The sequence below is a fragment of the Eretmochelys imbricata genome, chromosome 10 (genome assembly GCF_965152235.1).
Source record: "Eretmochelys imbricata isolate rEreImb1 chromosome 10, rEreImb1.hap1, whole genome shotgun sequence".
NCBI lineage: Eukaryota > Metazoa > Chordata > Testudines > Cheloniidae > Eretmochelys > Eretmochelys imbricata.
The window spans coordinates 78,119,966-78,191,748 of NC_135581.1; the positions used below are offsets into that span (position 1 = coordinate 78,119,966).

Consider the following 71,783-nt stretch of genomic DNA (forward strand, 5'->3'; position numbering starts at 1 on the left):
TTACCCTCAAGGACCCCCAAGGTAGGTCACAGATAGGGAACTGAGGCGTAGAAAGGCCAGGTGACTTGTCCAAGGTTACACAGGAAGGCTGTAACAGAGGAGGGAACTGAACCCTGAGCTCCTAAGTACCAGGCTATGGCCCTGACCACTGGACCATCCTTCCTCCGGGACCCAAAAAGCATGGCTGTAGTCTGTTGGGAGACCTGCTTAACAACTGATAACAGAATGAGACATTTGCTCCTTTCCCCACACAAAACTTCCGCTGTTTGTAGTGGCAGTTCTGGGCTACAGGTGCCTGGCTCTTAGCAAACCAGTTGTTCTAAGCAACAAAGTCTCAAAAATTCCTGTCTTTCTTCCCAGCTGCTCCTTCTGTCTTAATTAATTGCTCCCCCCCGCCCCCCAGTTTTGTGCCTGCTCCTTCTCCTGGAACAACCTCCCAAGTTAGTATGTGTCACACGACCTCCCTCTCCTCCTTCCAAGGGCTCTTGAAGACCCAGCTGGGCCCCCAGTCGTTCTAGCTGTAGCCACTGCAAACACCGAGGGGCTAGCGCTGTACCCACTCCTGCCTCTTAGACCTCTGCCCCGCGAGCTCGGGGTGCAGTTCCCAGCTCGGGTGCGTATACTCACGCCAGCTCGATGACTGCTAGCGTGAGCAGAAATGGCGATGTCGCTACAGTGACCCGGGCAGTATGGATACTGCTTTGGCGGGCCGAGTACAAACCTGCCTGAACCCGGTGGGTACGTACTTGGCACGGCCACAGCCACCCTGCTAGTTATACTCTAAATAGCTTGCAGTCGCGGTGCACACCTATGGCACTAATATACACACGCACGCACACACTGACGTGCACCAAAACCACACACCAATGCTTTCAGAAATGGCCTGAGATCCCCGTATAAGCCTAATTCCTGTAATGGAGAACCAAAGGGTAAGCTGCCTTAAAGAGAGAGATCGAGAGGCTTCTGTCCTCCGCTCCATGGAACAATAAAGTGTTAATTGAGAAGTATTTTAATTTCAAATCAGCTCTATGATTAGTGCCCATGTTACTTGGGCATAGGATATGCTGTAAAGCTGGGCAGTATTAATGGACTGTGAAAGGCAATGTGGCATTAGATGATAACGTTCTTGTTTTGCAAGCTGCACAGGGCATAAATAAAGGCGTTCTGACGGAGAAATTCACCGGAATAAATGCTTCTAGGTGCAGTGAGTGAGAATTGATAGTGATGTCACCACAATAGCACAGCTAGCGTTGACATGGTTTAGGCCTAATTTTGAGGGCTTGAGTTAGAAAACCGGATTACTAAATCATTATTTCTGGCAATTAGGTGACAGAATAACATCTAGGGAAAAGATATTTTGACACACTTAATCAGTGAGGTAGTAACCCTCGTCTCGTTTGCCAGAAATATGCAGTGAGACCTTTCGGTAGGGTTCATTGTTCAATGAAAAGCTGCATTGATCAAGCATAATATTAAGGGTCAGATTGCAGTCTCGAGCAGATGCATGCATCTAACTTCTAGCTTTTGCCTTGGATCTCTCTGCCATTCATCTAATCTGTTTTGCCAGCAATTCAGCCATCCACAGACGTTAAACTTCTAATGTGGTTACAGCAGGGGCCTCTAGTCAAGTCTGGTGGGTTTTATTCCCAGCTACATCACAGACTTGCTGTATATTCTCAGTCAAGTCACTACTTTGTCCCTAAATTTAACCATCAGGAAAAGGGATTTAATACTTGCCCACCATTTTGAAATCCTCAGATGAAGGATAATCAGAAGCCTAGAGGATAATCATGGTCTTCATGCATCTTAAAAGACACTCCACTATGGCTTCAGGGAGTACACACCATTTCCTTACAGTTTGGTTAATAAACAGATTTCACACAGGAGCTGTTATCAAATTTTGCAATTGTGATTTTTTTTTCCAATGTGATCACCTTTAAACACGCACAACTTTTTAAAACCGCTCTTTCCTCACCCTAATAAGCAAGTCATTTAACCTCTCTCCTGAAGGTGGCTTCCTTTGCCACTTTAAATCTTCTAAAACCATCCACTTTCACTGTAAAATGCCCTGATCACCATTTCCCTTGCACCTTACTTAGTGGCTCTGCTTCAGTTTCCCGTCTGTGAAATGGACATGCTACTTCCCTATCTGACACCCGTGAGGCTACTTTACCGTAAGTCATGATGAACTTTTAGCTCCTAGAATGGATGCTTCTATTAAAAATGTAAAGTTGAATTTATATAATTCAAAATCTCAAAGGTGAGAAAATACACATTTCATAAAATATTTTCTCTTAATGCCTTTAAAAATAAGTCAGCCAACCCCAAAGCTTAATTAAAATAGTTCTGTCTGAAATAGTTCATTCCTTCCTGACACTTTGTTCACAACCTTGGCTAGTTTGCTGCTGAATCTACTTTCATAGGGTGTAGATCTTCTTTGTTGAACCCCGGCTGTCTCAAAACATAACTAATGTTTACAACACAAAATGTACCGCTTTATAAATGTGGAACTCTCCTGCTTGCACCGCATCACTGTACTTAAATCTGAGATTAACATCAAGACTGGTCAAAGTCACCCATACTCACATCTTCACAAAATTAAAGTTTTACTGTGCTCAAAATGAGTGCTAAAAGCCCCCAGAGTTTAAAGGGACTGTCCCAATTTCAATTATTTAAAGTTGACTTATTTAAAAAATCTGCCAGTTTCTGAGAGCACAATCTTAAAATGTGTCCTGAAGCTTTTACAAATATTTGTATTAAGGCAATTTTATGTGGGGTTCTTCTGCTGCCTTGCTGTTCCATAAAAGGAGAAATAGTGAATCTGACCCTATGCAAAGTTATCCCCATATGCACAACACACTAACAACAGAAATTCTTTTTGCTAGCTTTTTCAGTTTTTATACTGTTAGGTGGTTTTATAACTATAGTACAGATAAAACATTCAGACAGGGAAGTGATTTTCAAATCTCTTTAAAAGTTCCAAGTCTCTAAGTGTGCACTACACAGAACTCTCACAAACCTATATATTGTTAAACAATTCTAAATGATAAATGAGGGGTTCTTAGTGTAATTTGATTTACAAAACAAAAGTAAAACACGGCTACTTACATATTGGCATGAAGCCTACCTAACACAGATAATGTAATTCTGAAAGAAGAAAAACCAATCTCCTTCTGATAACTTTATGTAGACAGTACATCTTACAGACACACGTACAAAGGTCAGTTATCAAGTGAAAACCTAAATGCAGTATATACTAAGCTGACATCACTCTCGGACCTCGGAAACAAAATAAATCCTGCTCTCAAAATATTTTATTTCTAAAACACTGTTTTAGGAAATATTTGAAATATTCCTACTGCAGTTATCAGGTCACAAATGCAGAAAAAGAGACAGGACATGTGTACAAACACAGAGCCACGTGCTGGAGCATCTTGTGACCACCTTGCACTGCACCATTGGCTGTGAAAACAGTGTTCCCAGACCAAGAGATCTGCCAGCGGCATAGACCTTCCCCTTCCTTCTTGATGGGAAGCCCCTGCCCAGCCCTGATCCTGAGCTCCCATTTGAGCCTGTTAGACATAGGGACCAGCCCTGCATATAGTGTGCCCCTTAGTGGGGGAGGGCCAAGGTGAACTTTGATCTTACACCCCTCTTCCCCAGACGTGCACTGTATGCTCTCTGAACCTAGCTGAGGATCTGGCCCATTGTACTGTACTTAAGACGTATTCCTCTCATCATCACCTACGGTGCTCTAAAATTCAGTATTAATTCTTTATCCAGTGATTTTATTTTCAAAAACACACAAGAACGTTCAGATCCTTCCAATTTGGTTACTGTTTTATTTATAATGTTTTGTTACAATCATTGTGCCTAAATATAATCCCGTCAAAAATTGTAATTAAGATGATCCTGCTTTATCATATGAGAAAGCACTTTTCCTCTTCAGTAAAGACACAGGGTTTCTCAAGTCAAAGCAATAAAACCTACTGCAGGTTTACCTGTGTGTGAGGTAAAGAGAATTCCTCCTTTCCAATAGCGTTATAAATAAATATTGCTGGTTTAATCTGGCAGAGAATAAACATCCCCAATACAGGGGTGCTGAGAGAAACTGAACCAAACTGTGCACCCTGTGTATGACAGAAACCCCTTCAAGCCAGGGGGTGCAGCTGCACCCCCAGTTCCAGCACCTACGGCCCAATAGTTTCCACACCAAAGTTTTAATTAATTGTAAATAAAGGTTTTTTTGGACCGTTGACTAAAATGTGTGTACAGAACTGTTCACATTCTACTTCAGCGTCCCTAGGGCAAGAATGGCAGCTCCCTTTTCAGCCGATCAGGCTCCCTCATTACTCAAAGAAAGAAAACGACTTAAAACAAGAAAAAATGGAAAGGGGGCCATGAAGGTAATGCAACTGGAATATAACCAAATGCTCGAGACCCCATTTCCAGAGAGCTGGTACAGATGCAGTAGGTTGTAGATCTCCTATCATTAAGGCACATGGTGAACATAACAGCATATAAACCAGCTTGCTCATCCTTCTGAGTCAAACATTCTATTCCAGTAGTAGAGGAAGGCCGGTGAGTTGCTGGCACCTATAACAATTAGCAGTAGTAGATACATCATCATCATTATAGCAAAACGATGATTGGAAAACCAAGATGACTGACTAGAAGGCCTGTGGAGGGAAAAAAATGCATAAAAAGCATGAATTACATCAAATATAATCTTGTGACACTAAGACACATTTATTATGTTTTATTATTTTTAAATGATCTTGCAAGCTTTGATAAAGATTTTCCTAGCTACTGCATTTGCTCCTTTATTTGCTTTGGGATCCCTTTTTGCTTCCTGTAAGTGGAACCATGTCTTGCTTTTGTATTTTTGGATTTTGAGAGAGAGAATGCTGTACAAATAAGATCCGTCTATCTCGCACTTGCACCATGCTCATCATACTGGTGAGTTGAACTCTTACCTCCTGTATTGTTTCTGTGAATATACTAATAAGTATTTAACTCGTAAAAGCTGATTGTTTGTGACAACAAAGTATTTCTGTGGAACATCGCCCCCTTCGCTGTTTTTTACTCTTGCTCTTTTCCTGTCTATTCCTTCTGAATCTGTATGGGACAAAAAGAGGTTTTCTTGGGAATGGGAAGGAAAGCAAAAGCACATGTATGACAGTAAAGGAAGACGGGTCAAGGCATAGGAGTTGGAGTTAGGAAACAGGGCTCTTATTCCCGGCTCTACCTCAAATTTCAATGGTCCCTCTTAGCATCCCAAAGGAGAATCAGAGTTGTGTTAAGGCTACACCAGCCCCTGCTGGTTATCCCTGGCATGGGGGTACTATGGGTTGGGAGTGGAGAAGGGGCACATTAGAGATAGGAGAAGGCAGGCCGAGAGCACAATGCTTGAGGGGTTGCTAACATCAGAAAGGATCGAGAAATAATACAACAGGATCTAGAACTGTGGGAAGAAAACAGCAAAATGAAATTTGACTACTAGAATATGGGCCTTGTTATGAGTCAAACATGCATAAGTACAGAAAGCGTATTAATCTTGCTGTTACAGGAATACCTTGGCTTGGGTTCACTTCTGGAACAAATGAAATAACTCTGCATTACAGAACACATTCTGTTATCGTATTGACGCTAGATTAAAACAAAATAGGATGTTATTTTGGTTTCGATACTGATCTAGCAGGGTCCCACTACCAGAATGATCAAGTTTTATTGTTTCCATTTTTGTGGAAAGCTTTTGTAGATTTGCTAATGGGTCATCCAGAAAAGGTGCCCCCCCGTCAGTTTCTGCAGAAGGGAAACTAGCGTACACAGGAGTACATTCTTAGCTGTATTACTGCAGGTATACACAACCCAAGACCTGAGGAGTATTAATAGACTAACAAACACTCTAGTTGTAATTATTTTTATACACTCACCTTTCTTCTTCACCTGGCATTTTACATCTGGATGATCGATAATCTCACAAACAGCTACACAACTAAGGATAGGGCTCAAAACACTGTGTTGCCACCCAAGACCGTGAGGGCTATAAAGTAGAGCAAGGCTTAGATCACTGGTAAGGTAGGTACCTTCACCAAACAAGGATGTCTGAAATAGCACAAAGGTAAATCAAGAGAGACTGCATCAGATCAAACACTCTGAATGTCCACATAGAACAATAATACAGCGTACCACTGCGCTTTCCTTTCCAAATGCCAGCACGCTGTTTCCAAAAGTATTATGGAGCTTAAACACAGCAGTGACATTCAGAAGTCTCAGTTCTTAAACTCCTTAGCGCTGGACTACAGACAGATTTTGTACCAGTGTAACTATTTCAGTTAGGGGTGTGACTTTTTTTTTTTAACGGATTAAGCTAGACCAATATACGCACTTTTTAAACGACACTCAGGAGGTTGTACAGCTTTAACTATGCTGGTATATTTAAAGTGGTGCAACTTCTGTGCATGGACCAGGCCTTAGTGACATTTAGAAACCTGCTTTGTGAGAGAGAAAAGTTCTTTTCAAGTGTGATTTTTTTTTTTCCCCCAAATGCAATTGCTTTAATAGTTCAGAAACATAGGATTTGCCACCCCATCTAATCTAGCACGCTGCCTCCCACTGTAGTCAATGTGATAACTCATGAGGGTGGGGGAAAAAATCAAAACGCCCTGTGCCCTCCTGGCAAGGTAAAGATTCTTTCTTGCCCTCTGTGATCCTAAAAGTGTGAGCCTTTTAACTTTTTGTTTTCATGTGAACTTTGGTGCTTATGAAAGTGAGGTAGTAAGAATGTGGGGATGAAATTAAAAAAAATAAGTCACTGTTTCACACCTGACCCAGGTTGGTAGTGACTGTGTGTTTTTACTGTCTGGCAGCTATGTGACAACCTACATGAAAAGAAGTGATAGTCCCAGCTAGCTTCTATCAAATAGGTACGGACATCCACAAAGTCGTTCTCCCCCCCCCCCCCCAAATAACATTCTTGTTAGCAATCTCCTGGCAGATGCAAAGGACTCTCAGTTAGCAGACAGTTTCTCACCTTTAGAGGTGGTCCAAGGTTGAGACCTGGGCAGAGAGCGCCTACACTGACCATGTTCCTCTTGGTATAAGGCTAGAGATCTTCCATCTCTAGGGCTGTCAAATAAGCCAGCATTTTTCAGAGGCACTAAATTCATCTTTTTATTTTTAAAGTGAAGGATGGCTACAACCAGGCATATTGGAGAAACGACTATAATTTAATGCCTATGTTTCATATCACCTGCATTTTTTAAGCTCAATCTGAATTATAAAACCCAGTACAATCATATGCAAAGTTAACAGTGTTGCCATCAAGGAAAACAAATAGCAACATGAGATATCAGATCACTTTTTTTTTTATCCCTACACAAGTTTGTACATGTGTTTAAAACACCCCTCAGAGTTTGTGAATGAAGGATAAAGCTGTGTGTTTAATGCAAGAAATATTGGAAACCTTACCCTATTTAAATGGCAATGTAAACCATTGTGCAGTATGGAATGGAAGTTCTCAAGGCGACTCCCATGGAATGCATAAATAAGGTTCCTTTCTCCCCTGGTTTCATCAAATTTGGCATTCATCTGATCACAATACACTATTTCAAACAGGAAGTCAGGAGTAGGAACGGCATCACTTGACATTCCTGTCAACTCTTGGATCTTCTCATACTTAAAAACAGAAAGGAATCCTAGTGTTATTTTTAAAAGGTCTAGATTGTTCACTGGAAATCTGCTTAGTCTCTCAGATCCTTTCCTAGTTCCTATATATATTTACCTATGCACATTTATAATTCAGTATTAATACGCAGCTAGCTGGTAATGGTACCATAGAAGATCATGTGGATTGTGGGAACTGTAAGGGTTTATTTTTCCTCTATGCTCCTGCCCTCTTCTCCTTTGCTGCTTCTCTATGAATATTCATGAGCTTTACTGAGTGGTAAGGTTATGATATCAAAGTTAAATGTCCCCCCACCTCCTCTCCTAATAATGGGACTCAGATATCAGAGTTAAGTGGATGATGCAATGAGAGGGAGGAAAAGAAGAGAGACATCTTTATGGTGTCATCATCCCAACACACAAACAAGGCTATGATATAGATATATTCATGAGATATGTTCCTTGGGGAAAGAAAAAAATGTGGAACTAAGACATTTTTATCATTTCCAGCAGCATCCACAACTCTCTTAGGTACTTACATAGTCTCCATTATTGTAGTATCTGAGTGTCTTACAATGTTTAACACATTTATCCTCACAACGTCCCTGTGAGGCAGTGCACATTTTACAGATTGGAACCTGAGGCACAGAGAGACCGTTACCTACGCAAGATCATACGTGGAGTCTGTGGCGGAGCATGGAAACAAACCCCCGTATCCTGCCTCCTGGGCTTGCATCTGAACCACTAGCTCATTCTTCCTCCTCAACACGAGGTGTTTTCTAAATAGAAAAAGTGGCATGGTCCCTGCCCTGAGGCCCTCACAATCTGAACACAGGGTAGGAGTACAACATTCAATAGAGTGGTCAACTGTGATTAACCATATATTAGCAATATAAGGGTTTTTGCTAAGACAAACCTTTGGGGTTTTAATAGGAAATAATAGATTAATCACCACTCAGTCATTCACTTGCTTTTGCTGCACACATTCCTCCTTCTGTTCCTTCTCTATTTAGATTTTGATCTCTTTGGGGTAAAGACACTGTCTCTTTATTCATCTATGCCTACCGGAAAATGGGTTCACTTGACATACTTTTCAGTCCTTACAATAAACAACCCTTAAATCCCAGGTTGAGGTAACCACCTGCATGCAAGTGGTTGTGTTAAATAGAAAACTCACATCATGAAACTTTCATAAGAATTTGAAATCTTACCTCCTTTTTCTTAGTACTTTGTATAGTTAAGAATTTAGATGATAAAATCCAGCTAAACAGATCCCATGTCCTTTTATCTGTGTCTGAAATAGACTCTGGAAGTTCTTTTAAGCTTGGCAAAGCATTTGTATCTGCAAGCTAACGTAAGAAAGATGATTACTGTGGTTTGCATCTCTTCATCATCACGATTAAATAGAGACCTCTAGTGGTAAGAAAATAATATTTCACTCTAATGGGGATCTGTGGGGTACAAGTTGAAAAACGATTTCCAATTAATTACAAGAATCACTTCTGAAAAACTTACACTGAGATTATGTGGGGAAATTTGTCATTTGTTCTGACATGCAACACTGAGTACTATGTTTGAGCAAGTTACAGGTCTTCTATAATTCTATGATCTATATTCAGCAGCAGCATCCATGGGGTATGCATAAGAACAGTGAGCAAAAACATCTGAATGTGGTCGCTACATCAACACAGAGGCAATATCTGGAGTGGTATAAGTGTGACAGATATTGCCATCCCATGTAATATTTTTGGGAACCATACCGTATTAAGTTATGTATCACTGTGGGCATAGGCGCCGACTCCGTGGGTGCTCCAAAGCTGGAGCACCCATGGGGAAAAATTAGTGGGTGCTCTGCACCCACCGGCAGCCAAGCTCTCCTCACCCCCCAACCCACCTCCTCCTCCTCCCCTGAACGCACCGCATCCCCTCTCCTCCACCTACCTCCCAGCACTTCCCACCTGGCCACCACCAAACAGCTGTTTGGCAGCGTTAGCAAGCTCGGGGACAGGGGGGAGGAGCAGGAACGTTGGCGTGCTGAGGGGAAGAGGCGGGGACGGGGCCAGGATTTGGGGAAGGAGTTGGAATGTTGGCAGGGAGGGGACGGAGTTGGGGCGGGGACTTGGGGAAGGGGTTGGAATGGGGGCAGGGGTGGGGCCTCATGGAAGGGGTGGGGACGGGGGGGGGTCGAGGACCCACGGAAAAGAGGGGAAGTTGATACCTATGACTGTGGGCCAGGGATTATATGCAACACCAGGAGGGAGAGTTACCACAACTCCCCCATGAATCAAAACAGTGAGGTGGTGATTACGATGACTCATTTAAGTTGTAAACATCTCCAGAGAGATGCCACCCCAAGGACGCTTGCACATACTGGTTCAAACTGGATTTTCCAGAGAGCAACAGACAGGGGAAAAAAATAAAAGGCTTTTGATATTATTTCACCTGTTAAACCTTTAAGACTTTCAAACTTAGACTCAGAGGCTTCCAAGTCTACATTTGTCATTTACCTTCTAAATCTCAATTCCTTAATTTATTTTACTGCATTTCAGACTTGCAAAATTTTACTTACCCACTTATATTGGGCAGACAACATATCCATTTTTTTTATCATTAACTGGGCAAGAGTAGGTATTTTGTTTGAGCTAGTAAATGTACATAGTTTTGCATGGCTGCTTTGACTCTTTAGTTATAGAGAAAACAATGTATTTTAAACCTGCTTTATAGTTTCCACTCAACTTAGATATAAACCCTTGGGCCGGGGCCTCATTTTTATGATTGTCTGTAAAGAGCTATGTAGGCTTTTGCCCATATATAAGTTATAACACAATATATGCAGTAGTATGACAGCTTTTCTACTTTTTTAATTTATTTTTTTTAACTTCCAGAGCTGTGTACAAATTACACTGCATTTATTTGGAAGGACACCATTAAACCAGTGATTCCCTCCTTCCCCTTATGCAGAGGGCTATGTGCTCAATATGGCATCTGTCTGTTTATTCAACATCACATGCCTGAAAAGGTGTTTTCCTCCAACCAAAACGGAAATTCACCTTTGGACAGGGACCACGTCTGGAAAGTTTCCATCCTAGAGGAGGGTTTTTCAGGAAGTTGTGAGTAGCTGAAAATGTTATAGTGGCAGCTATTTTGCAATTTTCACTCGTGGACAGTGTTCAAACACGTACATACAGAGCACAACCTAACAGCCTCACGTGTAGTTAGAAAACTCAAGATTGGGTGAGGGGATTCGGAGAATTATGGTAGCCACTTGTCCTTAACGAGGATCCAAGTTTTTATAATATATGTACCGTTAATGCTCACGCCATATCTTGCCGCCGCAGGGAATCTGTCCATGTCCTCGGTGTGTACAGAAAACCAGATACATTGAACAGGCTCCAGAATTAAGGGCCTGAAGCAGTAGCTGCACTGAGCAGGGAACTCCGAGTGAATCAGACTCTTACCCCCAATCAGAGGACAAGGGGACAAATTTACAATGCAGAAAAGCACTGGGTGGAAGTGGTAACCCTCCACTGCACCCCTCAGTCAGCCAGAAAACAAGGGGAAGGTAAGGCAAGCCTGCACAGCCGGTGTGTTTAAACCAGGAGGTGCCAGAAATGGAGTCAGGACTATTCAAGTGGATAATCATGTTAATAATACTTAGCACATTTCATCTTGGAGGCACTTTATAGATATTAACTGATTGCTCCTAACAACACTCCTGCGAAGTAGCATTCAGTGCATCAGTAATGAAAACGAGTGACTTGTTTATAGGATCTGTTCTGGGCTTTGTTTTTACGTGGAACTAATTACACGTGTGCTCTGAAGGAATACCTGCTGCTCTTCCTCTCCCCTCCCCACTCACCCGGTGCCAAGCTGTCCCGTCCGAGGGGATGATAACTCACCAATGCATCAAAATCTTTGCTCTCCTCATTGGCATAGAGGCCTGGAAAGGGTCTCAGGACGGAATCACGCTTGTAGCTCTGTAAAGCAGAGACAAAGAGGCTGCACTTCAGATCCGCAGCCAAGATGTCCCTGCGGGTGGCCTCCTTGATCTTCTCCCTCAGGGCAGCATCGCTGGGCCTGCGGGGCAGCATCCCCACCAGGGGTCTGGCCAGGAAACACACAGGGCAGCAGCTCAGCAGAGGTTAAAGCCCTTCCCTAATGCTCACAGGAGAGGAGGGGGGGGACACACCAATCTGCCACCCCACAGCTGTCCTCCCCCCACCCACACATCCTGCCATCTGTGTCTCAGGGATTTACAGAACATGTACCCTGCCCTGCAGTTCCCCTCCATCTGACTGCCCTTGGGCCCCCAGCCCACCCCCTACACTGCCCTCTGGCCTCCTCCTCTTGCCCCTACTGCCCCCAGCCTGCCCCCCCGGCCCCCTATACTGCCCTCCGGCCTCCTCCTCTTGCCCCTACTGCCCCCAGCCTGCCCCCCCCGGCCCCCTATACTGCCCTCCGGCCTCCTCCTCTCTCCCCTACTGCCCCCAGCCTGCCCCCCGCCCCGGCCCCCTATGCTGCCCTCCGGCCTCCTCCTCTCACTCCTACTGCCCCCAGCCTGCCTCCCTGGCCCCCTATACTGCCCTCCGGCCTGCCCCCCTGCCCCCTATACTGCCCTCTGGCCTCCTCCTCTCTCCCCTACTGCCCCCCCAGCCCCCCACACTGCCCTCCGGCCTCCTCCTCTTGCCCCTACTGCCCCCCCGGCCCCCTATACTGCCCTCCGGCCTCCTCCTCTCCCCCTACTGCCCCCAGCCTGCTCCCCCGTCCCCTATACTGCCCTCTGGCCTCCTCCTCTCCCCCCTACTGCCCCCAGCCTGCCACCCGTCCCCTATACTGGCCGCCTCCTCTCCCCCCTACTGCCCGCAGCCTGCCCCCCCGTCCCCTATACTGCCCTCTGGCCTCCTCCTCTCCCCCCTACTGCCCCCAGCCTGCCCCCCACCGGCCACTATACTGCCCTCCAGCCTCCTCCTCTCGCCCCTACTGCCCCCAGCCTGCCCCCCCCAGCCCCCTATACTGCCCTCCGGCCTCCTCCTCTCGCCTCTACTGCCCCCAGCCTGCCCCCCCGGCCTCCTATGCTGCCCTCTGGCCTCCTCCTCTCTCCCCTACTGCCCCCCGAGACCCCCATACTGCCCTCCGGCCTCCTCCTCTCGCCTCTACTGCCCCCAGCCTGCCCCCCCCCGGCCCCCTATGCTGCCCTCCAGCCTCCTCCTCTCGCTCCTACTGCCCCCAGCCTGCCTCCCTGGCCCCCTATACTGCCCTCCGGCCTCCTCCTCCTCTCTTCCCTACTGCCCCCAGCCTGCCCCCCTGCCCCCTATACTGCCCTCTGGCCTCCTCCTCTCTCCCCTACTGCCCCCCCGGCCCCCCACACTGCCCTCCGGCCTCCTCCTCTTGCCCCTACTGCCCCCCCGGCCCCCCATACTGCCCTCTGGCCTCCTCCTCTTGCCCCTACTGCCCCCCCGGCCCCCTATACTGCCCTCCGGCCTCCTCCTCTCCCCCTACTGCCCCTGCTCCCCCGTCCCCTATACTGCCCTCTGGTCTCCTCCTCTTGCCCCTACTGCCCCCAGCCTGCCCCCCACCGGCCACTATACTGCCCTCCAGCCTCCTCCTCTCGCCCCTACTGCCCCCAGCCTGCCCCCCCCAGCCCCCTATACTGCCCTCCAGCCTCCTCCTCTCGCCTCTACTGCCCCCAGCCTGCCCCCCCGTCCCCTATACTGCCCTCTGGCCTCCTCCTCTCCCCCTTACTGCCCCCAGCCTGCCCCCCACCGGCCACTATACTGCCCTCCAGCCTCCTCCTCTCGCCTCTACTGCCCCCAGCCTGCCCCCCGGCCTCCTATGCTGCCCTCTGGCCTCCTCCTCTCTCCCCTACTGCCCCCCCGGACCCCCATACTGCCCTCCGGCCTCCTTCTCTCGCCCCTACTGCCCCCCCGGACCCCCATACTGCCCTCCAGCCTCCTCCTCTCGCCTCTACTGCCCCCAGCCTGCCCCCCCCAGCCCCCTATACTGCCCTCCGGCCTCCTCCTCTCTCCCCTACTGCCCCCCCGGACCCTCATACTGCCCTCCGGCCTCCTCCTCCTCTTGCCCCTACTGCCCCCCCGGCCCCCCATACTGTCCTCCGGCCTCCTCCTCTCTCCCCTACTGCCCCCTCCAGTCCCTTCTCCCCCTTATTGCTGCCAGCCCCCGCTGCCCCCCGCGCTACCCACCCGGCAGCGCCCCCCGCTCTCCCGGGCTGGGCTGGGCTGGGCTGGGCTCGGCTCCCCCGCCCCGCGGCCTGCCTCGCCGGCCGGAAGCCGCGGCTGCCTCTGGTTCCCGGGGCCCCGCCCAGCCCCGGCGGCTGACGGCGCCTCCCTCCCGCACACGGCCCTGGCGGCCCCGGGCTGGGCGAGGGGGGGCAGCAGCCCGCCCGGTCCCCGCGGGGCTCCGGAAAGGGGAGAGACCCCCCCCGTGTCTCTGCTGGGCCCGGATCGGGGCCGGGGGACCCCGTCAGCGCCAACCCCCTGCCCTGGGACACCACGGCCCGTGACTGTCTGGCTGTCCCCCCATTGTCTGTCTCCCCCGCGATTTCCCCGCCCCCCCATTGTCTATCTGCCTCCCGACTTTCCTTCTGACCCCCCCGACTGTCCTTCTGTCCCCCCGACTGCTCCCCCATTGTCTGTCTCCCCCCCGACTTTCCTTCTGATCCCCCCGACTGTCTCCCCATTGTCCTTCTGTCCCCCGACTGCTCCCCCCATTGTCTGTCTCCCCCGACTTTCCTTCTGACCCCCCCGACTGTTCCCCCCGATTGTCTTCCCCCCAACTTTCCTCCTGTCTCCCCACTGTCCTTCTGTCCCCCCGACTGCTCCCCCATTGACTGTCTCCCCCGACTTTCCTTCTGATCCCCCCGACTGTCCCCCCCAGTTGTCTCCCCATTGTCCTTCTGTCCCCCCGACTGCTCCCCCCATTGTCTGTCTCCCCCCGACTTTCCTTCTGACCCCCCCAACTGTCCCCCCCGATTGTCTCACCCCCCGACTTTCCTCCTGTCTCCCCATTGTCTTTCTGTTCCCCCAGCTTTCCTTCTGTCCTCCCGACGGCCTGTCACTGTCCCCACCATTGTCTACCTGTGCCACTGACTCTGTCCCCCAACTGTCTAGCTGTCCCTCTTTCCTTTGCCTTCTTTCTCTCCCCTCTCTCTTTTTCTCTTTCCCATTCCCTTCTTGCCCACTTTATCCTTCCCTCCCTCTCTCCCTCAATCCCTTGGGTTTTACCCCCTCCCCCGCCTTCTTTCATCTTTGTCCTTCGTTCCTCACTTTCCGTCCACCCTCTCTCTGTCCTTCCCCCTCCCTCTCCATCCTCCCATTCTTTTTCCCTTCCGTTTATTTGTAGTTTCCATTCTTTTCTCCATTCAGTCACTCATTGCACTGTTTTGCTGTCCACTCCCTCTCTTTCTTTCCCTCCTTTCTGCCCAACCCCCATCATGTTCCTTTCCCACTCTTGCCCCAGCAGAGACCTGGGGCGGGTCGACATCTGTACTATCCCAAGATGGGATCATCTGAATGAAGAAATGAAAAGAGAGGAGCTTTGCAGGGTTTCATTGACACCCTTGTAGCCTGTGGCAGAGCTGCCCTGGAAATGTTAATTTTTTCCCCCTTGCAGAAAATTTTGAGAGAAACAAGGGGGGAAATGGTTTTCCCTGAAATCTTCAGCAGAAACCAGGTATTTTCAACAGCAATTTTAATTTAGTCAAAATTGCAGTTTTTCCATCACAAACTAGTTTGACCAGCTCTAGCCAATACCCTGGGTGTGCTTTGTATCCCCCTTCCACAGAAGATGAGAGACTGTGACAGTGCTCAGATAGCGAGCAAGGCTCTTTAGCTCCAGCTGTTGAGTGTGACCATCACAAACATGCCAAAACCAGCCCTTGTCCTAACAGAGGTATCTACTGTGTTTTTGTAGCCGTGTTGGTCCCAGGATATTAGACAAGGTGGGTGAGGTGTTGGTCCAATAAAATAATATTACCTCACTCACCTTGTTTCTCTTATGATACATACTGACCTTTATGCCCAATCCTAGTTGAATGGGTCACCTCCAAGTGAGGGAGACTTGGCAGGGATGGGGTCTGATCTGATCTGAAGAAGAAACATCAAGTCTGTTCGAACTATTGGATAGGAAGAGGGTGCAGGACCTCATAATACAGACAGCCCCACATCTTTGGGAGTCAAAGGAGACATGCAAGGCATAGTAGAGTTGTTCCCTTTTCCCCTGTCAGAAGATAGCATTTGTATAGCGGGTACTAAGGCGGGTGAAGGCAGTGAGGGGTGTTACAGCAGTGAGAATGCACTGTTACTTGGCAAAAACTGATGCACAGCAAGGCGAGACAGATTTTTTTTTTAATAGTATAAATCCCATTGATTCCTAGCTTGTAGGTATTAGAGCAGAAGTAAGTCTGGAGGAGGGATCTCAATGAGAAGTCAGTTGTGGCTTGGTTTATCAGCTCAGAAAGGGCATTCCATATGCAATTTATCAATTGATATAGGCTCCTGTCATGCAGAAGTGTCTTAAATGCTCAGAGAGCTTTAAAAGGCATACATGCATGGTATTTATCTAGGCAGCAGTCAGCTACTGAACTCTCTGCCTTGCAGTCCTTCTTATATGAGCCTCCCGGGCCATGATTGGCTGCTCCTCTCCGCCCCTTTCTAATTGGCTGCCTCCAGCACAGCCTCCCTAGGGCTGCTTTTAATCTCTTTTCTGCTGGTGAGGGGCAGCCGCCCCATCACACTCTCCTTTCTCTCCACTTGTTCTGCTGGGATCATTTTTTCTCCTAATTTTCAGCAGTTGTATGATAATGCTTGTTTTTCATCTGGGTAGTGTAGATTACACTATACATCATAATCAGGCAAACTCAATGGACAAAAATCAGTTCATGGTTTCAGTATATAGTGGGCGTGCAAACAAAAATAGTTGAATACCTCTTGGGCCATCTGGAATCTTCAGAGTTGTCACCATGCTGCATGCCGCTGCTTGGAATATTACAATGACAGAGGGACTAGAACTCAGGTCTCCCTGCTCCAAAGGTATCGGCTGCTGTCACTTGAACTGAAGGATAATCTTTAGGTGCTGTTCAAATTATATTCCATAGAATCATAGAAGTGTAGGACTAGAAGGGACCTCAACTGGTCTTCTACTCCAGTCCCCTGCACTCAGTACAGGACTAAGTAATAACTACACCATTATGACAGGTATTTGTCTAGCCTGTTCTTAAAAATCTCCAGTGAAGGAGACTCCGCAACTAGCAAATCCATTACAATATCACACATAAGACACTACTAATTATAGTAACTCCTCACTTACTGTTGTAGTTATGTTCCTGAAAAATGCTACTTTAAGCGAAATGATGTTAAGCGAATCCAATTTCCCCATAAGAATTAATGTAAATGGGAGGTTTAAATTCCAGGGAAATATTTTTTGCCAGACAAAAGACTATATTTTATATGTATATACATACACATATAAACAGTGTAAGTTTTAAACAAACAATTTAATACTGTACTCAGCAATGATGATTGTGAAGCTTGGTTGAGAGGGTGGAAGAGGGTGGGATATTTCCCAGGGAATGCCTCACTGCTAAATGATGAACTAGCACTTGGCTGAGCCCTCAAGGGTTAACACATTGTTGTTAATGTAGCCTCACACCCTACAAGGCAGCACGAATGGAGCGAGGGGAGACAGCATGGCAGAAAGAGACAGAGACACACACTGTGTGTGTGTGAGAGAGAGAGACACACACATTGCCCCTTTAAGAATGCTGACCCCACTCTAAGTACATTGCCTTTTTAAGTAGATCAGCAAGTCGAGCCAAGCAGCTGCTGCCAGCAAGCTCCCTTCTTCCTCCATCCTGAGCCCTGTCGGGTATCCCTTGTTCTATGGAGATGGGGGTCAGGAGCGGGGGGAACCCCTTGACATTAGCACTCCTCTTTACCCCCTTTGCACAACAAGCAGGAGGCTCCCGGGAGCAGCTCCAAGGCAGAGGGCAGGAGCAGCACATGGCAGCGGGGAGAGGGACAACTGAACTGCCAGGCAATTGATAGCCTGATGGGGGGCTGCTGGTCCACCCTGATTCCAAGCCCCCACCAGCTAGCTCCAACGGGCTGCTCTTTCTGCAAGCAGTGGACAAAGCAGGCGGCTGCCAAACAACATTATAAGGGAGCATTGCACAACTTTAAACGAGCATGTTCTCTAATTGATCCGCAATGGAACAATGTTAACTGGGACAACTTTAAGTGAGGAGTTACTGTACCCAAAATTAGGTCATAATTGAATTATTTTAAGATAGTTTTCCCTGTATAAAAGACGGAATTAAAAGAAAATGTTCTTTGCTTAAATATCTATAGCTGCCTTAGAAAGAGTCTTAACTGTTCTTAAATTAGCTATGTAAAATACCTATGCAAAATACCTATGCATCTTTTAGATGATGAGATTTTATGGTCAGGGACTGGTGTGTTGGAATAAATATGCATACGATCTTTTTTTTCTTGATCATTTCACAGAAAATGCATTTTTCAATAACAGTTATGTAAACGACTTCAGTATAAAAACATAAAATTATTTGCTGCAGTATGGTCTTGTTGTAGTCTTGGAGATAAAGATCTTAAAGATATTTGGGGTTTTAGATTAGCAAATTTACTAGACATCTATATATACTTTTTCTCTTCAAAACATTATCCAGCTCGTAAGGATTATATTGCCTTTCTTTTCCTAACACACTGGTAATTGATTGTTATTGTGCGGGGTCTTTTGGATGAAACCTTAAAATCAAGATTCTGACTGCTCTGCATGGACATTAAAAATCCCACAGCACTTCCTGTAACAGTAGGAGTTTGCCCCAATGTCACTGGCCAGCAAATTTCCTCACCCCCCCATTGTGTGGCAGTGTAGTATGTGCCAATCAGCTGTCTGACAGCCACCTTCAATCTTGGACTTGGTTGCATTCCATTTGGTGCAGTGATTCCTATATATTATCCATAAAATACTTTTGGATGGAAGGATGGGATGAGCTACTTTTAAGGAGAAGGTGTAGCTATCACCTCTTTCTCTTGGCTTGTGTGAGGCATCCTGATCTCAGAATATGGCTGCTGAGACTGATTTCCACATTTGCAAGGCCTTGTGAGGAGGCATTTTGCTTTATCTGATTCTCTGCATTATTCTGTCTGTAAATATCTGATGTCTCTGACAGGCTGTTAACTATATCATTCAGTGATTCAGCTTGGGACGTGTTTATTAGCTTGCATTATATTAAATTGTTCTGTGCGCTCCTTTTGAAAATCAGTCATTGAGTGTCTCAGTTGGCTGATTTTATTCACTAATATTTCATTAGACATAATCGTTTTCTTATCAGCACTTGTTAAAGAACAATATAATATGACCATGGAGATGTCTCTTTCAGTTTCTTCCTCTGAGTGGAATTTTACATTGCTATTTTGAACTTCTGCATTAATATCATTTTCATGTCTTATTGTAAAATATCTCTTGTTACATGAGAAAAGAAAATGCTGTCTTGTCACATGACTACTTTCAGCTACTCTCATGTCAGCATGTTTTGGATGTTTACAATTTAGGAGATGGTTACTGAGATTTGGAGCAATGGCGACCAATCAGATTGGGTATACCAACGATTGCATCCTAACCGGATGCAACCGCGTTTGGTGATAACTGTTAACTTCTGAGCTAATCACATACCAGATGCAAATCTCTGCTTACTGATAGCTCACCAATGGTGAATAATTGTTTGTTTCCTGGGCTTCTATCTTCACCTTTTCTTTAAGGAAAAGCTGTTACTTTTTTTGAAATTCCTGAGTATAATGAAGACATTTCAAGGGCCAAAAGCTGCATTTGTCCAATATCCGGGATTTGCCATGTAACAGTCCTGGACAAGTGGCAAAATAGAACTGCTGATCTGAAGGACCAGTGTCTTTTTTAAGGTCTGATACCTTACAAACAACCAGAGCTGTGAGTCTGAGGAAGAGTGTGATGCAGTGGTGTAGTGCTCAGTTGATAGCTGCCAGCTGGCTATCTCCTATGGTGGTCTGGGATGTATTACATAGGTGGTCGATCAAGGATTTAGGTGTACATGGATAGTAGGTCAAGGACTTAGATGTGGGAGAAAGGCAAATGTCTGTCTGGGGAAGCTATGAGAAAAAGTCCATCCTGGTGAATTGCAATGGGAGAGCCAGAGAGAGAGGAAGAGTTTGTCCTGGAGGAGAAAATTATGTCTGTTTGTGTTAGAGAGGCCAGACATTTGTGCTGCTCCAGAGCTCATCAATACACCTTTTAGTTAATCGCAGGAGGACCTCTCTTAAAGTAAATAGATGGTGGTGTGTTGACTTGTTCCTGCACCAAGAAATTAACCCAAGAATAGATATAAAGTAACACCAGCAGCCTGATAGTTAATGAAACTGCTGAAAACATTGCCCCAGAATTGATGTGTCATCCTTGGGATTTATAATGGATGACAGTTCTATTGCAGCAAGTTCTGCTGATTTAGGCAGTGGCAGATATTGATGGGATAACAAGTTTGCTATATTTAAACTTACTGAGAGTGGTGTCTGGTCAAATTCATCCAAGGATGCACTAAAACCCTATTCTACAAACTAGACATTAAAGTAGGGGGTGGAGCACTAAAAGCATTTGATGCCAAATTTAAGAGAAACCCCTTCCTGTACTGATGTTTCTGAACTTCCACTCAGGGCACTAAAGTCCGTGAAGATGTGACATCAGCCATATTAATAAGGAGCCACTACCATCTTGTAAGTGTTAAAGTTACAGTATTGTATTTAGATCCATTCCTCTTTCTGATTCTTAGTTTTGGCATGAGCCTTTTCTCCAGCTGGGGACACTGGGCGCTATCATCTTCTTTTGCCTCCTGATGTTGTATCAATCAAACCACTGGAGAAACCCCATGGTGGGTATGGAGTAACAAAGCCTGATTCTCCTCTTGCGCAGGGGCTGATCCAACTCTGACTGACCTCAACGGGAGTCATTGACTTGACAGGGCCCTCACACAGTGTAAATCAGGAGTAACTCCCTTGAAGCCAAATAGCTTTTGCCCATTAGTACTTATTTATCTTGTTTCAGAGTAACAGCCGTGTTAGTCTGTATTCGCAAAAAGAACAGGAGGACTTGTGGCACCTTAGAGACTAACCAATTTATTTGAGCATAAGCTTTCGTGAGCTACAGCTCACTTCATCGGATGCAGTGAGCTGTAGCTCACGAAAGCTTATGCTCAGATAAATTGGTTAGTCTCTAAGGTGTCACAAGTCCTCCTTTTATTTATCTTGGGGTTTTATTCTGCTGCCCATCACTGCAGTATCTGAATACCTTCCACGCAATAGGAATAGCAAACTGCTTAATGGACTTCATGGAAACTCTGGCACTTCTCCCCTTTCGGGGCCACAACTCTACTTGGGGGATTTTATTAATTTGATCATTATTTAAAACATCACCTCCCTAGCAAAAATCCCACTGTTGCTAATACCAGTTAAGCTCCTCTAGTATTGACAACACTGGGAGCCCCGGTATAGAAGCACCTCCAACTGCTGCTTGCATTTTAAGCCCCATGTCATTTAATCCTGCTCATAGCAGCTCTGACGGACACAGAGTGCTAAAGCTTTGGGGTCTGGAGGAATATTAGAAATCTAGCCAACTAACTAATTCCTGCATTTAATTAAGAGTTGAAAGTGTTGCTCTGATTTCAAAAATCGAACATTCGCCCCTTGTCCTCACTCCTTTCTTTTCTAAAAACACTGTTGTATCGAAGAATTACAAATTTCTAAATGTTTTATTTCTTTTTTTACTGTCGCCCAGTCACATTCATTTCCACTGCCATCTAGGGTGACCATACATCCCATTTTGGCTGGGACAGTCCCTTTTTTAAGCCCTGTCCCAGCCATCCCGACTTTTTTTTCAGGAGGCATATGTCCTGTTTGCTCTTGCTGACTTGATCAGTTGGTAAGAGCAAATGGGACAGATGTCAAAAAAGTGGGGTGCAGTGTGAAGGAACATGGGGGGGGCAAGCGGAAATGCTAGCCCCCTCCCCCACGGGGGGGGAGGCAGGGCTTGGGGGAGGTAGTGTTCCAACATGCAAGGGGGGGGTCACCCAGAGGGTTCCAGCGACGGGCAACAGCCTCATGTGGCGGGGGCGAGGGGGAGGAGGGGACAGGCACCTTGGGCAAGAAGCTGAGGGTGTCCCATTTTGTCTTTAGGAAATATGGTCACCCTCCTGCTGTCTGTAAAAGGCACAGTGCTGTCTGATCACTGGCTGAGGATTTAGGAGTCAAAACTCTCGGCTAGGAAGCAGCAGACTCAGAAGCCCTGAACAGAGTGGAGTACAGCCTTGATGCCCTGCCCTAATCCCTGCATTCCTCATCTCCAAACAACCACAGACACTTTTAGCCCAGTGCTGCTTCCACCCCCAGCTGCCTACATGCAGTCAAAGACCTCACTTCACCTCACTTCCATCCCTATCTTCCTCTGCAAGCCAATGAACTTACATCAAGGATGAGCGTTACCCTGTGTGTGCTTACAAGCAGCTCTCCGTTATGTCTTCCCTATTCAAGAAGTGCTCTTAAAACATATTCTCCAATATTGATTTTCTAGATATATTGTCCTTGTTGGATAGCTGTGATTCTGCACAAAGACAGGTTTATAGAAGGTTGCTAAACTGACATTGCTGGTGGAAGAAGTATCTGTATGGTTTCTTATGAAGTCAAAGATGTGGTAGGTTAGCGTACGTGGATATTCGAAATAGAGCATTTCTGGTGTCAGTGCCTTTTGGCATAGAAATGTAGCTTAAATATCTGCATTTACTTCAAGTACGTTTAAAATTGATCTCCTGGACCGGAAATGAGAATTTTTTCTCCTTAACTAGGGTTTGTGAAGGAAATGACTATGGGGGAGGGAAAATAGAAATACAATGCTACACTCAGTAAAATGAATGCTTAACTAAGGGGTTTGTTACTTGTTGGCAACACTGGCAAAGGCCAGCTGTAAAAGGTATATTTTATTATAGCACTAACCTTGACCTAGGGTTCAAAGAGAGAGGTTAGTTTAAATCAATAATATGGTCAGGTCACTTCAAAGGGTCTAGAGCTGTGCTTGAAGATGACATGCAGTTTGTGAATCCAGTTGGAATAGAACATATGGTAAAGATAATAGAAATAAACTGTTGATCTCATTTTCCTCCTTCTTCTAGAGTTAACGTCTTTCTGTCCTTTTCATGATTAATCTGTTAAGGCCCCTTTTTCCTGGCATATTTTCTGAAACTAGAACTCTGTACCAAATATCTTTTGAAATCAATTGGCAGAAAATGCCCTGACTTTTCCCTACTTTTTAGTGGCTTGCTGAAATCATATTAACTTTTATTTTGTAAATAAAGCAATGTGAAAATGATGGGTCAAATCTTCCTGTCACTCATACAGGTGCCACCCCAAATCACCCCAAGTTTACCAGTGTAAGGAAAATTTGGTCTGCTGTGAGTTCTCGTGTGTACCCTCAGTTTAGTCTGCCCTTCTAAAAACTGAGCTGTTTAATTTTTTAAAATTAAATAGCTCAAAGTGCTTTACAAATATTAATCTCGCCACACCCTCTGTGAGATAGGCATTATCCCCAGTTAGCATATGTGGAAAATGAGGGACAGGGTTAAGTGACTTCCCCAAGGCAGCTCAAGAAGATTGTGGCAGAGCTGGGATAGTCCTCAAGGGTGAAATCCTGGCACCAATTAACATTAATGGGGCCAGAATTTCACCCCAAATCTCATGAGTCCCAGTCCAGTGCTTTAACCACAAAGCCATCCTTCCTTTTCTGGTCAGTATTGCTCTTCTCTTTGTTTTATTGAATTTCCTTTCTTTGTTCTGCACCAATTTTATGCTCCTCTTTGGGGATTTCACGTAGAAAGAGATCAAAACTCCCATTATCATCTGTAGAGCAGATTATTGAGGACTAGGTTACATGATTCAGGTTTATTTGTGCTGTCACCACCTATGGAAAAGAGAGGCAGTTTCCATTTCACCCAAACACATCTGAGGAGGTTGAAAAATGCCATGAACTAAATCCATCTTAGATGGTAATTATCCATGCCTTTCTTTACCATCACAATAAAGGAATACCCAAGACAGCATACTCATTCCCAGCAGCACAAAAGAGACATTGGGCCTGATTCTCTTTTCACTGACACCAGAGTAATTTAGGAATAGCTCCTCTGAAACTAATCAAGTTAAGCTCGACTGAACCCGGTGTGAATAAGAGAAGAATCAGGCCTAGTATGTTTAGCAGCAAATAATACTTTCTGGCCAGATAACTATCGTGGTAGCAGATACCGTTATGATCTTGAATTGTTTGGGTCAAATAACAGCAAAGGAAATGTTAAAGCCTACCCAGCTTTTGTGACAGTATGGAGATCTTTATTGAATTGTTCTAGCACATGGCACCTCTGCAAAGCGAATTCCAAGGCAGAGTGTAATGAACACATTCTCAGAGCGGGGAAGCAATGGCTTGCTAAAATAAAAAGTCGTTGCTGAATATAAACTTGGGTATTTTAAAACAGCTTTGATTAGCAGATTGCTTCTTTCCCAAGGTGGTCCATGCAGCGTAGAGATAATGGCAGGTTTTCGTATTTATGATGGGCTGTTTTTTCTTTTAATACAAAAATCTGAAAATGATATATCATCGTAAGGGGCATACGTGCTAAAAGTAAAAAAATAAAAGCAAGTAAGATCTGTCTGGAGTGCTGGCCCTTTGCTGGTTTATTTGCTCCTTAGCGGTCTTTGGTCTGACACATTAGAAAATAAATGCAATAGGAGACTGGATATGGAGCATTTCACCTCTAGGTCACTGGTTCAAATCCAGCCCCGCTCAGAAGTGACCCTCCTTTGACAGAGTGCTTATGCTGAACCTGTTTCATGAGTAAACAGAGGACTTTGGTCTCCAGCACTATCAGTGTGGCATCTTTCAACAGTGTTCAGTTCTCTTTAAAAAGGGAAGATATCAGGAGCAAGCCAGTGAACTATTGGTTCGCTTCCCCATCTTTAGCCTCTATTTGCCAAGCAGAAGTTTGGAGTCATTCTAAGGAGAGAATTGATGCTATCAACTCTTCAAGGCTCTTTTGCTCCCCCCCCCCCTTCCCTTTCTCAAATCAATCAGTCTGAGTAGAATATACGGTAATATGATAGCTGGGTCAGGCTGGTGATGTGCCAAAGGTGTGGTTTCAAAGGTTCAGGCACAAATACTGAACTTCCCATAATAGCCATATGAATTGCATATTAGCGTTAAACGCTTTGGGTGTGATTCTGCTCTCACACTGTTGTAAACTGGGAGACAACAGAGCTACACCAGTATAAATAAGATCAAAATCAGGGCCTTTCACCCTTGCCTTTGACTTATTTCTTACTCTTGACACTGTTAGGATAAAGATATTCAGGCCTGTCTGCAAAGGCCTGTACTTTAAGAATTTAGGTGTATTCATATCACTTGGCTAGTTCTAGAGGTATAAAAGAAAGAATGAAAATCACTGTCTGCTGGTGTAAGGGCCTTCTCTTACTGTGACAGTCTGAGGCCCTGTTCTTAGGCTAAGGCCTTTGGCTAAGCAGCAGAGGCAGCCATAAGCTGGGAAGCGACAGTCACATCCTCACATTCCAAACTAGTCACATTGAAATAAGGTGCTATTGGGCTGTTAGGCACTATCAGGACAGGATTGTATTCCTATCGCCTCCAGAGAAAGGGAAGTGCCTAGAAAATGTAAAAGGAAACTTAGTTTGGTAGCATCCTGTCTGGCAAGAACTCACTTATCAATAGCTGGGATGTGAAATCTTCACTTCTGTATTGTCTTGTCATTATAGTTCCCACTTTGCTATTGTTTGTCTGTATAATCTCTATCTGGTTCTGTGATTGTTCCTGTCTGCTGTATAATTAATTTTGCTGGGTGTAAACTAATTAAGGTGGTGGGATATAATTGGTTACATAATCATGTTACAATATGTTAGGATTGGTTAGTTAAATTTCAGGAAAATGATTGGTTAAGGTATAGCTAAGCAGAACTCAAGTTTTACTATATAATCGGTAGTCAATGAGGAAGGGGGTGGGGGAGATGGAAACAGGGAATGGGGGTAAGAAAATTGGAATCATGTTTTGCTAAAGGGGGAAATGGGAACAGGGAATGGGAGTAAGGAAGTTGGAATCATGTTTGGCTAAGGGTAGGAATGGGAACAGGGACACAGGTGTAAGGCTCTGTGGTCAGAGCTGGGAAGGAGGATACTAAGGAAGGAAACTGGAATCATGCTTGCTGGAAGTTCACCCCAACAAACATCGAATTGTTTGCACCTTTGGACTTTGGGTATTGTTGCTCTCTGTTCATGCGAGAAGGACCAGGGAAGTAAGTGGGTGAAGGAATAAGCCCCCTAACAGACACCATTACTACAAAACCACAGCACCAGTTTCAGAGAAGTGGGAGTGCCATTCCTTTGCTGTTTCCACAGAAGACGCAGAAGGTGAGTTGCTGATGTCTGCAGTCGAAGGACATCCCAAGAGAGAAAAAGCTTTTGAGAACATAAGAATGGTCATACTGGGTCAGACCAAAGGTCCATCTAGCTCAGTATCCTGACTTCCGACAGTGGCCAAGGCCAGGTGCTTCATAGGGAATGAACAGAACAGGTAATCATCAAATGATCTGTCTCCTGTAGCTCATTCTCAGCTTCTAGCAAATACAGGCTAGGAACACCAGCCTTGCCCATCCTGGCTAATAGCCATTGATGGACCTATCCTCCATGAGAAGAAGGAGATGACCTGAATGGATTAATGGAGACTTTGGTTTCAGATTAAAGACTCAGAGATGTCGACATAATTAGAGGACTCTCTGTTCTGTATATACAACCTCAGGGTACCTTTTGAACTATAGCTTTTTCTGTGATTCGAACATTTACAAATCACAGTGGGTGATTTCTTAAATATTAGAGGCCATAAGTCTCTTTTCCATTAGACAGGTTTCAGAGTAGCAGCCGTGTTAGTCTGTATTCGCAAAAAGAAAAGGAGTACTTGTGGCACCTTAGAGACTAACTAATTTATTTGAGCATAAGCTTTCGTGAGCTATGCTCAAATAAATTTGTTAGTCTCTAAGGTGCCACAAGTACTCCTTTTCTTGGTTTTGGAAATTGTTGAATGCACAACTCAGGAATGGAAAATATTCCACCACAAAGGGCACAGTGCATTCGTCAGTTAACAAACTGAAGTATAATTAAGGTAATTGCAAAAGTTTGCACTGAATTAATGTAAACATTTACAGTGAGATGGTGTGAAAAACTTTTAACCCTACAGAAAGGAGACATGAGATAGAATTTAAATCACTGTTAAGATAGTCCTTTTAGTCATTGATCTATGAGGATTCCCAGCAGAGTAGAATTTTCCTCAAGTCCAGGAGTAGTCAGCTGTAGGGTGCTGGTTTAGTTCCTTCTCTCACACAAGAGGCTACTGTCAAGTTTTGCCTTGTTAGGCTGTTTTGTGAGCACTGGGTGATGAGTGCTGTGAGAAAAGGCTAGAGACCTGGGTTTACTAAGGCCCAAAGGGTTTGAAAGGCAATGCAAAGCTTGGCCATGAACCTTTTGAAGTTTCCCTCCTTCTTCCATGCATGTCCTCCCACTAACCAGAGTAGAGCTTGGTGGGAGCTGCAAAGCACTTTACATGGATGTTTGCACAGTCAAGTTTTAGTGCCATGAATCTTTGTGGGGAACAAATTTCAAAGTCTCATGTTAGAGTCAGAAGTGCTTGTGCCCTCATTAACTTAGGAAGGCATAGGACTCGTAGGGCAAAGGTAGAGGTACCTGATCAGATAGGGTGGAGATTTGGTTTGGGGAACTGGGTTTGCCCATTTGAAGTTTTCTCTTAACCAGTTTTCCCCTCTGTCCAAATTGTTCTTCTGCATATTTTTGTATGTTTCTTTCCAGAATTGAAAAGCAATTTCTGCTGGGAAGAACAAGAGACCTCTGTCTTTGGGAGCGTGGGCATGAGTGTGAGTATTGGATTGTGAAACATCTCACTTTTTCCTTCATGAAACCACCCAAGAGACTCTCAAAATGGGGAGGGGGATTGCAAAATGGTTGATATTTTACCTAGCATAAGTGTCCACAAGGTCCTGATGGCAGCTGTGCGCCCAACGCTTTCATGGATAATTATAGTGGTCTCCCCTGCAAGTGGCAAATAAGGTGAACTGTGAGGGGCAATGACCTAAGAAAATGAGTGACCTAAAACTAAATAGCTTGAAAAGTCCATGCACTTTGTAAGTTGACAGACTGTCTGCTTTTCAGGGCTGCATAGCAAATGCATCGGACAGTACAGGTGCTATGTAAATAGAAGTCCATAGTACATGAATGCACTAGTCTTGTGACTTCACCTCCAATGAGACCAGTTACAAAGGCTGTTTGGCCTTTGCTTCATCCTGTTTGCAAGGGCCCTGATCCTCACTGCATTACTCCAGTTTCACACTGCCACAACTCAATTGACTTCAGTGGAGTTATGGTGATGTAAAACTGGTGTGTAACAAGAAAAGGAGTACTTGTGGCACCTTAGAGACTAACCAATTTATTTGAGCATAAGCTTTCGTGAGCTACAGCTCACTTCATCGGATGCATCAGATGAAGTGAGCTGTAGCTCACGAAAGCTTATGCTCAAATAAATTGGTTAGTCTCTAAGGTGCCACAAGTACTCCTTTTCTTTTTGCAAATACAGACTAACACGGCTGTTACTCTGAAACCTGGTGTGTAACACTGATTCATGCCCAGGGGGTCTAGATCTCTGCTACATGGAATACCCTGTTTGTAATACTGTTCCGACTGCATTTAGAGAGTGATCGGCAATGTAACAATTACAAAACAATGGTGCTGGGTGTTTGTTCAGCTGTTGGATGTTTGCAGCACATCTCAATGCTAATTCCCACTGTCCTGGAGACAGGTTTCAGAGAGGCGGCCGTTTTAGTCTGTATCAGCAAAAACAACGAGGAGCACTTGTGGCACCTTAGAGACTAACAAATTTAGCATGCATCCGATGAAGTGGGTTTTAGCCCACAAAAGCTTATGCCCAAGTAAATTTGTTAGCCTCTAAGGTGCCACAAGGACTCCTCGTTGTTTTCATTGTCGTGGAGAGAGCGTTCCCTAATGTATGTGTTTTGCCAGGTGATGGCAGCAGTGTATCTATGCAACTGAGCCACCATCTCCCTCGCAGCGAATACAATTAAACATGATAATTGTGCCACTGCAGGGTAGGACTTATGCTTCATGCAGCTCAGCAGGCATGGTTTTCTAACTAGCTGACCTGTCAGTTTCTTTTGGTGTTCTGACTGGATTCCTTCAGATATTGCAAGACGTGATTATAGTGCAATATTATGCTGCCATGTGGGAACGGGCAATTTCGTCTGATTTGTTTCTGCAGATTGGGTAAATTGCCCAAAGGAAAAAGAGAAAGATACGGAAGCGAGCACTAACAGGGTAGCAACTCTTGGGGCATGGAGAGCACAACCAGTCATTTCTGCTCTATGCATCTTCTACCTGTGTCTTCCTCTTGCGTGTGTTTTTAAATTAGAGCCCGGCTGCTGAATCTCAAAACAAAGTGAGGCACTGAATCATTCACCAGCCATTCTCCCAGAACACTAAACAGAGAATTAAAGACTGCCTTGAACAAGGAGGTGACAGCTTAACTGTATTTCTCTCAGAGACTATTACATACAGACAGTGGGGTCTGCTTGGTTAGCAAAACCATTAACTTGATTTTACTTTGGGAGTTTTGCAAAACATTTGCAAGAGCCCGTGTATGGAGCGAGAGCATATTCCCATCTTGCCCTCCCCAAACCCAAGTAGTCATGGTACGGGAAGAGAGGACAAAATCAAAATCAACGTTGGTTTGTTTTCACTGAAATATTTAAGATCCTCTATGAATAATGCAGCTTCAGCCCTACCTCTTTTGCACATCACGCTGACTCGTTTCACAAAACAATAAGATTCCTCCCAGCTTACCTCACAGACACAGGACACCTCTCACCCTGAGTGAAGCTTGTTGGGGCAGGAAGACTAGTGGTGGAGGATTTTTTGTTATAGTGAGATAAACACAGGATAGTTCTCTCACTGTAAAATCCTGTGGAAGCAAAGCTCCTGTCGTTTTACGTGAGGTCAGCACTATGGCCCTACCCATGGTTGACCTCACCTACTTAACCTCATGGTAAAACTACAGAGCCTTCTCTCCACTAAGAGTTTACAGAGCAATAGCTACCATACCTTCATTATTCCACTGGAATTCCACACCTTTTTTAGCAGTGAAGGCAAAGGCAAAGCCTTGAGCAGCCAGTTCAGTTGTATTTGTTTGGGAAACATCTCATTTTTCCCCCTCAATGTGCATATATACACACACGCCGGTAGCGATTCTTTCATACTGGTGTAAATCCATTGGCTGCAGGAGAGTTATTTTTCATGGACTCAAAGGCCAGAAGGAACTAAGTGAGCGAACTTATTAAGGGTCCTGAGCACCCAGCAGCTCCCATGGCAGTCAGTGGGAGCTGCTGGCTGCTCAGCAGACTCAGAGTCCAGGCCACTGAGTTAGGAGCCCAGTTTCAGGTTCCTATCTTTCAAAGAGGCTCTCAGCCCAAGTTGAGTTTGGAACTGGAGCCTCATACACTAAAATCCTCCACTTGAAATCACATCCTGTTAAGAGAGTCCTAAATAGAACACAAGGGATCCCTTTCCATCATGCAGTTTAGCTCTTTCTAAATTATTTGCAGTAGTGCTGATAAATTCCTGCACTACTTTCTCTAGTGGAGTGTATGTTCTTTATTCAAGGAAAAAATTACAAGTTTATCATGTCCTTATTTGAAAATGAGTTACTGTTGTATGTACCCATCTGTTTACCCTTAACTATTTAGTAATGGTTCTTAATTAGCTTAACAACTTCATGATAACAATGCTCCAAGTTATTTAAAAGCTTGCCTGACAGTTAGTTGTGGGAAGTTTTTCAGAAGAGTTTCTACTGCATTCAGTGCCGACAAAAATGGATTCGGTTCCTGCCGTATGCAAGTTGCAAGGGTGCGTGTGTCTGTCTGTCTGTCTGTCTCTCTCTATAGGGCCCAGGGTGAATGGAGGGCAAACAGGGGAGCTGCGAGACTGAGGACAGCTAAAAAACTTTAGTCAGATGGTTATACAGGAGAAGCCTAACAATTAAGAGGAAGTTAGTCTCCTAGTCTAAAGGACAATGCAGCTACTTCACCAGTCCCACAAGAACCCAACCACAGCCCCAGATAGGACTAGTCAGGAGGAAGTAGCATTCACATGCCATAGCAACGGCAGCGATGCATCTGGGTCCTACAGCTGCAGTGCATGTTCTGTGACCATGACCAGCGCCTGTGCTGGAGGCAATATAAGTTAATCAGCATAATGCTGTCCTCTGCAAGGGGATATGGTGGTGGAAAGGGAAGGCTCAGCTGTGCATGAGCTATGTGTTTATGCTCTTATTGCTACTAATACATTAAAGAGATACCTCTTAGACTTTAGAATTAGATCTATGAATGGGCAAACCCGGTTAGAGGGTTTTCTTAATGCACTCAGGACACTGCATAAGGCCTTCGGTTTTGCAAAACTCCAAAGCAACCTGATTTTCCACTTGAGCTCTGCAGAAGCTTCTAAGCATTCCTATTGTGAGAGATGCAGCCCACGTTGCATGGTGCTTAGCACCATGCTTTTGCAAGCCATAAAGAACTTATTTGTAATTCTTAGGTGCTCCAGAATAGCAAGTGTCTCCTCCTGTTTTCCTTGAAGCGCTAACCTCGCAGAGGAAGGAGGAGGGAGAAAGAGAGAGACAGCACGTTTGCAATGCTTAGTGGTTCAGTCATTGCATTCTGCCTTGATTACTTCTCCCACTCCCAAAACTGGGGCTCAAGCCCTAAAGAATTTCATAATTGGAAGGAGGAGGAGAACATTTAGAGCAAACAGAAATCTCACAGGATCCTAGCATTCCTACAACCAGCTCCCCCCACACACACCAAAAAAAGTCTCATTTCAATTTTAGATCACATAGTGGACTGTCCCAGTTAGCAATGATGCAAGCAGACAGCTTTACATGGTGTGATTCTCCTGAAGCTTAGACCAACCTTGGAGATTTAACATGAACAAAGTAGTGTCCTTCAGATAGCTTCAGTATCAGTCTCAGAAACTTGGCAAGGGCAAGGGTTTTTATTTGAACCAGAACTATTCCAGTTGTGTGGATACACTTGCAGGTAGTTTATTTAGAAGCATTTACAGTGGACAATGGCTGAACCTCTCATTCCCAATAGCGATCACCTGGCCATCAGGTAGCTCATAGCTCTTCTCCAAGGAGGAAGATGAAGCGGCCATGGCCATCTCCACCTCAAAGTCCAGGGTGACAGAGTACAGTTTTTCCTTGACATCTCGCACAATTTCCCTCTTAGCCGTGGTGGTGAAGCTTTACCCTCTCTTGGTAAGGATCTTCATGAGGAAGTCGATCAGATCACGGCCGGCCAAGTCCAGGTGCAGGATGGCATGGGGCAAGGCATAGCCTTCATAGATGGGCACAGTGTGGGGGACACCATCCCCAGAGTCCATGACAATGCTGGCGGGATGGCCAGACATATACAGGGACAGCACAGCCCAGGTGGCTATATACATAGCTGGGGCACTGGAGGTATCACATGATCCGAGTCATCTTCTCCCTATTAGCTTTAGGGTTCAAGGGGGCTTCCATGAGTAGGACAGAGTGCTCTTTGGGGGCCACCAGGAGTTCATTGTAGAAGGTGTGGAGCCAGATCTTCTCCATGTCATCCCACTTGGTGATGATGCCATGCTCAGTGGGATACTTCAAGGTCAGGATGTCCCTCTTGCTCTGGGCTTCATCTCCCACATAGCTGCCCTTCTGGCCTATCCCCACCATGACCCCATGGTGCCTGGGGTGCCCCACAATGAAGGGGAAGACAGCCCAGGGAGCTTCATCCCCATCAAAGCCAGCTTTGCACATACCAGAGCCATTATCAATTACCAGAGCAGCAAGCTCTTCATCAGCTATAGTGAGTTAGCCTAGAGAATAACTGCAACAGCAGAAGCTCAGAGATGCACTGCTGCTGGCTGGATAGGAGGTTCCCCCTGCAGTATGGGGCATATTTAAGGGAGACATGGCCATGGCCATGCCCCTGAATGGGGCAGGATGCAGTCATTCATTGGTGTCTCTTGGTGAGCCTACTGGTTCACTGACATTTGTCCAGGGAAGAAGCTACTCAGTGCCTGATGCACCTGGCTTGCGTTAGGGAGAGGTGCGGAGGGTTATGACCTGGAATCAGCAGCTATTGCTTTCATCTGTTCACTCACCCTCTGCAGGGTGCATCTCGGAAGGGCCCCACATCAGCTGCCAGTGGTACAATGCTAAAAGTAAGTTAAAGAGCTGGTTCAGAGGTTGGTATTTCCCACTTCCAAATTGCAAATTTCAGGCCCTTACTTCTTAAGAGAAACTAGCCTTTCCCTTCCCTGTCAGCTCACTTCACTGCCACAGTTGTAAATTATTCTGAGATATCTCCAGAGTCCCCTCTGCTGTGACTATCTAAAGGTATGGGGGGAAAACTGATTAAGAAGTGCTTTTTGTTTCTAGAGGGTGGGTGTAATTATTTGCCTGCTTTTGTTCAGGGGATGGTGGGGATGGTTTCAAGGTTGGTCTTAACCTAGTATGGTAAAGAGTGGGGGGTCTTCCCTGTCTCATGTTAATCTCTTGTCTTTACATAGGGCTTTCATCTAAAAGAACTTTACAGATGACACCTTTTGCCAAGCCCTTCCTGGTGGCAGTGCTAGACTTTAGAGTCTGCCTGATAATTAATGAGGGATCTTCCAAATGAGTCAGATTTGGAAAGTTGATGGGCAGTATTTCCCAACCTGCAAGTGAAACAAACCAGAGTGCAGTATGTGAATAATACCTAGCTTTTAGATAGTGCTTTTTATCAGTAGGTCTCAAAGCACTTTATAAAGGAATTGGGTATCATTATCCCCGTTTTACAGATGGGGAAACTGAGGCACAGAGCAATGAAGTGACTTGTCCAAGATCACCCAACAGGGCAGGATTAGAACCCAGCTCTCCTGAGTTCTAGTCCTGTGCTGTGCCCAGTAGGCCACACTGCCATGATTGGGGTAGCAATGAAAATTAAAACTGATTAATCCAATCACCAGACCCTCTGTGCTTTATTTAAAGAGGTAAGTCCTCACCAAGTCTTTTGCCTACCAGTCCCCATTAGTTTCCCTGTATAGCTGATTGAATAGTTCATTGGCTGTCCTAATAAGCACCCATTAGTTGTCCCACAGAGCTTTAGCTTTTTTCTAAACAATTCACATCAATCCATCCCAAATGAAATGCTTTTAGATGGATTGTTTTGATTGCATTACTTGGAAGGTGGCGTTCTACAGTCTGAAAGGTGGCAGAGATCCAGTACCTCACTGTGCTGTTCGAGTGTGACTTCAGGGTTCGTGCATGAGGCTGAAGAAATGCAGATCATCCATTTATACGCAAGAATGGAAGGATTTGCTGTAACTGATTCTTTGTTAAAAGATGGACGGCAGCAATCTGAAAAGTACAGGGTGCGAAGCAGCCTTTCTGTGGAAAGTATCATCTTAAAATCAGCATGGGACAGAATCTGTAAGCCTTACTCACGCTGAGTCATTCTTGCTCCCAGGTTGCTCAGCATGTGAAAAGGGATACAGAGCTGGGCTTTATTAAAAATGGAAATCTGTTTCTAAATAGGCATGATTTGCTATTATGCCCTCTATAACATGGCTAAAAAATAAGAGCCACAGACTGACTGGAAAAAGCAAAGGAGGACTTGTGGCACCTCAGAGACTAACAAATTTATCTGAGCATAAGCTTTCGTGAGCTACAGCTCACTTCATTGGATGCATTCCCTGGAGAGAGAGAGGTTTCAGGCACCAAAATATTTTTCAGATAAAACGTAAACACCCCCTAAAATCCACTTCTTCCCTTCCCCACACAATTTGTATAGCCTCTTGAATTGAACCCAGCTAATTTGCATGGGATCCCATTTTGCCCATCCTGTATCCCATTTGTAGAATCCTGTATCTTCCCCCACCCGCTTATTCTTTGAAATTCACAGTAGGCACACTGAGAAATCACAAGGAAATATGACCTGAAAATGGCTCTGGCTGCAGGGTAATACTTTTGTGGAATGTTGAGACTGGTCTTTCGTGAGCTATACTAACCCTGAAGACTCATAGGCCCAGATCCTCAGAGGTATATAAGTGCCTAACTCCCGTTGAAACCAATGGTATAGAAGAGGTAAGGTTTCAACCATAATTTTATGTCGGATGGGTGCTGTGTAACACTCGTTCTTAAGCTCTTCTGTACCATGTTTGCTTTTTTCCATATCAGGACCCCTGTCCCACTTAGCAGGGCAGATGCAGTCCCAGATGAGAGTCCCAGAGGTGGGTAACTACGTGCAACTCCAGAACATAATGGTGATTGCACAGAGCTCTTTGATTTGTAGGTTTGGTTCTCAATTAGCCATTGGGACTGCTTTCTCCTTTGCCTGAATACTTCTCTGAGCCTGTTACTGAGAAAGAGAGACTTGGAATAGATTCATAGATATTTAGGTCAGAAGGGACCATTATGATCATCTAGTCTGACCTCCTGCACAACACAGGCCACAGAATTTCACCCACCACTTCTGCAAAAAACCTCACGCCTATATCTGTGCTATTGAAGTCCTCAGATCGTAGTTTAAAGACTTCAAGGAGCAGAGAATCCTCCAGCAAGTGAATAGAGAGTAACTCTCCTGTTTTAACTAGGACAAAGGTGAAGAAACAGTGTCTGAATCTGGCTTTGGTTCAGTTTGGGTTCCTGTTCAGATTTAATGCCACTAAGATCCAGTTTCTTAGGAGGATCTCTGCCATCTTGCCCATAGCATGCCCCCACTCTAGAATGCCAAAGGCCACTTTGGGTTTTGGACTGACCCAGAACCAAAGCTTTAGAGGCAGGTTTGTATCAGGGGGATTCAAATCAACATGTTTTCTTCACCTCATTCCCACCCATGAATTTCCAGAATCCATTCTTAGCTTTGGGGGATCAGCTCTTTTTTTTCTTCTTCTTATTTTTCTCTTTCTTCCCTTCTCTGTTTTTCTTCTTCTCTCATAGGCGGTAAGACAGAAATACCCTTTCTATGCAGAGCTAAAATATTCCCAACCAGTCCTGCCAGCAACTTTCTGGAAAGTGAAAAGAGCTGGACTCACTGCAAATCTCCATTTAGATGCTACTCGTCTCCCAAGCCCTGGCTTCCATCTACTGGATGACTGTGTTAGAAGGCTAATAATGCTTCAGAAATTAGGGTCAGTTAAGAAACTACCTATAAATTAATGACCTTTGACCTGATCATCTCCAGAAGTTTCTCTCTCAAACTGAGGGAGGCATCATTGGTATCTTGGATGGTTTTCCCTCCCAGAGCCCACAGTGGACGATCATATATACTTGGATGATTCCACATTGGAGAGCACATGTTAAGATGGCATTGGCCCCTTCCCCGATTGTCCATCATTGTCTCGCCATAAATGAATCTTGTTGCAGGATAATCTTGTGATCTCCTTTAGCGAATTTATATATATATATATAACAAAATAATCTCTCCATAATGCTGTCTCCTGGTAGGGTTTAATCCTTGACAGATAATCTAGTCCTGCTAAATCCTGTTACAACCAGTCCTCTCTCCATGGGAATGAGTCAGATTGGCAAACTCAGCAAAAACTCCCCAGCCGTGCAGGCATGCCAGGAAATCTGACGGGCTTTCAGCACGTGTTCCCAACTGAGCCAATGGGGAAAGCCATCTAAGTGCTACCATAGGCCAGGTCAAAGCCATTTCAACCATGCCTGCGACTGACACTGCACCTAACTAGCACTTGGCCTAATGGTCTGAGGAAATCCTGAGCTCCAGTGCAGGGACTGCTTAACCTCTCTGGGGTGGGGCGGAGAATTCCCCACTGTGTCAGTGCGGGGACTGAGGGGGAGACAATGTGCTTGCTCCCTCACTCCGAGGTCTGTGTCCAGGTAATAATTGCCCATATGGGCATTCCAGCAGCTGGGGATAACCAGGTGTGGAGCATCTTGGCCGTGGCCCCTTCTCCTTCCCCCCACCACTGTCAGGCAGTCTGCTCCAGGGGCTCTTGCAAGGTGGGTGATCAGGGGTAGCCTCTGGGTATAGGGGGCCATACAGTTACACCCTGGCCCAAGGAGCCTCTCTTTCTCAGGAAATGCCAACAGGAAGAGGGGCAGGGAGGGACGACTCAGTATTTTTATTACATATCACAGCGATCGTCTTGTCTAAAGATTTTTCAGGTGCATCCAAGTACTGGCCACTTTGAGGTCTACAGCCAGTACTTGGCAGGCCAGCAATGCCATGGACTCGCAGAACATTTCCCCATGGAAGTGCCTTTGTTGTTTGCACTACGTTGTTCGGAGAGGCAAAAGCCTCATGCATTAAAATCCAAGCTGCTTGCAGTAGGACGTAGCTGGCGTAGCTGGCGTGGCTACGTTATTGCCCTGTGGCTGCTGTCTCCAGCATCTCTGCAGTAATATTTCTTATGTTAAGCTTTAATCCTTTTGGTGGCATGTAACAAACCTTTGCAGACGTGTGTATCAATAGCAACAGAAGGAAGTCCTCAGGCAAGAAGCCTTCCTTTACATTTGGCAAACAGCTCCTCTAAAATACTGTACAGTTGCCGTATATCACAGCACTGTGAGTCCTATAAGGAGGAACAGTCGTGCTAAAACAGATGCAGACCGTGCAGAGAGTGGTGCATGAATTACTCGTCTGAGCACGGTCTGAGGCTACTGTTCTTGGGTTGGTCTGTAATCGGCTCAGAACTGCTTGCAGACTGCATTGGTCAGTTTGTTTTCACTGGACTAAGATTATACGTTGGGTTCGTTAAAGGAATCCCCTCGGAGGAATTCACAGTGGTTTTACAGCTCCTGTTATGTTTGCAGAGCCAGAGGGCACCAGTGTATCAGGAACTTCATGCTGCGGCATGGGGAGCTCCAAGCTGACAAAGGTGCCAGAGAAGGAATCTTGTCGGAGATCGGCTGCTTACTGTGGCCTGAGGGTTATGCAAGACTGAAGGCCACCACCTTGGCCTAGGGTGACCAGGTGCCCTGATTTTATAAGGACAGTCCTGATATTTGGGGCTTTTTCTTATATAGGCTCCTATTACCCCCCCAGCCCATTCCGATTTTTCACACTTGCTGTCTGGTCACCCTAACCCTGGGGAGCTCTCGAGCTCACAACATGGGTCTTTACAGCTTGAGCTAACGAGGCAGGCTTGTGTTGATAGTGGCGGGGGCACAATTTAAAGGCTCTGGTGGTATTCAGCGGAGGGCAGGGCATGTAAACCCTGGCAGAAATCTGGGGGGACACGTGACACCATGTGTCACCTCTACTTCTATCCAGTATGGATGGGGCACAGAGAGGGTATGTAACATACGCTGACCAATGGGTTATCCAAGGTTGCACCACATACACAGTGCAGGATTTTGGCTATTGGCTGCTATGCTAAGGGTCTTTAAAAATACTTTTTATCTAAAAAAATTGTTTCTCACTTTCCATCCCCTTTATACTGATTTCTGCTCTGTTCTCCTCCCTCCTTTTTCTGCATCCTCTGTCCTTCTGCAGCATAGGCCAGGACTGGGAGCCAGGGACTTCTAAGTTCTAACTCTCTTTGCTGCTGACCTGCTGGGGGGCCTATTCCCTGCCCTGAGCCTCGGTTTCCCTGTCTATGAAATGGGTACATTGATATTTTCCCCACCTCACAGGATGCTCTTGTGAATGCAAAGCCCTATGTATACATGCTAAGTACTATTTCTTCTTGTCTTTGCCTCGCTCTCTGCCGCTTCTCTTCCTGCCTTCTTTTTGGATGGGGGGGTGTAAGCATTAGTACTGAGGGAAATTAAGGTTCCTGCAGTATTTATTTCAAACAGTGCATGTCTTTGTGGACAGAAATGTTAATAAATAGTCCAGCAATCCTATAATACGAGCTCTAGGCTGGATCCAAGCCCTCCTCATTTGGAGTTGACCCTAAACAATAAATCTTGCAGGAATGAGGATTGTAATGCAACAAGTTGAGGCAGTTTGGTTATGTCTAGCTGTAATAGAACCTCTGGGACAATAAACACATTCATGGTTATGTTGATACATTACGGCTTCTAGCCAGTGGTGTCCATCACAAGGGCGAGGGGCTAGGTATCCCAGGACAGCTTAACACACCAGTGACTTCTCATGCAATTGCTCTCCAATTTCTTCGTGCAGTGACAACTGAATCTCATTCTGCATATCAAACTGTGGCATATTGTGGTGTGGAATCGGTCAGCAGTGTTTGCTTGGATCTAGGCTGGGAAGACAGCAAGTGAGTCCTAATGATAGGGAATGCTGTCAAAAACTGTCAATTTCTAGGCCTCGCTGAGGAATTGTGCCGTCACCAATCACTGGCCTTCAGGCAGAAAGCATGCTGCCTTGATTTTCTCATTTAGGCTGGCCTATGCATGTCCTCTGTCATCTCTGCTTGCTAGCAGGGTGGTGTTTTGTATGGCACACAAGGAGAATTTAAAAGCATCCTGCAACAACCTTGAGCATTTATTTTAGCACAGAGCAGTTAAGGCAAAAATTAACAAGGTTTTGGGATCCCCACTCAACACACGTTAGCTCTGATTTTTACAAAGTGCTAAACCCCAGCTGCTCCCATTGACCACACTTAATCCTGACTCAGTGCAGAAGCATGGACTAGACGACCTCTTGCGGTCCCGTCTATATTGTATAATTGGAGTGGCGGTTTTTTGGCACTTGTAAAAATCAGGCTGAAGTTTAGCCCCCAGAAATTAAGGCTCCTGAAATCATACTGAAAATGTCGTTGCCTTCTTTTATATTTGGTTTGTAAAGAGGCGAATCATTCAAACACTAACACCTATCCCAGGCACTGGGTGACGTGTCACACTTAATTTCTTTGAGGCTGTATGTTATTTTTTTTCACGGATACAAAGTACTGTGAACTTGCTGCCCCTCTATGAATAAACAAGATTGATAATAAACATCTCTAACCTAGATAAAACTCCCCAGCCTTTTAGATATCCTGCTCTTCAAATGCCTGGGCTTAAAGATGAGCCTTGCAGAGAGGAAGCTTAATAAAATACAGAAGAGGTGATACTCCAAGGAACCCGACAATGTTATTAAAATCCACGTTTCCTTGCAGTTCCATTTCATCCCCTGGTTAAACTCCAGCTCACATAGATTGATTACTAATAACAATGCTTTGCATTTCTATAGCACCTTCCACCCACAGAACTCAAATGGCTTCCCATACGTCTAATGAATTAGACCTTGCAGTAGCCTCCTGAGGCACGTGATTATGAATGGTACAGGTTTTATTCCAGGCTTGGCCACTGATTCACTGTGTGTGACCTTTAACTGCTTTGTGCCTCAGTTTGCTACATCTGGAGTATGGGGGTAATCCAGGCAGACTAGGTGGGACTGTTCTGAGATGCTGATTGCTGAGTGCATTGAGACTCTTGGATGGAAGATGCTTAGCACAACACATTATTATTAGCAAGAGCATGAAAACAGGAGGTACAAAACCGAGCGTCAAGGGGAAAAATAGATTCTAATGACTTCGCTCCTGGAGATGGGAATGGTTGGCCATGTCCTGCTACCAGCATGTAAGTATAAAATAGTGGTAAAGTTAAAATGTTAAAAAATGGCAAAAATCCTCAGTGTCCGTCTCTTCTCTCCTTCTTTACTGTTTCTCTTTTGCATTCATTCCAGTGCTACAATTTTAGTTTTTGGTGGTGCTTAGTCATTCTATAAATACAGGAAGGATGGTCCCGTTAGGACACTAGCTTGAGAACTGGGAAACTCAGGTTCAGTTCCTTCCTCTGCTTCCTGGCTGTCCATGGCCAAGTCACTTAAGCCTGGATCCACAAAGGGACTTAGGTATTGCGATGCTGAGCATTGCAGTGCCTAGAAAAGCCCTGGAATGACATTGGGGCACACAAAGCCTGAATTAGGTGTCTAGGCTCGCTATACAATGAATGGGAAGAGATAGGCACCTTAGGATGTGATCCACAAAAGCCGGCTGGCAGGAAGCTGCCTAGGCTAGCCAATGGGAGATGCAGATGAGAGGGAGGTGTGCGAAGCCCCGCCTCTCTCATGGAGATGGGTATGTAAGTCTGGGCTGTAGGGAGGCAGCTGGCTTTGCTAGATGTCCATGAACAGGAACCTGTTCCTGGAGTCAGGTGGCTTAGGTGCCTAAGTCGTGTATTGGGATAATGAGTGAGGTGCCTGCCTCTCTCCAAAACTGCCAGAGGAGGAAGTGTCACCGCCCGCCTTATAACTTTTAGCTCCGGGTTAGAGCACTCACCTGGGAGGCACAGGGTCAGTTCCCTTCTCTGCCTGTGGGGAGACAGGATTTGCACAGAGGTCTCCTGCCTCTCCAGGGAGTGTGCTAAGCACTGAGCTATGGGAGAGCAAGATGTGGGGACTCCCTCTGTCTCTCCTGTGAAGCTGTTCCTCTGTGGATCAGTAATGAGAGAGAGAGAGAGCCAGTGAGGATTCTCGTTCACACACCCACCAAGGTCCAGTCCCCCTACTCCAGTGACTCTTTCATCACTTATCCACCAAGGAACAGCTTCAACCAGAGAGACGGAGGGAGCCCACTCCAGAATATCCCAGAGCTCATTGGCTACAGCATGTTCCTGAGAGGTTGGAGACCCCTGTTCAAATCCTTTCTCCCCATCTACTAGAGGCGGGAATTGAACCTGGGTCTCTCGCACGGATGCTCTAACCACTGGGCTACAAGTTGTAAGGGCAGCACTACCACCACTTCATCCTCTAGCCAGATTTTAAAAGGCAGCCTTCTGGATTGGGTCCTGCATGCAAGTGAGGGAGACAAACAAGTTAGGGAGCCTGTCTTCTCTGGGGCTAAGGTGGGAGATAGGCATCCAGGCCTGACGACTGAGCAGCAGTGTGCATGCCCAGAGGTGGGAACTTAGGCACGCAAGGAACTTTTTACCCTGAAAACTTAGGTCCTGAGTGAGTTTAGGCACCTCTGGGGTTCGGTGGGAGTTTTGTGGAGCCAAAATGGGGACTTGGGTGCCTGATCTGTGGATCTGGGCCTTAGCCTCGCTGGGCCTCAGTCCCCGCATCTGTGAAATATGGATGATAGCACCACCTTACCTCACAGCAGTGGTGTGAGGACAAATGCATAAAGATTGCGAGGTGCTCAGGGAGTATGGCGATGGGGGCCAGGTAGATAGAAAAGCCAACAATATATATGGAAGTTGACTTGGACACTGTTAAATGGGTGATAGTCGCAACACCCATTTGTTGTTGTCTTCCAGATCAGGGATTTGTGCTTTTTAGTTTGTGAAGATTTAAAAACACAAATATTGTCTGGCCCTGGGATCTCACAGATTCTGGTATAATAAATATAAACAATATGCTTTAAGAATCTTGCTTGTTCTTAAAAAGTAAGGTCTTCATGTCATTGAAGAAATGATGAAAATAACAGGAAAAACTCATCTATTGGCTGCCAAGTGAGATCATGTGTGAGGGGAATTGGAAAGTATTTTTAAAAAATTTAATTAGATTCAATATGGGAGTATTAACCAGTGAATCTGATGAGATTTTAAAATGAAGTTCAGTTACTTTATAAATCCCTCAATTGCAAGATGCCTTGACCAGCAGGGTCTGACTTTCTCCTGAATTCTAAAATTCGCATAAATCTACTTCTAATAGCAGAATAAGATTATGGGGAGATAAGTCTATTGAACTTTGGGAGTTCATGACAAATGAGAAAGATAGGGTCTCCTGGAAATGATCTTGCATTTATATAGCACCTTGCCTCCAGAAAGGTCTCAAAGTGCTTTACAATCTGTGGTATGTATGGGGATTGTTTTGTCCACTACTCAAGTATGGTCACCTCAGCAGCCCGGGCTCCCTGGGCAGCTCTTACCACTGCCATGCTTCAGCTTCTGGCGGGGCCTCAGGGGGAAGAGGAGGAGCACGAGGAGGGACCCTGCGGGCGGGGGCCGGGGCTCCTCTATGTGTCCTGTTTTTGCATTTTGAAAAGGTAGTCACCCTGCTACAGGTGTCTGGCTCCGGTTGCACCTGAAAACAACTCACCCTCTTGGCCTTGGATCCAGCTTTCAAGTTAGGCTCAAGCAGACCTCGAGGCAGGAATAAACACAGAGCAGGGCAAGAGGCTGGGCCCAACCACCTTTGGTGTGGGTGCTGCTGTAAGCGGCCACTCTCCCTTGCTGAAAAGACCCTTAAAAATACCACCAGAGGAAATTAATAAGAAATGAAAAGTTGTGCGACCCTTTAAAATTCCATACATACCATTTGAAGGGGGTGCTAACAGAAATGGGAATTTTTGCTTAAATTGATCATGTTTTTCAAAATGTAACCCAGACATGATGGTGTTTCCTTGATACGAGTAGTCAGGACCTTGGTTTTATATTTCAGTCCAAACCGAGATGACCGTAGACTTCAAGGCCAGAAGGGACCATCATGATCATCTAGTCTGACTTCCTGCACCTTGCAGGCCACAGAACCTCACCCACCCACTCCTGTAATAGACCTCTAATCTCTGCCTGAGTTACTGAAGCCTCAAACCATTATTTAATGACATCAGACCCTTCCTTAAATTCCAGAAATGACAACCGTAACAGAGGAATTCTTATTTAAAATCTTTGTGGAAAATAATAATAGGCTAGCTCCATTATTTTTATGAGACACTCCAGTAAACAACTGACACCACTTTCCTAACTCAACATATATAGGAATGGACAAAGAAACATAACTCCAGAGCTTTAGACCAGTGGTTTTCAACTTTTTTTCATTTGAGGACCCCTAACAAATTTCAAATGGAGGTGCAGACCCCTTTGGAAATCTTAGACATAGCCTCCGGACCCCAAGGGGTTGCAGACCCCCAGTGGTCCACCATGGACCACAGGTTGAAAACCACTGTGCTATGGTAACAACAACCTTTTGTGGACCCCTTAGACCTAGTCTGCGGACCCGCAGGGGTCACAGTTCACAGGTTGAAAACTACTGCTATATACAGTAGGAAATGACTCACTGGGTGTGTTTAGAAGCATAACCACCATATTCATATGTCCTAGCAATGGAATGTAGCCATCGATCTACATGTAACTTGCATGGAATCTTCCCAGAGCTTTAGAATTATTTTGATAGCGGCTGTCGTCATTATGTCTGTGTGGGTTTTTTTTTTTTTCAATTCCATTATGCTCAGAGGCTCAAAAGGTGAAGAAAAAACTGCTGAGCAGCATGGCAATTTTAGAAGCCCTTTGGGCACTGCTCTGGGATGACAGGTGTCTTCTGAATGTAGGAAAGGCAAATCTGGCACTGCTACCACTTTATTCAAGTCCTTTTCCTTCTCCATCTTTTCTCTTTCTTCCACTCTGGAGCTTTGTAAGGCAGGAAGTGCTGCACCAGCCAGCAGCTACTGATGGCATGGAATCTCTTGCTCTTCTGCAAAGCCAGTTGGAATAGTGTATTTGAAAAGAATGTGTTTCTGCTTTGATTTATATTAAAAACCTCATTTGTCTAAGGTGAAGATATAAGGCCTTAGGGCCTGCTGTATCAGATCAGGACACTTGGCCCTCACTTGGCTGTGTACCATCTTTGGATTGAGACCATAATGCACCTGGCCAGTTGTGTAATCCTGCCTCTGATGGGTGGGGGAAGATTTCCTTCCTGACCCTTGGGTGATTGCCTGGTGCCCTGATGCATCAGACTTTATACCTTGGCATGTTCAGCTGAAAATGTAATTAGTCCTAAAATTTTCCATCTTTTTCTATTCCCTTGGCTACCTCTCCTGTTAATGACTCTGTGATAAGTAAATTTCCACTGCTTCAAACAGCAGATTTAGTCTTGCATGTAAAGTCAGTGGACTTGCAGCTGCTTACACAAAATCTGAATTTGGCCCATACAGGTAAAAATATGCTTTCTAAAGAGTCTATAAAACAGCTTGTCAGGACTGTTTTCTCATCACCATGTATGTTTTGTTCCCCTGCAGAATCTAGGCTATTTCTCCTATCTGGCATCCTAGACCACAGACGTGTCTAATTTTCAAAATAAATCCATTGGAGGAGCATAGAGCAAACGAAGCCACTGCATACAGTAAAGGTCAACTAAAGACCACTTAAAATATGTTCATAGGAAATGACAGTTTATGGCAGCCTGTTATCTAATTACCTTTGGCATGCTGATAAGGCTGAACAGCGATGATTTTAACCCTCAATCACGCAGACAAACATCAAAGCAGCTTTACTGTATCTCCGCATCTCTTACTAATTCTAATTTTGGGGTAGCCGAACTGCTGTGAAAGACAAAGTCCACCATTATGCCAATGAGTAAGTCTGCATTTTTTGCATTTTTGCTGCTCTTTGCATTTATTCGTTTGGGAGGGTTGGGGGGGGGGAGTTTGTAAGGATACCCCTCTGGCAAAAAAGTGCGCAGTGTGCATAATAATCCATTGATACTGCTCACTGCCATGGTTTCTTTGCCTTGTTGAATTGCGGCCATACAGATAGGGGGCATTTCATTTACATGCTGGCATTTTTATAAATAGGGGCCAGGGATGTGGCTGGCTCTGAAGACTGAGGTACTTGATCCACAGAATGTGGGTAGCACAGGCATTGGCTGCCGCTATTACTTACTGTTTGCACTGTGGCAATGCCTAAAGGATGGTCAGTGATTATGGGGCTAGCCTCGCACTTGAGAGACATCAGGTCTAATCCCTTGCCTCTGCCACATGCTGCCTGGGCCAAGCCACTTTGGTACGTCTCCACTGCAATCAGGAGATGGGCTTGCAGCTCGTGTAGACATACCCGAGTAACAATACCGGTGTAGCTGCAGCCGTGGGGGTAGCGGCATGGGCTAGGTCCCAGCTACAGGACCCAGGATACATACACAAGCTTTGCTACCCAGGCTGCTGCAGCTACACTGCTATTGTTACTCCAGGTAGCTTTGGTCTAGCTAGATCAAAGCTAGCGTGGGTATGCCATGATACGCTGCAACCTGATTGCGGTGTGGAGCAACATGTGAGCTTATACAGCTGTTTCAGTCCAGATTCATAGAATATCAGGGTTGGAAGGGACCTCAGGAGGTCATCTAGTCCAACCCCCTGCTCAAAGCAGGACCAATCCCCAGCTAAATCATCCCAGCCAGGGCTTGGTCAAGCCTGACCTTAAAAACTTCTAAGGAAGGAGATTCCACCACCTCCCTAGGTAACGCATTCCAGTGCTTCACCACCCTCCTAGTGAAAAAGTTTTTCCTAATATCCAACCTAGACCTCCCCCACTGCAACTTGAGACCATTACTCCTTGTTCTGTCACCTGCTACCACTGAGAACAGTCTCGATCCATCCTCTTTGGAACCCCCTTTCAGGTAGTTGAAAGCAGCTATCAAATCCCCCCTCATTCTTCTCTTCCGCAGACTCAACAATCCCAGTTCCCTCAGCCCCCCCTCATAAGTCATGTATTCCAGTCCCCTAATCATTTTTGTTGCCCTCCGCTGGATGCTATCCAATTTTTCCACATCCTTCTTGTAGTGTGGGGCCCAAAACTGGACACAGTACTCCAGATGAGACCTCACCAACGTCGAATAAAGGGGAACAATCAAGTCCCTCGATCTGCTGGCAATGCCCCTACTTATACAGCCCAAAATGCCATTGGCCTTCTTGGCAACAAGGGCACACTGTTGACTCATATCCAGCTTCTCATCCACTGTAACCCCTAGGTCCTTTTCTGCAGAACTGCTGCCTAGCCATTCGGTCCCTAGTCTGTAGCGGTGCATGGGATTCTTCCATCCTAAGTGCAGGACTCTGCACTTGTCCTTGTTGAACCTCATCAGATTTCTTTTGGCCCAATCCTCCAATTTGTCTAGGTCCCTCTGTATCCTATCCCTACCCTCCAGCGTATCTACCTCTCCTCCCAGTTTAGTGTAATCTGCAAACTTGCTGAGGGTGCAATCCACACCATCCCTCCAGATCATTTATGAAGATATTGAACAAAACCGGCCCCAGGACCGACCCTTGGGGCATTCCACTTGATACTGGCTGCCAGCTAGACATGGAGCCATTGATCACTACCCGTTGAGCCCGACAATCTAGCCAACTTTCTATCCACCTTATAGTCCATTCATCCAGCCCATACTTCTTTAACTTGCTGGCAAGAATACTGTGGGAGACAGTGTCAAAAGCTTTGCTAAAGTCAAGGAACAACACGTCCACTGCTTTCCCCTCATCCACAGAGCCAGTTATCTCTTCATAGAAGGCAATTAGATTAGTCGGGCATGATTTGCCCTTGGTGAATCCATGCTGACTGTTCCTGATCACTTTCCTCTCCTCTAAGTGCTTCAGAATTGATTCCTTGAGGACCTGCTCCAAGATTTTTCCAGGGACTGAGGTGAGGCTGACTGGCCTGTAGTTCCCAGGATCCTCCTTCTTCCCTTTTTTAAAGATGGGCACTACATTAGCCTTTTTCCAGTCATCCGGGACTTCCCCCGCTCGCCATGAGTTTTCAAAGATAATGGCCAATGGCTCTGCAATCACATTTGCCAACTCCTTTAGCACTCTCGGATGCAGAGCATCCGGCCCCATGGACTTGTGCTCGTCCAGCTTTTCTAAATAGTCCCGAACCACTTCTTTCTCCACAGAGGGCTGGTCACCTCCTCCCCATGCTGTGCTGCCCAGTGCAGTAGTCTGGGAGCTGACCTTGTTCGTGAAGGCAGAGGTAAAAAAAGCATTGAGTACATTAGCTTTTTCCACATCCTCTGTCACTAGATTCTTTGGCCTGAGCTCTGAGGGAGCTGGCCTTGTTCTCCCAAGGTCATCGGAATGTCAACACACACTCTCCTCAACCCGCTGCGTATGGGAAGGTATTGATTACGTTTGATGAATTGGTGCCCATGTCCTGCCGTAGGAATTAGTTAATGGGTACAAGATGCAAGAGCTCTCTGTCTCATAATGTATTGCTGTTTATTTCCTCTGCTAGATATTGCCTGTGGTGAGAGTGCTTTTCCTGCGTCGTCTTTGTTCAGAATGAAAGAGTGAGCAAGAACCGGGATGAATGGTCTTAACTAAGTTTTGCTTTAACCTTGAAAAGGTTAACAGCTCTGATCTCCCTCCTCCTCCTCCCTAGAAACCTGGTAGCAAATCACGAGAAACTTTTTCAATGTTTGATTTTTGGCAATGTGGCACAACAGTCTTATGGCTAAAGCCCAAGACTGGTTGTCTCCATGTCTGGGTTCTGCACCCAAGCTTCTTGAGGATCTCTGGACAAGTCACTTCATCTCTCTCTGGGCCTCAGTTTCTCCATCTGTATAATAGGGGTCAGTGATACCATCTTGTCTCACAGCCATAATGCCAGGCTTAACTTATTAACCTTTGTAAAGTGCCTGGGCATCCTCTGACAGAAGGTGCCATGGAAGTGCAAAGGATTACATTTTATTTAGAGCAAGAGAGGGTGCCATCCTCGAGCTTGTGCTTGCAAGGAATTGTGAGTAAAATAAGCCTCATTTCTGCCTTGATTGAACAGAAACACACACGTTCGGTTAAATTCTGGGCCTCCTTCACTGCATCAGGGTAGCTTTATGCTGATGTAACACAGCAGGGTCACACAGGCATAAACCCACAGAAAAGCAGTAGGGGATCTAGCCCTTGCCTCATCCCATCCTATTCATGTTTATGTGCCAGTGTGCCTTATAAAACAAAAAGATGCAAAGGCCAATCAATATACCTGTGGCTCTGCCAGTTGCCAAGTGTAATGCTCTGTTCCAAAAGCGCTTTTCCCCTAGCCCTCACGAAGAGCGAGGAGTTGAAGGAGGCTATAGCGAGTAAGTTGGGGGCTTCTTACTGACCTTGGAAGTTTGCAAACCTGTGCCCTATCTCTGAAGGAAGGAGATTGTGACAATTTTTGCCTACTGGGGATCCAATCCTGCCCGGTGCCAAGAACTCTCCATTTCTGCTGAATGTTGGCCTTGTGAGCACGCATCCTTAATAATGGGGGATGAGGAGAAACTGGGTCACTGCCCACTGAAGGGGAGAGACACTGAGGAACTTGGTGAGTTGGGCTTCCCAGATGTCCTAGCTCAACGCGCCACTCCATGTCTCCGAGTGCCCGTGCGTGGAGTTGAGTTTGCAGAAAGGGTCTTTTCATGGGCTTAATGGGTCAGTCAAGAGCTGAGGCAAGGCTAAAGAACTAGCGGCTATTGTGTCAACAGAACTTTGAGGGGGGATATGGCCAGAAAAATTAGGGATCGAGAGAGAGGCTTTCATTTGAGGCAAGTTAGAACTCCATGGGCCTAACTCTGGTCTTGCACCATTTTTTGTATCTCCTACTGCTGGCTTACACCAGTGAAAGTGAGAGGAGAATCAGACTCAAAAGAGAACAGGAGAATGACAGAGAGGGAACAATGCTCCCATCTGCCAGCAAAGCCAAATTTCTTTGCCATCTTCCCGCCAGTTTGGTGTGGGCAACTGGCAGGAGGGCCTAGAAAGGAAACTTTTTTTTTTTTTGGAACGTGTTAGTAGTAAGTTAAAGAGAAGTGGTGGCATCAGGTGAATAGAGCCCTGGACTGGGAGTCAGGAAACTTGGATTTCTCTCCCCAGCTCTGCCACTGACATGCTGTCCGACCAGCTCTGTGCCTCAGTTTCCCCTCCCACCCTTTGTCTTGTCTATTTAGACTCTAAACTCTTTGGGGCAGGGACAGTCTCAGGAACTGGACCTATGGGACCCCCATCTCAAGTGGGGCCTTGTAGTGGGTTAGCAGTAGATCCTCCCCCTCTGGGTCAGTAGGAGACCACTCCACCTCACTACGTCCTGGGGCGCTGTTCCCACTTAGGGAATGAGCCGAGTCACACTCGGCCTGTATCTCTGGTCACCAGTCCAGGCAGAGCGATAGTCACTCAGGGTCTCTAGCCCACAGTCAGGGCAGCGAAGAGTCTGTGGTTCGGACCGGTACTCCGGATAGAGTGGTAATCAAAGAGTTAGTATGCCGAACACTTGGGCGGGGCGGTGCAGAGTCTGGGTCTCAGGCCTACGCTCAGGGCTGAGGCTCTTAGTCAGGGTGGGGCAACAAGTCCTCTGGGCTCAGGCCGGGGTAGAGCACCCCAAATGCAGCCTGGGGGAGCTCAGGCACGAGAAGAACCTCCTAGTGTCCTCACTCGGCGGACTGTCAGCATAGGCAGGCCTCTGGGTCTACGGAGGGGGAGTACTGACACCCCATGGATGGGAGGTTCCAGGGGGGACACAGGCCCGCCCAACTCCACCGTGTCCCAGCCCAGGGCCCTAACAGGGGCACAGGGGTCTGCCACTGGGTCAGCGGGGATCTGCCTGCAACACGCCGACCTCGTCGCAGGTCAGCTCTTCACTAGACCGTTGTCTGGTTCCCCAGGGCTACTTCCTATCTCCCCCTGGGGTGTACCTGGGTCCGCAGGGGGTCCTCTGAGTTGTCCAGGTAGAAGGCCAGCAGCAGTCCTGGCGACTCCTCCATGGCTTGGTCACCAGATGGCTCTGGCAGCGTCGGCCAGTCCTCAGTGCCGCGGGAGGCCTGCAGCAGTTTCCCAGCTTGGGAACAGGGAGGGGATATCTGGCTCCTTCAGCAGCTGCCCCACAACTGAACCCCCCAGACCCGCCTTTTATACTTCCTGCCCTGCCCCCTGACTTCCGGTGGGAGGGGTGAGCATGGCCTGGCTGCACCCACCAGGGCTCTGCGAGCAGCTCCTCCCCCTCTGGGTCAGTAGGAGGCCACTCCACCTCACTACAGGCCTCCAGGAACTACTGCAATACAAATAGTAAAATAAATAGCTTAATGGATCCTTTCAGTTCAATTATAGAAATGTGCTGATGAGAACATAAGAACGGCCATACTGGGTCAGACCGAAGGTCCATCTAGCCCAGTATCCTGTCTTCCGACAGTGGCCAATGCCAGGTGCCCCAGAGGGAATGAACAGAACGGGTAATCCATCAAGTGATCCATCCCCTGTCGCCCTCTCCCGACTTCTGGCAAACAGAGCTAGGGACACCATCCACGAGTAATAACCTTCACAGTTATTTCTAGTGATCAGGAAGGTAACACAGCCTCTTTAAATCTGGTGGGCTTTAAGAGATGTGCCCTTCTCGGGCAGACTGGCTTTTTTGTTCTGATTTATGAACTGATGACCTAACATACATCAGAGTGTGACATCCTCGCTTTAATCCATGGACAGTCCCATTGACATAGTGTGAGCCAGAATCTGGCCCTATAAAACCGTCTTGCATCGTAAGTTTTTGGGGCAGAGCACGTACCATATGTATATTAATAAAGCATAGTGTGAAAAAAGTGATTATCAACAATACCGTGTGCAGTGAAGGAATAGGGTTCTTCTCTCCAGGAGGTTAAGAGTGTAATTCATCTTTGGATTAAAATTTTAATTAAGTTTTGCTTAAATGGTAAAAATAGTGCTGTCAGGAAGGGAGGTAGTTATTCTATAAATACATGGGATATAAAAAGTAAAGACAAGACAACCACTCAACATGTATAGCATTGGTAACTGCTGTCGATTTGTGAGAGAAAGCAAAGTATAGGAAGCTGACCTACTCATGCATCATTTGATGGGTCCCGAGGGAGTATATCTGTAGAGTAATAGACTTTCTATTATATGCAGTGGTGTTGTAGCCATATTGGTCCCAGGATATTATAGAGACAAGCTGGGTGAGGTAATATCTTTTATTGGACTAACATCTGTTGGGGAGAGAGACACGCTTTTTGAGTTTACACAGAGCTCTTCATCTGAAGAAAAGCTCTGTGTAAGCTTGAAAGCTTGTTTCTCTCACCAGCAGAAGTTGGCCCAATAAAAGATATTACCTCACCCAGCTTGCCAGACTTTCTGTTGTCACTTTGCAACCACAATGCGGCAAACGATGTGTTGCACCAGTGCGCTCATCACCTTACCACTTAATTTATCTGTTCCCTCTGGTGGATGGCATTTAACCAGTTGTAGAATTCTTTGTAAGAAATGGTCTTAACGTGTTCATGCACTATACTACTGTCACTGCATTAACCTCTGTATAGTATAAAAGTTACTCTGGTACCTTTATGATGATATCTTTAAGCATAATGAATAGTGGACAAGTGGAATCCTTGGGCATAAAATATGTCGAAGTCCAGATCTACATGCAAATCCAATTAGATTTCCCAAGTCAATAACTTTAAAGCTGCGAATAATTATTATTCCAATACACAATTTGTTAGGGTCTGCATTTAGAACAATGGGAAATTTTAAAATATTTTTTAAAATGTATTTTGACGAAAGAACAGTGGTGTATTTGCCATTAATGAAATTCTTTTATAGGCTTGATTTCATCAAGCTGATGTGTATGAACGGAAAAGAGTTCCTTCCTTTGCATCTTCTCTGGACTATGCATCTTCACTATAAGGTGGGTAGAAAGTTGGCTAGATTGTCGGGCTCAATGGGTAGTGATCAATGGCTCCATGTCTAGTTGGCAACCGGTGTCAAGTGGAGTGCCCCAGGGGTCGGTCCTGGGGCCGGTTTTGTTCAATATCTTCATAAATGATCTGGAGGATGGTGTGGATTGCACTCTCAGCAAATTTGCGGATGATACTAAACTGGGAGGAGTGGTAGACACGCTGGAGGGCAGGGATAGGATACAGAGGGACCTAGACAAATTGGAGGATTGGGCCAAAAGAAATCTGATGAGGTTCAATAAGAATAAGTGCAGGGTCCTGCACTTAGGACGGAAGAACCCAATGCACAGCTACAGACTGGGGACCGAATGGCTAGGCAGCAGTTCTGCGGAAAAGGACCTAGGGGTGACAGTGGACGAGAAGCTGGATATGAGTCAGCAGTGTGCCCTTGTTGCCAAGAAGGCCAATGGCATTTTGGGTATAAGTAGGTATAAGTAGGGGCATAGCGAGCAGATCGAGGGACGTGATCGTCCCCCTCTATTCGACATTGGTGAGGCCTCATCTGGAGTACTGTGTCCAGTTTTGGGCCCCACACTACAAGAAGGATGTGGATAAATTGGAAAGAGTCCAGCGAAGGGCAACAAAAATGATTAGGGGTCTGGAACACATGACTTATGAGGACAGGCTGAGGGAACTGGGATTGTTGAGTCTGCGGAAGAGAAGAATGAGGGGGGATTTGATAGCTGCTTTGAACTACCTGAGAGGTGGTTCCAGAGAGGATGGTTCTAGACTATTCTCAGTGGTGGAAGAGGACAGGACAAGGAGTAATGGTCTCAGGTTGCAGTGGGGGAGGTTTAGATTGGATATTAGGAAAAACTTTTTCACTAGGAGGGTGGTGAAACACTGGAATGCGTTGCCTAGGGAGGTGGTGGAATCTCCTTCCTTAGAAGTTTTTAAGGTCAGGCTTGACAAAGCCCTGGCTGGGATGATTTAATTGGGGATGGGTCCTGCTTTTGAGCAGGGGGTTGGACTGGATGACCTCCTGAGGTCCCTTCCATCCCTGATATTCTATGATTGAAACCTGATGAGGAGAACAATGGAGCATCCTTAGCTTGATTCCTTATCAGTAATGAATCAAGAGTTAAAACCTAAAATGTGTGTTCTGAACACACAGTTTCTTTGCTTAACATTAAGGGGGGGCATAAGTTTCACAGATACAGAAATGGGCTCATTTTTCAAAAAGAAAGCACTAGAGAAATTAAGTGGCTTTTCACCCCCAAAATGACAGCGTGAAAGTGGTAAAAAAAAAAAAAATTGGCAATACAGTTGTTTAACAATGGAAACTAAATTAGATTTTTAAAAAATATTTATTCTACCTGAAATAGCGAATCCCCACTGAATGCTATTATGGAAATGTGTATTTTAAACTGACAGCTCGGTACTCAGGCTGCTCCTGTGAGGTATGCAGGCTCAATGCCTATCGAACGAAAGAAGAGTTTATAATTTTTTTTTCTGGAAAAGAGATCCTGGATTCTAAGGTCAGAAGGGACAGTTCTGACAATCTAGTCTGACCTTATGCCTAGCACAGGCCAGAGAATTCAAACACTTTGTAAGTTTTCTCCCTATAAACAGTCAGATGAAGGGTGACATTCTTGCCCCTGCACTGGAAGGGCCAGAGTGGTATAAAAAGGCCCTGAAAGCCCCAGATTTGGCTGGGGAAGGATTCCCCTGGCTCAAGAATAGCAGAAGATAGCTGTAAGGCTGTCTCCCAAGGATTCCTGCTATGCAGGGGTCCATAGGGAAGCCCTGTGAAGCTGCCTTAGCTCAGAGCCTGTGTGATTTAGGCGGGGGCCTCTCCAGCTACTGGAGCGGCCCAGGACTGGGAGGACAAAAAGCTGGTTTGGGGTCACCTTTGTTCCACCGTGGCCTGCAGATTCTGGGCCCCACCTCTTCAGGCACATTTCTTCTCTTTCAAACTGACGCCCCCCCCAGAAAGAGCGTGAAATCTTTCTCCCCTAAATGTTTCCTTTGTCAGAAGAGCTCAATTGAATTCAACACACCAGAAGGTTTATGTTTCATAGAATATCAGGATTGGAAGGGACCTCAAGAGGTCATCTAGTCCAACCTCCACTCAAAGCAGGACCAATCCCCAATTTTTGCCCCAGATCCCTAAATGGCTCCCTCAAGGATTGAACTCACAACCCTGGGTTTAGCAAGCCAATGCTCAAACCACTGAACTGTCCCTCAGAGTTTGTCAATTGTGTGCAAACATGCTTGGCATGGGACCCCTCAAAGAAAGTGTCCTGCTGGAAGTCAAGTTCTTTGGGGGGGACAAAGCCTAGGTCCCAAAGCTACATATGCTTATGCTCAAGAGTAACTTCATATGAGCAGTGCCATTGTTTGCAGGATTGGGCCCTAAAGTATGAAACTTTGGAAATCAGGACCTCTGGGCCCTACTTGCAGCTGAGGCCCTGGCTGGCTGTATGAGTGTGGATAAGCCTGAACCTCAGTTTGCTTTCAAAACCAGTCAAAAACATGCAAAACACCAGCTCGGTTTCTAGTAAAAACGGATGAATGTCTGGACAGGCTCATTTCCAAGCACAACACAGACCCCAAAACATGGAAAATTAGTACTTTCCTAGGTTTTTAGGTGCCTAAAACTAGCTGTATCATCAACAGTATGAAACATAAACATTCAAAGCAGGGAGTTGGGAATTTGCATGAAAGAGCAGCTTAATTACAGGAAGCTGGAATTTAGCTTCCAGATCACCAGCCTGGACATTTTCAAAGGAAAACGAATGCTTTCAAGCCGTAAACTTCCTACAAGTACACCAACAAGAAAAAAATCTGTGTACGTATTGCTTAGATGGTATATAGGCTTGTCAAGTTTTCCTTCCCCACTCTGAACTCTAGGGTACAGATGTGGGGACCTGCATGAAAAACCCCCTAAGCTTATTTTTACCAGCTTAGGTTAAAACTTCCCCAAGGTACAAACTATTTTACCTTTTGTCCCTGGACCTTATTGCTGCCACCACCAAGCATCTAACAAAAATAACAGGGAAAGAGCCCACTTGGAAATGTTTTTCCCCCAAAAATCCCCCCAAGCCCTACACCCCCTTTCCTGGGGAAGGCTTGATAAAAATCCTCACCAATTTGCATAGGTGAACACAGACCCAAACTCTTGGATCTTAAGAACCATGAAAAAACAATCAGGTTCTTAAAAGAAGAATTTTAATTAAAGAAAAAGAAAAAGTAAAAGAATCACCTCTGTAAAATCAGGATGGTAAATACCTTACAGGGTAATCAGATTCAAAATATAGAGAATCCCTCTAGGCAAAACCTTAAGTTACAAAAAGACACACAAACAGGAATATACATTCCATTCAGCACAACTTATTTTATCAGCCATTTAAACAAAACAGAATCTAACGCATATCTAACTAGATTGCTTCTTAACCCTTTACAGGTGAAAGGGTTTTTCCTCTGGCCAGGAGGGATTTAAAGGTGTTTACCCTTCCCTTTATATTTGACAAGGCTAAATTCTGCTTTCAGTCCATTGGTGTAAATCCAGAGTAACTCCACTGATTTAAGTAGTGTTACTCTAGATTTACACTGGCGCAACAGAGCATAATTTGACATTTGGTCAGTAACATTCTTCTGTGGGTGTGATAGAAAATCCAATGACAGGTTTCAGAGTAGCAGCCGTGTTAGTCTGTGTCCGCAAAAAGAAAAGGGGTACTTGTGGCACCTTAGAGACTAACATATTTATTTGAGCATAAGCTTTCGTGAGCTACTGCTCACTTAGCTCACAAAAGCTTATGCTCAAATAAATTTGTTAGTCTCTAAGGTACCACAAGTACTCCTTTTCTTTTTGAGAAAATCCAATGAAACTCTAATTACTGCAGTTAAATGTTCTGATGCATGTGACTCCAGCAGCGTCCCTTCCAAAATAAATAGATTAATGAGACTTATTCAGCTGGGATGCTTATTATGCACACAATCTTAGTGCCATTGTATCAATTTAACATTTTGACTAATAGCTTTGCTTTTGACTGATCCAACGTTTTCAACTTCTCTCTCGCTCTCTTTGTAAAAGATATCGCTTACCTGTTAAAACCCGAGAATGCTGTTTACTGCAGATATCCAGCGGTAGGTCAGCAGATCAGCTTTGCTCACAAGACTAGGTGAACACCTGATTCAAAAGGACTTCTTTGCCTTTTGGTAAGATCAACTATCACATCAATTTAATATTGGACATATCCTCTCTTAGGGAAGGGGGGCAGGCAGGAAGACTAGAACTAGGCCTTGTATGGGGATTGATTTGGTTGTCTTAAGTATATTCCTACCTTACAGGATATTTAATTACTATGACCCTATAAAACAATGGCAGTTGTGCTTCCCTTTTCTGTCTGTGCTTCCCCCAACCCCTTTCTCTGCTTTTTAAGACGAAGGGATTGGAGTGGGCAACTTTTTCCCTTAGATTGGCTAGTTCCTTTTCCCAGATGCATGGGAGATTCAAGGATTCAGGATTCATTTACCTGCCAGTTAGAGAACGACAATGATTTCAGCATTGGAGAAATACATACAAAACCTACTAGAGAATGGAGAGAATGAGACAAGGCATAAAAGGAAGAGAAAATGGAAGGAAGGAGTCATGCAGGGAGGAAAAACACTTGTTTTGTGTGCAAAATAAGTTGTAGTTTTTCTAAACACTAGAATGGACTTCTTTTCTGTTAGCGCCTTCCTGCTAGGTTACTTGGCATTTAGAGCTAGTGGAAATTTTGAATTCAAAGCCATATTCTAACAAATTATCTCTTTTCTAAGCTGGAGAGTTTCATGAGCATTTTCGGTGTTTCATCATTTTCCTGTTTGTTTGGGGGTTTTTTCCTCAAAATTGAAAACTTTTGACTTTTTAAAAATTATTTTGTCACTTTGCCTCCTTTTATTTACTTTTGGCACTAAATGCAGTGCAATCAATGGTCTGGGTTTTATTTGTTTTGTTTGACATTTGTCACCTCTTGCAACTTTACTAAAGCCGAGGAAACTTTGAGAGCAGCAGATGGAAAAATGAGACTGTAACTTTGCCCCCCTGTGACTTTTCAAAAGTTGGAGAAGTTCTGAAAAGTTACAAGGTAGCCAAAAGAAATATGGAAACAAACAAAGTCAGTGTAGGGAAAATGCACATGATGATTGTACTTGGTTGGAAAAAGGGCAAAAAAAGATGAGATGGAGAAAATATTGAAATTTCAAAAAAATTTATAAAAAAAAAAAATTTTATGGAAAAACAAAAAAATTTTCCAGAAAGAACTTCAAAATCCTTTTGGGGGGGAAAAAATCAACCAGAAGTTTCCATCATATCTTAAACTCATGTTTATTTATCAAGTGAGTATATGGCTCACATTGGTTAGTATTTAGGGGTGCTGGTATAGTTGTTGCACATGGACATTTTTAACCAGTGCAATATATCTACTTGATTTAAAGAAACTATAGATAAAAATGAGGGTCTGGCTAGTCAGATCATTAGACAATTGTGGCTACTTGTCCACGAATGTACAGAGAGTCTGAGACAGAGAGAGAGGATCTAATGAGGTATTGGGTAGCGTACTAAGGGGCTATGTATTCATACTTTTAAAACTAAATCCCATTCTCTTCATATATAATATACAGAAATTTAGAATCTCATTTTTAAATTAAAGTGATGCTTTCCTGCAAGTGGTATAAAGCTTTCACTTTGATAAAGCAATGATCCACTCTCATTTCTTGGTGCTAGTGTTTTCTAATGATCTCCTGTGGAAGTATGGACGTAGACAGAATAATACAGTTGTGATGAGTCTGTTGTAGCAATAAGCTGATCGTGGAGCCAGCCTGAGGATACCAGCCCTTAGTCTCCCTCTGCTTACCTGAAGCTGGATGAGACCATGGATTGGGGTGAAAGGGTGTAGTAGTGACGGGGTGGGAAGTCACAGCTAGAGGAGCCCTTACTGCAGCAGTAGCTGACATATTTCTGTACTAGGAGTTTAATTTGAGTAGCAAGGAGAAGCACTGCTAGCAGACTTTTGATTATGACTGCAGCCTGTGATACTAGTTGTATCTCCCCTTCTCTCTCTCACACGCACACATGGCCTGTTGGGTTGATGGATTCAGTGTTTGTTGTCAGCGGTAATGGGATTGTAATGACCCTGCTCATGGAAGTCAAAGCAGCAGTGAAGTAAGCAACCGCCTAGGCAATAATTACACTCCTCGTCTTTCCCCTTGCATAGTGGACGCCGATGCTGTCACCTGTGGCCCAGACCCGGCTCTGTGTCTGGGTGGAAAGGTAGTTCCCATTGCTGCCTACCCCTTTGTGTAACTGTAGGCGAATTGTGACTGGAGATTACGTTGATGCTGACAATGCATCCTCTTTCCTCTGCAGGTTACTTAGCAGGACAGTGAAAGCTCTCTTTCTCTTGAGATCAGAGGCTCTAGTCCAGGAGTCAGATTCTCCAGTCTGCTCCAGTGGTGCAGGAGGCTGGAAACGGGGTGGATCTTCCAGCTTGGGACTCCCCCCCAGCATGAAGAAATCCCCAGTGGATGTACAGCTATCACAGTTGGCTCCCATGGCATATGAGGCATGTCAAGGGGCTGGAGAGTGGATGACACTCTGGCTATTTCTAGCTGGCAGCTAGCCCCTTAGGGGCCACAGTTAGACAGCAGAAATTAGAGTAGCCCCTGGGCTACTGTAATCTAGAGCGGCATAGAGTCAGCCCCGGCTTAGAATCATAGAATATCAGGGTTGGAAGGGACCCCAGAAGGTCATCTAGTCCAACCCCCTGCTCGAAGCAGGACCAATTCCCAGTTAAATCATCCCAGCCAGGGCTTTGTCAAGCCTGACCTTAAAAACCTCTAAGGAAGGAGATTCTACCACCTCCCTAGGTAACGCATTCCAGTGTTTCACCACCCTCATAGTGAAAAAGTTTTTCCTAATATCCAATCTAAACCTCCCCCCCTGCAACTTGAGACCATTACTCCTCGTTCTGTCATCTGCTACCATTGAGAACAGTCTAGAGCCATCCTCTTTGGAACCCCCTTTCAGGTAGCTGAAAGCAGCTATCGAATCCCCCCTCATTCTTCTCTTCTGCAGACTAAACAATCCCCGCTCCCTCAGCCTCTCCTCATAAGTCATGTGTTCTAGACCCCTAATCATTTTTGTTGCCCTTCGCTGGACTCTCTCCAATTTATCCACATCCTTCTTGTGTGTGGGACCCAAAACTGGACACAGTACTCCAGATGAGGCCTCACCAATGTCAAATAGAGGGGAACGATCACGTCCCTCGATCTGCTCGCTATACCCCTACTTATACATCCCAAAATGCCATTGGCCTTCTTGGCAACAAGGGCACACTGCTGACTCATATCCAGCTTCTCATCCAGTGTCACCCCTAGGTCCTTTTCCGCAGAACTGCTGCCTAGCCATTCGGTCCCTAGTCTGTAGCGGTGCATTGGATTCTTCCGTCCTAAGTGCAGGACCCTGCACTTATCCTTATTGAACCTCATCAGATTTCTTTTGGCCCAATCCTCCAATTTGTCTAGGTCCTTCTGTATCCTATCCCTCCCCTCCAGCGTATCTACCACTCCTCCTAGTTTAGTATCATCCGTAAATTTGCTGAGAGTGCAATCCACACCATCCTCCAGATCATTTATGAAGATATTGAACAAAACCGGCCCCAGGACCGACCCCTGGGGCACTCCACTTGACACCGGCTGCCAACTAGACATGGAGCCATTGATCACTACCCGTTGAGCCCGACAGTCTAGCCAGCTTTCTATCCACCTTATAGTCCATTCATCCAGCCCATACTACTTTAACTTGCTGACAAGAGTTCATGCTTCATGGAGTTGTAACTGGTTCACTTGTGCCTTCCACTGGAGTCAGCTGAGACATCGTGCCTCAGTTCTTACACTAAACCTAGCAGCCGAAGTACTGAAGGCAGTAGTAGTCCGGTTCTGCGAAGGGCTGAGCTCCTCCTATGCAGTGCTGAGCAACCTCAGCTCACCTGGACTACTTTGGAAGCTGACGGCACTCGCAGGAGGGGCTTATCGGTGCAGGCCCACTGGAGTGAAAGAAGTTCTTCTGGGCTGATCCTGTTGCCAGGTATTGAGCAGTTAAACAAGAGGTTTACAAATACACCCTTTTCTAGTGATCCTGCTGATGACCGTTTCCAGTGACAGGATTGCATGGACTATATCACTTCATTGCAATGTACACATAGGAATAATGCACTGAGGTGAAGCGGAGAGATGCACCCTTTGCCAGTCACTTCCCACTCTTGAAATGCTGACAGTTTTTTTACTCAGAAATATCTACCCTTAGGACTTGTTTTGATGAGGTTATAGAGTGATTAATAGCTCTGCGATACTAGAATCTTAATTGAAAGTATGGAATTCCCCAGTAATGAATCTGACTGTAGCTGGTGTACAAATATCTCCTTTTAATCTGTGCTGAATAAACGAGTACAATATCCCATAGTACCTTTGGGCTAGAAGTGAAAAGGGTAGCTATTATGATACCGGCTTGTTGCTGTAGACCTCCATGGCAACTTGGAAAGTAGATCAAGAGGAGATGTTTTAGGTAGGAGAGGCCATGGAGGGGAAATGGCTGGATTCTGATCCTGAATGATGATGATGATAATTATTCAGCAATTTGGTTTGGGATCAATTCAGAACTACGCCAAAATCTGCAATAAGACTCCTGTTCCTAGAGACAGGGCCTGATTGCAGCTTGGTTGAACAGCCAGTGGTCCAGTTGCTAGTTTAACTAATTAGTAACCTAACGTTACAGCTAACGAGGGTTGTCAAGAAGCTATGTTCCATCTGAATTGCACAGGAGGTGGATGCGTTCTAGGAGGCCATGCTTTATTAAAATTATATGCCTGAGGGGTTTGACCACCATATGAGGAATTGAGTTATGTTGTATGCCTCTCCAATATGTCGCCGTACAGCTGGAAGGAAATGTCGTTCATGTCACTTTATGAGAAAATTTCCAAACGAAAACAAGATCACATATACGCACTAAGACCTGACCCTGCCAGAATAGAACTCTGCATCCAGGCAGAGCTCCTCTGGGAACTCATGCGGAGATAAGAGTCCATCCATGCGGATCAGATTGCAGGATCAGGGCCTAGATTTAGAGCTAGTCATATGATGGGTTTTGTTTTTTTTTCACCACAGAAAATTTTGACTACTTGTCCAAAACTAAAAATCTTTTTGATTTTTCTGCTGTAAGGAAAAAAATGGTCTTTCAGTAAAAAATCAAAAACTTTCGAAGTAAGCAGTCACCTCCCATGAAAATGTTAGTTCAGTCAAAAGCCCAATTTTCTGTCAAAAAAGGTTTTACTGGAGAATTTTTGACCAGCCCTACCTGTAATGTAGGTATCATGTTAATATCAAACTTCCTAAATTTGGCAGCCTGGTTTAGTGGATAGGGCGCTAAGCATCCTCACATGCTTAAAATTCTATCCACGTTTCCGTACCTTGCTGAATCAGGGCCTTACTTCATTGTTTCAGTGATCATTTCTGCCAAAAAACTCCATTCACTGGAATATTTGCTGTAACCAAACACACAGGGAATGAGGATATGCTCAAATCAAATTAGTTGAAAAATGGAATGCGTATTTATGGAGAATTTCTCATAGTATCTGCCTCGCTCTATTGCCGTTGGTATTGTAAAGCTACAACACAGCAATAAATAGTAATGCCAAACCAGAATCTTCCATCCAGGATATTGTTGGTTGCAATGGACACGTTCTACTTCAGTAGCACTTTTCAGCGGTAATAAGAAATGTTAACTGTTTGGGGGGAGTTTAGGGGTAGATTTTTTTTATTTTTTTTTAATCATCTGACACCTCAAAGAGCTTCTTATTCATTTTAATTTATGTAGCCTCATGACATCCATGTGGTATTTTTTGAGTGGGAAAACTGAAACACCAGTTCCTAAGTGTCCTATCCAGCTCCTGTTAAAGTCACTAGATAGACTTTCATTGACTCCAATGGAAGCTGGAAGTCAATGAGAGTCTTTTCATTGACGGCCAGCAGGACCTGGATCAGACTTGCTAACTTGGCCAAGTTCATAAAGATTATCAGTGGAATAGCCAAGAATAAATGCCCAGTCCAGTGCTCAGTCCCCAGTCCAGTGTTCTCACCACTATAGCACACAATGTAACTTCTGTAACAAACCATGGAAGATTTCTCATTCTTCCAGTATTTTTGATTATTTTAAAATTAAAGGTTGCTGAAGTTTTGATTTCTAGGCTGGGAACAAACAAATCACACAGAATCTTATTGTTTAATTTTGACATAAGAATGAAAACTCATCTTGAGCAGGAAAATATAGCTTGTTTACTTTTTGTTTCTGTAATGTTTTTTTCTGCATATACGCGAATTGTGGCTTTATTCGTGCAAGATTTACGCAACTAAATGATGGACAATTACAGCAATTCACCACCAATAAGGGAGAGACAATTGCTGCAATTATCTTATGCCAAATGCTAATTCCAGCAGAAAATTCTTTTGCCTATATACTTGCTTCAAGACATCAGTTTCTGCATATCAAAGTAAACTTGTAAAATTATCTCGCATAAACTCAGCCAATGGCATATGTTTCTTCACCACCAAGTCCCAAGTAATACTTAATATCAGTTAATAATCTCTGACTGGCTTCTCTGGGCTATTTCAAAAGATACTGTGATTGTTTGTAAAACAAACACATTTTCTAAGGAAGCTGACAGTTTTAAGCACGTGTCCTGGAAAGGTCAGGGATCAGCAAGTATTTTTATCCGGTTTCTATTTGATCTTTATGGAGTTGGCTTAATTGAATTGACCAGTCTTAGAAGATGCATCTCTCCCCTATTCCTAATCAGGATTTTGTTACCGCCAAAAAAGAGTCTGCTCTAAGTCCAGTTCATGCCATTGTGGGGCCCAGTCCTGCACATCTTTTCTCGTGTGAATAGTTACTTACTCAGGGTCGCCTTCAAATTCCGTTGTCATTGGGAGTCTTTCCATTGATTTCAGTATGAATTGAGTAGCCTTGCTGAATGCAAGTTGCATTAAGGACAGCTTGCCTGAGTCATGGCTTACAGGATCAGTTCTTGAACTGGAGCTGAAGGAGTACTTTTGCAATGATCCTGCAAGATGCTCAGCACCCTTACTCCCACTGAAGTCAATAGAAATCGTGGATTGCTGAGCACCGGACAAGATCAGGCCCTTAGTTGTTAACTTGGTGCTTGGAATGAAGATTTGCCCAACCTTTGGGGTAGGTATTATCCAGTGATTTAGAGTTCTTAAAGTGAAGCAGTATATGAAAGCTTGGAACCCAGTGCAGAAACACAGGAGATAGTGGGTGGGGGAGAGTACAGATATGGGGAAGCCCAGTTGGAGGTCTAGGAAAAGGGCTGTTCCAGTTCAATGTCACAAGACAGCTGGTGCTCAGCACTTAAGAGCAGGGGAAGTGATTTAGGCTTGGCCTTTACCAGAAATACATGTTCGGTGAATGGTGCGATGAGAGGAGCAGCCGTTTCCCATTAGGATAAGAATAGGTCAGGTGTAGTTAAAATTGGGTAAATGGAGCAGGAAACGTGGCAGTATTTTACTCACTCAAGATATATTGCGCACATAACTTAGATTTGTTTGTTCAGATTGTCTTGAAGTTCTAGACTTGGAGGAGTGTCGCAGGGTGGCCAAAATCAGACGTTCTGTATCAGTGTCATTGCTAATGGTTTTAAAATCAATATCACTGCTAATGTTTAATAAAGCAGCCATGGTTTAAGCATAACCCAAATACTGCCATGTCTTTCTGGAAAGCTGGGGACTTAATGAATCAAAGCTTGTAATGTGCTTTTGAAGATGGAAGGTGTTGGGTTACCATATTTTTTATATAGCAAAATAATTTATGAAGATTCAGTTAGTGATGTTACTGGCTTATAATAGCTTTTGCTATCCTGGTGGAAGGAGCCCTTCCCATAGGAGTGGAGGGCAGTTTTCTTTTCAAATATTGCCAGATTTTACACCCCAGGGGTCACATTCTTCCCTCATTTACACCAGTACAACCATGGTAACTTTAGCTGGGTGGTGTGAGCATAGCTGAGGTGAAAACCTGGCTGTGAAGTTCGATTTTTTTTTTTTTTCTCCTCCCCCAAAATCTTGGGCATATGCCTTTTGGGTGCCAAAAATGCACCTGCAATTCCATGTCTAACTTGCATGCTCATTGTCCATGATTGTACATGCACATCTTGTGATTGTGTGTGCAAGTTACCACGCAGATGAAGACCCGTTCATCTGTGCATGCAATCATCCAGCTTTACACATGCAAATGAGGTGCACAGTTGTACACACACCTAATTTTGAAGATCAGGCCTTCTATGTCCATAGCCAGAGCTTTTGGGATAGTATATCAGTATGTGGCTCAGGGTCATGCTTTTTGTCTGCCTTTTCAGTACATTTTGCCTCCAATGGTTAATGGAGAAACTTACGATAAAGGATACTATCCAACTCCCATTGATGTCAAAGACAAAACTCCAGTTTTAGGAACATGATTGTGTCCAAACTGAATAAATATATTATATTTCTCGCCTGTCTTCCCACTAACTAAGGGCTTAATCCTGCAAGGTGCAGAACACTGTGGTCCTGATCCAGCACAACTCCTGCTGCCCTTTACTCATGTGAATAGTTCCAGTGAAGTCAACGGGATGACTTACGTTCTTAAAGCTAAGCATGTACTTAAGCATTTTGCTGAATCAAGGCCAGGGTGTTCAGTAGCTGGCTGGATCGAGCCCGAAAGCCCCAATTCAGGAAAGTATTTGAGCATGTGTTTAAGTGTCCATCCTGAATACATCGGGGAGCTTTCATGCGTAATGGCCTATCCGTGGAATTCTGGCAGGAGCAACAGAAAGTGCTGAAGTTCAGATTTCCCACCACTTTCCACCCCAACCCTCTGTTTTGTTACTTTCTGAAACTTTCACCTTGGGGGCTGAGTTTCTGGAGGCTTGATTAATTTTATTTCATTTTTAAAGTTTGAGTAAAACTGTTCCAGAAATTTCCTTCCAGGAGGGCTGGGGAAAATACACCTTTCTTATTTATTTTAAAAAATCTATCTGCATAAGGGGGGTGAGTTAAGGCCACGCAGGCAGTAATCAATTTGGTATTTCCTGACTCTTGAATGCTAAAGAGGTAACGTTAACATAGAATTATGTATGGAATGAATATATAAAACAGAAGGGACGGGTATGCAAGAAAAATGAGTTGTATGCAATTGTTAATTTGCATTACATGAATTATTTTTCAAAAAATCCTCTTTGGCCTAAACCATTGTCTGGTGCGTCTTCTCTCTCTGTATCTACCATAGGTGTTCTTACGTGCAACCCCCGGGAGAGACGAGAGAATGGCCCCTATTACTGTAGTATATAAGCACCTCCTAATCTTTAATATATTTATCCTCACAACATCCCTGGGAGGCAGGGCAGTGCTGTTATCCCCATTGTACAGATAGGGAAACTGAGGCACAGAGCATCTATGTGACTTGCCCTGAGGCACAGAGCAGGGAATTGAATCCAGCTCTTCCAGGCTCCTGGAACACCCTTCCTCTGAGACTGCACCTATCTGAGGGCAGAGACCGTGGGTTTATTTTCACATGTGCTATAGCATGTGGCTACCTCACATCCATCTGTAGTGCTCTACAGCAGCCAATAATTTATTTAAAAGAGTTTGGGTTCTAAACTGGTTGAAGGTGGAAAAGAGAGTGCAGAAAAACAAATTGTTTCCTCCCCATGAGGTAGACTTTATAGGCTCGATAATGCCTTAAAATAAGGTCATTCCTTGCTGATACTAGAGGCCAACTTCCTGAGACACCAGCTCAGAGATGATGGGCACCCTGCTTGTCCATCTGTCAATAGTAAATTATGAAGTTACCCTAACTTATTTCAGTCTTTGCCTCCTACAGAGTTATATTGTTTCAGAATAGCCTGCTTTTAACAGACCCTCAACTTACAGCCATATATCTGTACCAATCAAACCCTAGATGACAGATAGGTCACTGATGAGGTCAGATCAATTGTACGTCACTGTTTTCATACAATGCAAAAGCCAGGTTTAAAGCTGCTCAGTGACTTAAATTCTTTTAATCTTTTTGAAGGATACTAGGCAAGCAGCATTTTTCGTCATCTATCGCAATGTCCCACGCCCATCTTATGTGTGGGTCATCTTGTAAAAATAGATTTCACACCATTATTTAATGTCTAATATAATTGTTGGTCTATTTTAACATTGAGAGTATCCCTTTATTTAAAGGAACACTTCCCTGTGCTCAAAATATTCCCTCAGTTGTTATAGGCTGGTGGGAAATGTCTTTAGGTTTTGTAAATATGTGCTCTCTTACTAAATTCTCCAGGGCCAGGGTACTGCTCTGATAAAATCAATGGGTGCTTTAGTGAAATGCTGCTTCTCCATAGCAGCCTGACAGACACACACGCTATTCCCAAGGCTGAGCCCCTTCCTGTTGACGTGGCCAGTAAAGCAGGTGCAAGGCAAGAAGTAAGCAAAAAGCCACCACATTGGGGGGAGGGGGGGGGTTGCAGTACCAAGAGAGAGTGAGCCCAATTGTCCCATCTTGTGGTGGAACTCTGGGGAAACTGGAAGGTAGAAATGGTGTGAGGGAACTTTAACCTCATCCTTTAGGCAAAATAAAGCCCTGATCCTGCAAGAATTTACACACCCATGTAACTTTCTTTCACTGGACAAGACACCTTTCCTTGGGTCACCTCCAGTTATTTTATACATCTTTTTTTGTCTCGGCATCTTTCTGTGCCCCTTTTCCTTATCTTTAATTTTAGGTTAGGCTCCAAGGGCCAGATCCCCCGCTGGTGTAAATCAGCATAATGCCACAGAAATCCCCAGCTCTCTCTATTCTGGTGTGTATTCTTACATATGTGTGCAGAGTGGAGAGCCCAGGTTAATGCTGGGGGCTGTGTACGCTTGCTTTACTCCTACACCTCCACCTCCTCCGGTTTGTTTTGTCTCCTGGTTGTAAGCTAGACTGTCCACCATTTGGGGCAGGGACTCTTTTTAAATAGCTGTTTCCACAGCACCTCACATAATTAGGAGCCTACCATATTCACGGCCATGAAAAACGTGTCACGGACTGTGAAATCTGGTCTCCCCCCTGTGAAATCTTGTGTTTTATGTGCTTTTACCCTCTACTATATAGATGTCACGGGGGAGACCAGCGCTTCTCAAATTGGGGGTCCTGACCCAAAAGGGAGTTGCCTGGGGGGTCACGGTATTACCACCATTGCTTCTGCGTTGCCTTCAGAGCTGGGCTCCGGGCCAGCAGCCGCCGCTCTCCAGCCGCCCAGCTCTGAAGGCATCGCCGCCGCCAGCAGCAGCGCAGAAGTCAGGGTAGCAGTCCCGCAACCCCCCCTGCAATAACCGTGCAACCCCCCCCACAACTCCTTGTTGGGTCAGGACCCCGACAATTACAACACCGTGAAATTTCAGATTTAAATAGCGGAAATCATGAAATTTACAACTTTAAAAATCCTATGACCGTGAAATTGACCAAAACAGACTGGATTTGATCGGGCCCTGCACATGGTGCAGTCCCAGACCGGGAGCTGAAGTCCTTGGGCGTTACTACTGTACACACAGGAACAGCCACCACCATCTCCTTTTAGTCAAGCCCTGCCATGAAAGCTGCGTGTGACGGGAGCAACTGGGGAAAGACCATGAATGGGTTGGAGAATGGAAAGAAAAAGCAGCGTAGCCACTGGTCAACTCATTCTGTGCTCGCTGGTCTCCTCATTCTGTGCTCTCTGGTCTCCTTTCACCGTTGTTATTTGTTTTGTATTGTGGCAGTGCCAAAGAGCTGTAGTCATGAGCCAGGACCCTGTTGTGCTAGGCGCTGTACAAACCCAACAAAAAGACAGCCCCTGCCCCAAACAGGTTTCAAATTAAATGTAAGACAGGAGGCTCTGGAGGGGGGAAGCACAAGGGAACAATGACACAATACGGGTCTGCAGGGTTGGCAGTGGTTTGAGCCCACGTTGGCGAGCTGTTTGTTTGTTTTACCAGCGTCTGTGTTTCTCTCTTGGCTGCGGAATAGAACAGGGGTGGCTGGCCCATTATTTGCAAACTGGGAAGGATAAAGCAGGTCGCAAAATAAACGGTATTTTCAAACTTTTCAGCATGTATGATGGACGGCAGAGAGAGAGAGTGAGATTAACGACACAGTTTTTTTTTTTTTTAAAAATAGCCGCTGATAGCTCTTAATACATGAGCTGTTGCTCAGTTTACAAGTGCCCTTCACATGCTACACACTCTGGAAAAAATAAACCAGAGAACAATCCATGGGAGGCTTTGTGCTTCCTACACACCAGCGGCCACTGGGAGCGAACTGGCGCGTTGCGGTAAATGCATTTGTGACAAATCTGAAATGTCTAGCCCTGGTCAGAGATTGCTCCAAAAGACAATGGGTGTTACAGATCCTATCATGACCTTTGTGATCTGCAGATGGATTTGCTGTTTGCTGCCTTCTGGTTGTAAATCCTGCATGGAGCAATAGAATGAAAGGCCTCGCTCTTCTGCGGAAACTGTTTGTAGTGGTAGTACCTGTAGGCTGCATTTTCGGTCTGATTTGGGTCCCATGGTGTTTGTAATAATAGCTCAGATGGTAAAAGGCTAAAGAGGTCCGTTTATATGCTGATAATACAGTTTTGTGAAACCGTGGGGTGATTTGCTACCATAGCTGGATGTTTATAAGCTGTGGCATGGGCGCTTTGAGCTTTAAACCTCCTATTAACCTTTTAAAATGGGTGTCTTGCCCCCACAAGCCTATGGCTGCGGCACATCGGTCCACAAATTGCCCTTGCTTTGCAATCTTGTCCTGCAGACTAGTTTGTCAGGCTTTTAAAATGTTGTGCCAACTTTAGACCCACAGTTGCATGTCTAGGTTTCACACCCAGGTGCTGTGATTGCACATTCAGATGATGCAGATTGTTCACTTGTGCGCACAGTTATGTTCATGGCATACACACAGAGAGAACCTAGCTTAAAAACATCAAATCTCTTATTGGAAGGTTGCAATATAACATGACTTTTTTTCTTGCAATCCACAGCCCTAACACATAAGAACCAAAAACACAGAGAGAGACAAAGCAGGCTGCTCCCTGGGGCAGAGAGGCACAACTCCTCTCCCCCCCTCGCTTTATGCTAGTTCTTTGTTGAGCCGGACTGCTGAAGATACAGAACTCCTAGCCTCCAAACAGGACCAGGACAGCTTGTCATTTTAACAGTTTCCAATACACCTGAGTTGTGCATGCAATTGGATGTCTACATTTGGTGAAAATCTAGCTAAATTAAATTTATTGGAGGATTGGCTTTAGCTGTGCCAGGCTTGTGCTTAATGTGGCTAAAGGTGGAGGTGGCTCAGAACCAACTGCCTCTCCTAATCTTGGAGCTGAACCAGCCTATGGCTCAAGTTAGAGCAGCCTAGGGGCTACTCTAACCTGTGCCACATTGTAATGCCTCCCTAGGGACCCTTACACTGGTGAGGATAATCAGAGCACAGTGGGCTGTAGCTCTGCTTCCTAAAGAATCCCTCTGAAATCACGCCTCGTCACAGGGGACCTGACTGAATCTCTTATCATTCCTCCCTGCTGGGTGAATTCTCAGCTGCCCCTTTAAGGTAGGTGTAAGGTCTCTTTGTGCCACTTCACTTGTGCAAAGAGACCCTGGTGGGGCTGCGAATTTGACACCAGGGTTTTAGCTATGAAATTCCTTTCCCTGTTTAGGGTAGGTGCTGTGTGCTTGTTAAGATGCCGCGCATCTCAGATTTAGGATCGAGCCCATTGTGTGCTCTAACCCAGATCCCTCCTCCAAGATCAGAACTGAATTCCGGGGCGGGGAGGGGGAGCCACACCAATGCCTATTCTGATGTTCCAGTTTCAGAGTAATGCAGCTAGGGCTCCACGTAACGACAAGTGACGGTGCATGCCATTTGTGTTGTCCATGGAGACAATGCCAGATGGGAAGGGTGGCTGTGGAGAGCTGAGTGTGGGGGCTGGATGCAGATCAGAACCCATTAGAACTTTCTGTTTTCCCCTCCCAATAAGACATATGTCGAAGCAAAAGCCAGACGGAGCAGAAATGGAGAACAAATGGCAAACGGAGGGAGTGTGAGAATGTGGAAGGCCTGGCCCTTAAGGCGGGCGGTCTGGTAGAGTGGTCACGCTCCTCCCCTGCGACGAGTCAAAAGGGCTTTTTCAGAGATCAGAGGAGGGCAGGCTTCACTTTGAAATAAAGTGCTGTGACTTTTCGAACGGGCTCAAGGAAGGATTAGAAGGGGAGGGTGTCATTCTGAGGATGGCTAGTGAGGTAGAAAGGAGGAGGGAGGCCCGGCCTGCTGCATTCTGGGAAATTGCTGCCTCTGGAAGTGTGGTTTGGGGAAACATTATCATCCTTCTCCTCCTTCTCCAGTTCAGCAGCAATTTTTATTCATCAACTTCCCTTTTTCTTTAAAAAACAACAACAAAAACCCTTCTTGATTAGCTCCGAGCAAACTCTGCCAATCAGCGAGTGCTGCGTGTGTCTCGACGAGCCTTGCTCCCATCAGCGCTGGAAGGAAGTGAGGGCTGCTGGCTCGAATGCATTTGTTAAAATAAAATAACATGGGCAGAAGGTGCTAGTTTTCGGGGGAAGGATGTTGTTGCCCTTGGGAGATGTCACTGTGTCCTGTATGCATTAATGAAGCGCTTTCATTCTGGTTAGGACTCGAAGGATGCTCATTGAAAATCATGCTGCCATGGAAACCAAAGGTGTTAGTCTTTTGGGGATGCGGTTGGAGGGGGTTGAGGGTGGGGAGGGGTAGCAGATGCTCCAGCTAAGATGGTTTAACTGAAGGCAAGGTTCGGGCCAGGCTGGGTACCTAGCTGTAGCTGACTGCTGTTTAAAGAGAGGGGACTATGACTCTGCTTTCTTTTTTACCCAGGGATCATTTATGTTCGGAAGACCCTCCGTACACACAGGCACATCTCACCTACCCATTGTTGGGTGGAAAAGGCCTGGCAGGATGGTCCAGTGCTAAAGGTACTGGCCTGGGCCTCAGGGGACCTGAGTTCACTTCCCTGCTTCCCCCACAAGCTGCCTGTGTGACCCTGGGCAAGTCACCTTGTCTCTCTGTGCCTTGGTTCCCCCTCTGTTCAATGGGAGTTCCTGACCTCCCAGGGATGAGGATAAATATATTCGCGACTGGCAGGTGCTCAGACACTATGGCGATGGGGGGCAGAGAAGTGGACGGACGCAGGAGTCTCATCAGAATTGGCCAACCACCGCTCCATAATTGGAGACAGTTGCATGGGGGCCAGTCCAGCTGGGCTGAATTCTGGGTGGGGCTGTGACGATGGAGGGAGGGTCCACAGAGCAGCTGCGGTGCTGCTTTATGGATGCTCTAATAGTCCAATGGCTGGAACAGCTTCTGAGTGGGTCTTTCCAGTCACAGCCTGCCTGCGCACTGCTGTGCGGCGAGCTCCTGGAGCGCAGAACTCCACGCGGTACGGTGTTTGCCAGAGACATCTCCTGC

At 45.4% G+C, this 71,783-nt stretch overlaps 1 protein-coding gene and 1 pseudogene across 2 annotated transcripts; both read right to left on the reverse strand.

Moving 5' to 3' along the window:
* Positions 1 to 2,954: 2,954 nt before the first annotated feature.
* PARP16 (poly(ADP-ribose) polymerase family member 16) lies at positions 2,955 to 13,945 on the reverse strand. Of its 2 annotated transcripts, XM_077828399.1 has the most exons (7): positions 13,869 to 13,945; positions 11,568 to 11,772; positions 8,880 to 9,017; positions 7,474 to 7,680; positions 5,937 to 6,108; positions 4,977 to 5,118; positions 2,955 to 4,679 (listed from the first exon to the last, which is right to left on the reverse strand). In XM_077828399.1, exons 2-7 carry the CDS (start codon positions 11,757 to 11,759, stop codon positions 4,535 to 4,537), a joined length of 996 nt encoding a protein of 331 aa, XP_077684525.1. In that variant the 5' UTR covers positions 11,760 to 11,772; positions 13,869 to 13,945; the 3' UTR covers positions 2,955 to 4,534. The 2 variants fall into 2 exon arrangements, with proteins under 2 accessions (XP_077684525.1, XP_077684526.1); XM_077828400.1 differs by lacking the exon at positions 7,474 to 7,680.
* Positions 13,946 to 31,952: 18,007 nt separating this feature from the next.
* On the reverse strand, positions 31,953 to 32,688 carry LOC144270989 (actin, cytoplasmic 2 pseudogene; annotated as a pseudogene).
* Between the last annotated feature and the right edge of the window lie 39,095 nt (positions 32,689 to 71,783).

Bases quoted from the DNA above. Each gene is read 5' to 3' on its own strand.
- PARP16 (XM_077828399.1), bottom strand. From the start codon at position 11,759: ATGCTGCCCCGCAGGCCCAGCGATGCTGCCCTGAGGGAGAAGATCAAG. The intron at 7,681-8,879 runs GTAAGATTTCAA...TCTGTTTTTAAG, and splicing joins AAAGTACTAAGAAAAAGGAG to TATGAGAAGATCCAAGAGTT. The intron at 6,109-7,473 runs GTAAGGTTTCCA...GTGCTATTTCAG, and splicing joins TACATTGCCATTTAAATAGG to ACATCCTTGTTTGGTGAAGG.